Raw genomic sequence first — 72,089 nt, forward strand, 5'->3', positions numbered from 1 at the left:
ACCCACAACCACCCAGACGAAAACACGATCAAAGAAACCCCCGATCGGAAGCTTCTCGCCGCGAACACAATCGACGCTTGAGTACCTGCTCCGCGCCGCCGCCGTACCACGATCGCCGCCTTGCCCGAGGGAAGTACGTCGCCGCCTGTCGAAACCAAAGTTTCGAAAACCCTAGGGCGCTCCGAGAAGCTCGGAGACGTCTAGCTATAAACTTTTTAAAGAAAGTCTTTCCTTCCTATTATTCAATATTATTTACCAATGAAGGAAAAATGAAAATTTTATTGGGCTTAAAAATCCGGAAACAATTATTGATTGAAGCGACGACAACAGTTGAATTGAGCTATGAGTTTAAATTTTTTTTAATGTAAGGTTCTCAGTTGCTCACCCTATTTTTAGAGAACATATGAATTTACTTAGATAATATCTCTTATTGTTATCCTAAAAAAATGTGTAACATCATGTGTAAATCTGACTTTTCATATATTGTTGAATTTTCATAAAAATAAAAATGAAGATAAAATAAAGTTTTTAGAGTAGTTCTTGGACTTGATTGGATTACATTAAAAAAATAAAAACATTAGAGGTTAGCTTCTAAAAAGGGGAAACTTATAAACCCTTGTATTATCCTCCAAGAAAGTTGCAAAATTACTGCAATATGTATTTACTGTATGCATTATGGGTACATGAGAAGGGTGTAATTGTCTTTTTGGTCGAACGGTGGGTTATCCATACGGGTATAGAATCGTACAAACAGCCAGGCAGGGTTAATTTGGTAAAGGCGGAAGGTTTTGGCGCTCAACTAGACTTGCGCGAAATATTATAGGATAAGTGGGGTTTGCAAATCGGAATGGAAGGTCAAAGTAGTTTTTAGGGTTGAGGCTTTCAGTTTGAGCCCCGGTACAAGTGTACAACTTATTAAAATGGTTCATGTCCAAAATTCTTGGAATTTGTCAAAGGCCTCTCTGTCAAATCTTTAGGTTATTTGGGATTTTCTGGGCTGGAAACCTACTCCAAAACAATTCAGGCTCATGCATCATAATCCACCATAAAAATAAAAATAAATCCAATCTCATTTGTTATAGGGTATTTTTCAGAAACTAACACGGAGGCCTTGATAATTTTCCTAAGCATAAACAATAGAATCAATTCATCAAAATTGACATTTAGAGAAGGGGCATTATCCTCATCTTTATACAATAATTGCAATCGATAATTTACCTAAAAATCAGTTTTTGATCAAAATTTATACAACTAAAGAGATTCTTAAAAATGCATGTTTGTTCGAGTCAAAATTGGCACCACTTTGACGCACATTAGTACCACAAACACCAGCTCCACATCACTTTTAAAGAACCGGGGCTTTGCTGCTTTGGTAATGATAGGATTGATGGTAAGAAGAGTGGTAAAAAAAAAAAAAAAAAACTAAAGAGGTCAAAAAGAAATGCATTATTATGTGCCTCAAATGATGATACCTAGTGTCGTTTGACCAAAGAAAAAGATAAAATTATTTCTAGTTTTAGAACAAGTGAGGGAATACACTTCAGACTATAATTTTGCAATGATCATATGGAGTAGCTAGCTCTTTTTTTCAACATTGATCTTATAACTAGTTTTTTTTTTAGATTTTTTTTTTATTTCTTTAAAGATTATCAAAGGATTTCACTCCTACTCCTATGATGACTCGAACCCAGGACCTGGATCCTTTTTTTTTTTTTTTTTTTTGAATAATGATCTTATAACTAGTTAGCTACATGCAATTGTACATATGGACCTATGGTCCCAAAAAAAAAAAAAAAAATAATGGACCTATGGGGGTATGTTGGTTGGGGCCCTATATTGATGCCCAGCCTCAATGCTTACCAAAGCCTAACCCAAGCCCAAAGAAGAACCAAAGTCCAAAAGCTATTGACCGGAGACCAAATCATGCATACCATATATCACTTCAAACCAAAGTTTGAACTAATAGAACTCAACCATATATCACCTCAAACCATGAGTTACTTTCAGGTTTAATTTAATATCGATTTGGATCCACTAAGTGTCGATTTCAGGCACTTCTGTAGCCTTTGACGAGTTGCAGATTCGTTGATGGAGAAAAGTCCATTCTCAAGGCAACTGAAGGACTTCGCCTGAAGTTAATCCCACTACGTACAGGCCAGCAGTCGCTAGGAAAAGAAGTCAGAAAGCGTCAGGAAGCAATCCCAGGCCAGTACTGGTGTTGGAACGCCAGAAAAATGGACAATTTGCTACTTGTCATTTTTGTCAAAAGCACGTCAAACACTTTTAACAGCTGAATGCTTGCAGGGAGGAAGCTTTGATAGGATTTTTTAGTTGTGCAATCATAAAACAAAATCAAATACGTGGACACCTCGCCTTTTTCGCTTCTCTGGTAGACGTTGCAGATGCTGAGTTATATATGTGCGGAGGATACTACCGATCGAAAATGCCTTCAATCAAGAACATTACAGCTCCTGAACAGATGCATACAATATCAGTTAAAGCAAAATCTATTCTTGATATATTCACTGATTGGTTTTGAAGCCATTCAGTGACTGACTTCATGAGAGAGGTCTATGAAGAGTTGGAGCCCCAACAATGATGTAAGAGGAAGATAACTCAACTGAATAATGTGATCTCAAAAACCAAGACTTCAACAATGAAGAAAAACGAAGCAATTTGAAACACAGTTGGTCTGTTGGTGCAATGCCCAATTCTATTGGATATATTACGTTCATGTGTTTCAAGCAAACCCACAGAGCAAGATCAATTGAAATAACACAAAGCAATAGCAAAACAATCCAAATGACTCCATCAGAATCATCAATTACTAAATCTGTTAATTACCTTCCTAATTAGGTGAGGAACGACCTAACCCTCACCAATCAGACTTATATCTTTGTGATGCATGATATGGTCCTTTGAATTATGGATGCACTTCCACAAGATATTTTGAAGAAATATGGTTTCATTTGGATATTGAACATAGAAAAGACATGCATTTGATTGTGACTTTTATGATTTTCACTTTAGGACATCGTTTGGATTAAATAGTAAAAAAGTAATTGCTTAATGACCGTTTGATTTAACCTTGTGTATGTTTTGGGTTTTGCCATTAACATCAATATAAAACATTTCCATTTACATTTTACATGATGTATATGCCTGTTGGTTACTGGATTAAGCTTGATAGCACCGTCTGACCTGTCTCTAATATTTGAAATTATAAATTCAAAGAATGATTATGTAAACTTTTTCACTAACAACTGATTTTTGAGATTTTAATTTTCTTAAACTGGTCGCCTGAAATAACTTACATTCATTAAGCAAAATAATATATATCAAATCTTTCGAGTTTACCCAAAACGGATGACAATAAGACCATAATATTGGATTCGAGATCCGACCAGTGTTGACCACTAGTCTAGATTTGATTCATTAAACAGTAAAAATCAAATTCACCATAAAAACAGCAAAGGGTTAAGAGTAAAAATTGATTCATCCTTTGTGCCCAGAGTGTACAAGTACAACCAACAAAACTATGTGCATAGAGAACCAGCGGTAAAACTGATCGCCGCCCTAATATATATATCTCCGGACCGATCAGAACATAAACGGCGTCGCCCAGTAAGCCGACGGAATCATCACCGGCGCGTTGACTTGGTCAATGCTAGCAATACTGCGGGACTTGGCCACTGTAGTCTTGGATGATGATCTGCCTTTAGAACTATTAGGAGCAGCATCCCCATCCTCCGAGATTGCGTTGAGAGCCGGCCGCCACTGCGTACCTGCAGACGACTCCGATTTCGGAGACCTCAACCTCCGCGAGGGCGGCGCGTGATCAGTACGCGCCTCCTGAGCCGGAGAAGGTGGTCGCCGCTTCGACGTCCCCGCGCGGTAGCAAGAGCGGAAATCAGAGAGGAGAGACTTCATGATGATTTTTGGGTTTGATTTGGTGGTAATGATGAGAGTAAACGTCTTATGGGTTTTGGTGAGATTGGTGTAAGATCTTTATATAGAGACTGTTCTTAGAATTCGATTAGGATGGCGTTATCCTTATCCGAAGCGTTTTCGGATTGAGAAATAAAGACGGTTATAGTTAGTCTTTATGAGCTGTAAATGTTAAAAGCAGGTTAGCACTTAGCAGGGGGAGTTTGTGGTAATTTGGGAACTATTTACCGTTTTTTTTACTCCGTGATTGATTTAGAGGGTAAAACTCCAACAGCTCTTATGATCTTATAATATCCATAATTTTTTTTTTTTTTAAATAAGGGCTATGCGGCTGCCCTCAGGCCTTTACTAATGAAACAGATGAATACATAGGGGGGGGGACATGAAGTCTAAACTCCTGATTACAATACAATCCAAGAGAACCTCCCGAATAGTAACAAGAGTCTCTACAACGACAATGTATTCAAACATGCACCTAATAGCAAAGAGTGTCATACCGACTACTCTATTTGCTTTACAATAACGGTGGCATATCGGAAAGTTAAAGCAGTGCCATAGTACCAATAAAGTAGCAGCTTTCCCAATATACTGTCGATCGGGAATAAAACCGACGACACGTCGTTTCATCCCGCCACCAGGAGGTTGCAACCAACGCATGATCTGCCGCCTCGCTAGGGCAAGCAAGGCATACTGAGTATGCAAACCTGGACATCGCCCACATGTCCCTACCAATAGGTGGTAGGGATTTATTGTACAGAAAATACAATAGACTTTTGGTAGGGATATATCCATAATTATTTGATTCTAAACTTTTGGGTTGAGCACGCAATGAAACATGTCACCATCACTAGACTTGTAAGGAGGGCAAACCAACTTTACATCTTTCTTTGATCAAACACCGAAGAGTTTTGGGTGGACCAAAGTCCACATGCACCATGAGTTAATTTCCGATACTATTCATGGGTGGACCAAAGTCCACATGCACCATGAGTTAATTTCCGATACTGTTCATGAATAGTATCGAAAATTAACTCATGGTGCATGTGGACCTTGGTCCATACTAGAATTTTCTATCAAACACAAAAACAAACTGAAATGACCTCTTAAAGCTAATGATTTCAAGCTTCAGATGATGATAAGGAATGATTAAAATTCGCTTATCTAACACTAGATTTTTGGATTAATTACATATAAGTGCATATTTGAATGTTTTTTTAGTCATAAGGTCACTAACTATTTTTTTTCCCTCATAAGGCCACTAGATTAAAAAAGGTGTTAAATTTTGGATATAAAAATCAACATATTTACATCAATGCCACTAGAGTAAAAAGTCAACAATCATTATCTCTCTCCTCTCCGGTGAGGTCTCCGGCCAACTCCGGGCGACCTCCGGCCAACTTCCGGCAAACTCCGGCGACCACAAAAGCTACTGTCACCAACACAAAAGCTACTGTGGCTAGCAACAAAAGCTATTCTGGTGAGATTTCTGGCAACCTCCAACGAGATAACAAAAGCTACTCCTTACCAAAAAAACCTATGCTCCCCAAAACGAAAAAGCTACTATCTCCACCAACAAAAGATACTGTCACAAATACCAAAAACTACTCTCATCAGCAACAAATGTTACTCTCACCAACACCAGAAGACTATTCTCACTAACACCAAAAACTACTTTCACAAACAACAAAAGTTACTGTCACCAACACCAACGAGCTACTCTCACTAACATTAGAGAGCTACTAACATAGGTACAGAAAGCTACGATCACTATGATGGAAAACCACTATAATAGTTACAGAGAGCTACTGATTTGAAAAAATAAATCTATTGACATTAGCTTGAAAATATACTAACATAGACACATAAAGCTACTATCACGATATTGAAATGCTACTAGAACAATTACACGGAGCTGCTAACTTGAAATAATGAAAATGAAAATAGAAGCTATTGACATCATGTTGAAAAAAATACTAACATAGATATAGAAAGATACTATCACTATGTTGAAAAGCCGCTATAACAGTTATAGAGAGTTACTAACTGCAACAAATAACATACAAGAAATGGTTCATTATTCATCAATCAAAATACATCACAACACCATCAGAAAACAGAATTCAACCACAAAACCATCCCCCCATCACACAAGAGCACAACTCTCTTTCTCTCCCCTGCAAAATTCCACAGCAAATGAATTCAAACAAATCCAAGCCCATTTATTCCAATAAATCACAATCAAATCAAACCAAACTAAACAAATTCTAATCATGCCGTCTAATTTTTTTCCGATAACAAAAATCATTAACAAAACCAAAAAAGCAAATCAGAGGTGTAATTAAGGTCGGTGATGACGAAACAGAGGTGGTGTGGGAAGGGAAGTCAACGACACCGCATCAAAGAAGCAAATCGGAGCTCAGATATGCAATCTCATATCCTGACGGATTCAAATCGGAGCTCAGATGCAATCTCAGATCTCGGCGGTAGGAACGAGGTCGAAGCCGCCAGAAGAGGTTGGAGTTGCCTTCGAAGGCGGAGACGAAGATTCAACTTACAGGTAGATAAAGCTAAAGTGGTTGCGGTCTGGTGATGAGGAAGACGGTGCCGATGAATCTCAGGTCGTTGAGAGCTCTTTGCGCTCTCGATCTCGTCCTTGAAGCTTCGTCTTCAGCTTCCTCACCTCGCGTCGACGCAGCGACGGGTTTGCAGTTTGGATTCGAAGATCTGAGGTCGAACTACTCCAGCTCGTCTCCGTTTGGGCCAACTCCGGCTGAGAAAGGCAATGGAGAACGGAATCGACGACAGAGTTGTCGCATCCGACGGTCTTGTGCTGCCGGAGCCGAACGAGATGGTGAGGAAGGATGCTGCCGGAGCTGAGCAAGATCATGAGGATGGGTTTTCTCGCCGGGAGAGAGAGAGAGAGAGAGAGAGAGAGAGAGAGAGAGAGAGAGAGAGAGAGAGAGAGAGAGAGAGAGAGAGAGAGAGAGAGAGAGAGAGAGAGAGAGAGAGAGAGAGAGAGAGAGAGAGAGAGAGAGAGTGAGTGAGTGAGTGAGTGATTTTCGTTTTTGCAATAGAGAGAATGAATGGATGCAGTTGGTTTTCTTTTATGAAGGGTAAAATCGTCACAAACAAAATAATATGTGGATGCAGATGGCCTTATTTGTACAAAAAAATGCAGGTGGCTTTATGACTAATATAAGTCTCAAAATGACACTTACATGTAATTTTCTATAGATTTTTCCCTAAATCGTGGAAATAACTCCTTCACTATTGGATTTATCAGGCCAGGTCAGTCAATGAGAAGATGACACGTTGGGCTTTATAGGTTGTATTTCTATCGGACGGTCTGACCAATCCAATTGTCAGACAGCCTAACCAAAATCTTTCTCCGAAATTATTGATTACAAAATCCAATGTTCAAATCGTTGGGCCTCATATGTCTTGGCCCTTAATTTCCACAGTTGGACGTCATACCTAAAAGAAATAAGTTGGGCCATGAGAGGTTTCCAATTTTCTTGAATTAAGGACCCCTGTTCATGTCATTATACTACTGTAATATTCTATATTACACACGAAATGAAGGTCGATTTTGTAAACACATCATATGAGATCGATGGGTGAAAGGTACCTGTGTGTTTTCAAATTTGTAGATATCCTTACATGACAAGCATATAAGAACCAATTTGAATTTTGGAACTGAAGCTTGGGTGAATTTTCCTATGCTTAGAGAATTTTTATATATCACATCCAAGTTAGCATCACTGGCTACCTAGCTCATTGTTTTGACGTGGCATAAATGCTGTCTTACCCTACTCATTTATCTTTCAAGGCAACTAATTTCATAATTAAGTACACCAAACATTCAGGAGTTAGCATATATCGATCTCTTTGCCCCTTTAATAATTCAGCAACAAACAAATTAGTATTCAAGGGTGCTCTATTGGTGTCCGCATATATTGTTCAATGAATGGTTTTCATCTGTTTGGATCGGAGCATTAGTAGATATCCCCATTCTGCATGTACCCAATCGGATGCTTCAATTGTTAGTGGGGATATACAATTTGTTCGCGATCGAATCGGAATTTCTGATAATCAATAGGATTTTATATTACGTCGGCTACGCTTACTGGTTATAGTTTTTGATCAACCTAATAAGATGTTATAAGTTGGTGAGCGGTGGCATCTTTAACTAACACCGTGGAGGTTATGGATTCAAATCTTACTAACATCAGAGATAGAGTGGGCAGTTACATTATCGTTAAAAAAAAAAATGTTGTAATTATTGTATGTAAACAAAAACTCGTGATCAAGTAATACCAATTATGTATGCAATTGAAAATGATTAATTAGTTCGAGTGTATATGTATACATTCTGAAATGTTTTGGTACATATATTAAACACAAAACTGATGCCAAACGTACAGACATGGATTGATTTGTTTGAACTTCGAACTGATATTTACTTAGTTTAAAGTTTAGACTATAATTATCACTCGCGGGACGATAAATATATAATGGGTCCTCGATCCAAAGCCCCAAAATGAGCAAAAATTATCCTACTTGTTATAAAGTAGAGAGAAGATGGAGAGAGAATAGTTGGGAGAAAGTAGAAGTGTTCTTATTCAGTCTCATTAGCCTCCTTTATATAGAGGTAGAGTTTACATCAAAGTACACAACTAATGAGTATTTACGTGGACAGCCATATAGATAATAATATTTACAACACTCCCCCTTGGATGTCCACCAATGAATGATGATATTGGACGCGCTTATTGTTGCTTCGTTAAAAACCTTGCCAGGTAACAAAAACCCAGTGGGACAAAAATAACCCTGGTCGAAAGACAAAAAGAGCACAACGCGCTTACGCGCATATGTCCTTGGTAGCATGCTTCTAGATGCTCCCCCTGATGAGAATCTCCCCCTGATTGTTGCAAGCCTTAATTATGTATGCGATAAGCTACATGTACCATGTATAGTGGTTTGATGTGTCTATCACTGAAGTGAGACCATGTGTGCTTTGCATATAGGGGCTCATCACAAATTTTCATACCTGCAAAAGTTAAGCAATACCAACAAAGCTAGACGATTTTCAATAAGCCTTACCTCATATGATAAGGTTAGAAACAATCTCATATGGTCAAATTTATACACAAAGTAATAGCTAAACAATATAAAGAAATTGACACATTTAACTTTGTATAGTTTAAAACATTGAAAAATCATCATGGTATACCTAGCCATACACATCAATATATTTGTGTATTGATATGTCTCATATAAGCTCTTCAAGAGCTCTAAGTAATTCATAACTTTGCGAAAGTTAGAATATGTTGCAACATTATATTCATAATTCGAATTCGATTTCGTAGTCTTGTCATATTACTCATTGAGGCAATTTAGGTCACGTTAACTATAACGGAATGAGTACATATGAGCTAGCTTAAGACTCATTGATTCCATAAGTGAGCTTCAGGCTCTTTCAACCTTTCATGGACCTGCATTTGAATCATTCATGTATTTAAATCCCTTGAGGATTTGATAAGCTATGCGCTTATAATGACACTTTACTTTTGAGATTTTGCTTTTAGCAATGTGTCTTTAAGATCTTCTTAATATACGATGACAAGGTGCCATAAATCTCTCGTCAGTATAACAACTATATGTAACACTGTACGTATAGAAAATTGTCATTCATATAAGAGAAGATATTCATAATCTCATGTCTCTATAAATAGACATTGTGTTATAGTGATTTATCTTCACTTTTGATAAATACCATTTTGTAACTTGTAGGGTTAAAAGGTCTTAGTATTTCATCACGTTTCAAATATTCAATTTCATTGGAATTGCCTCTTTCCAATTTGGCCAATAATATACTCTGTCGACATTCATAATGAAACGTGGTATAGCATCAGTACAGCCCTTAATGACTTTTCTTTGGTAGCTACCATTTGTAAATTATCATTGATGATCATTAATCATAGATCCCACACATTCTTATGTGCATGCATTAGCTGTAATAAGCTTATTGATATTGGGTACCCATGCCACTTCTGGGGCATATATTGTCACTTCTAGGACAATCATCTCTCATAGATGAGTCATGTAGCGAATGTGGATCTTTTTACTTATAATCTCATGTATGAGCATTATAGGGCTTGTATAATCTTCCCTGTTTTGGGAGCTTAAAACTTTAGACCTGGTGGATACATTCCACACAAATTCACGCCGTTATTCAAATGACAGTACTCTTTCCTCCCCCTAACGGCGGGAAGACTGTCTTATTATGACCATGCGCAAAAGATGCGTTCAAATATCTATCACTTTATTTGGAGTGAAGATCTTCATTGGTTGGTGGCGAACCCAAACCAAACTTTAGGTCAAAACATGCTTTGTTCATTAGCATCAACCATATTGATTTATTATTGTATCACTAAGACACCATTTCCTAATGGCGTACCTACACCCTCTGTATGTGTAGTCATATTAGGAGCTGTGATATTGTTTAATGACATTCTCTTCAGGAGAACCATGTCAATTGGATACACTTGCATCCCACAAATCAAATGGGGTCTAGATTGTTTGTGCTAATATGGTTGGTTTTAGGTACTTTAACCCAAGCATGCATATGCCTTTGCATTAAGCATATAATTGTCACTTTGTTTTATCAATTCACTAACTTAGGTATTTCTCAAAATCAAAATGAGACGGTGGATAAATATCTCACACAAATTCATATAGTTCTTCAGGAACAATATTTCTCCCCCTCATTGCAGGAGGATTGTCTCATTAAAGTGATAACTCGCAAATATGCGGTAAACAAACAATTTGCTTGTGAGTAAGGTTAGCAGTCATCAAAACTTGTAAGTGATTCCATGCAACATGGTCGACAAAGATGACGTAACCGGTCAAGCCAAAATAGTGTATTTGGTTCATGACATTATATGCCTAAATTTACTGTATAAATTTGACACAACATGTATGAGGTAGCAAAACAGTCTTCTCCAACCATATTGGAGGTACTTAGTGCGTCAATATTTCAAATTTGGTACCATGATAGTAGCTCATTCTGAGTGATAAATCAAGATCTACAACTCTTAATATAAATGTTACCTTACCTTTAGTAAACATCAATTGTGAAATATTGATAATTGCAATGGACCAAATTCATTTTGAACTGCTGGCCAAAATGATGTACTCGAAATTTCGAGTTAAAGACTACAATTCATAAAACTTTATCACATGGAGAACCTCAAGTTCCTTGTCACGTATTTATGTATAGTCATTAAGAGGACGAACTTCAGGCCCTGATATAATCATACAATAAACTTGAGATTTCGATTTTCTTTCATTTTATAACAATCTCTTGAGGAACATGACGTTCTAAGATAATCATACTCAGAAACATTTAGTTTCAATGGGAACTCAAGAGGTTACAAATAACACAATAGTGCTTTCAACTTTGCTTATTGTAAGAAAAAGACATCAAGGATGTGTGATGATCTCAATGTTCTTATTAGTCAATGAAATTCAATTTGACTAATGCCCTTTCAAAAGTGGCTTGATAATCATCCACCATATAGTGTACCATAGGCGACACACGCCTCATTTACAATTTCCTCACATGTGTGAATGTTAGGGCAGCATTTACATTGACACCTGATTTCTCTCTTGCCATGATCCACTTCTGGTGGCATTTCATGGTGTAGCCATGTCAATCGGTTTTCTTGCTATATAATGAGACCATGATAGTGTGAGATTGTACATCATTGGTAATAATATTATGTGCTCTTCTGGAGCCAATAATCAGATATGTAAGATCTTAGATGATTAGCTTCACAATCATACCTTATAAGTGAGGGAGTTTAGATTGTCATCTAGTGAGTATGATCATTGAGGAACTGAGTTCCTCATGTAATTAAGGATCAAGGAATTACAAGTTCTGATATCTTTTAATTACAAAATAAATGATGTTTAAATCATGAGTAATTGAGGCTTCAGGCTCGAATTTTTGTTCTACGAACTGCAAGTTCTAAGATTTCGTAATTTGAACTTCGGGTTCAAATAAATTTGGTGCTCGAAACTTTAGGCTCGAGGTGACTAAAGTGAAGCTTCAAGTTCACTTTTAACTAATTTATATTTTATACTCAAAGCTTCGGGTTTGAGTTTTATTATTAGAACTTCAGGTTCTATTATGAAATTTTGAACTTCTGGTTCAAAAATATTACATTCAATTGTCATATGTTTGAGATATAGGGCTGCTGGCCCGTATGAATAACAAAAAAATTTAAAAGATAAGTACTGTAATGAAAGTACATAACATAATAGGAAAATTGCAGGGAAGAAAAATGAATAGATAAATTATGCAATAAAATTAACTGTGGAAACTTCTGGTTCCATTAATGAAGAAATTACACAGAACTTCTGGTCTGCTTAACTTCACAAAATGATAATCTTTTTTCTCTCCTCTAATCACACAAGAACATAATTTTTATCTTGTGGAGAACGTAGCTGCTAGCTTTAGCCAAGTGCTCAAAATTGAACTTCAAATTCACATTGTCGTACGGAGGAGGGAACCCCAATTCTAAAATAATTTGAGGAACTTCCGGCCCTCTTGTATTTGGGGATCAAAAATATGGGAGTTCATATACTCAATTTTATAGGTACGAGGATCTTCTGGCCCTCGTTAATTGCATAAACTTTGACGATCATCATATTGCAATTTTATCATTATGCAAGTCTTGAGGGACTTCAGGCCCTCTGTAATCGAATCAAGAGACTGCAGGTCTCGATTGATTATAATTATAGAATAAGATGGTCTGATCAAGCAATAAATCAATATAACAAAGGTTAAAATAAAAATATACCTTGACCAGTTAAGCTCACCCATACCGGGCTTGTAGACCAAAGGAAAACTAGTCCACTATTTCTGAAAAAATCCTTCATAAATGATGAGAAAGAAATCAGCAAAACAGAAGCCGTGCTGTTAATGTCTCGAGTCTAAAAAGAAATGAAAGCGCAATCCGGCATAACTAGATAATTTCTGAAACTGACGACATCAATAAAAAATCTCATGATCAAGTAAAAAAAACTGAAGATTATTAATCCTCAACCACATTAAGTGGTGACCTCCATGATGGCACTGATATTGTCCCCACTGTGCGTCTTGAGAGCCTTGACTGCCTTGCTCCTTGATACCCCAGCCTGTGTCATGACTAAATCAATGTCCCGAGGTTCAAAACCGAATTAAATAATTGATATGCTGTAGTAATGAAATATTTATATGTGATAGAGAAAGAACAAGTCTGTTATGCATGATTATCAAGTTATATATTATATAAAAATAAACATGATAATACTCATAGGAGACGTATCAGACTTGAAAACAAAAACAGAAGAAACGAAATGTCATGGTGCTAGAGATAAATATAATATATTTATATGACTATAACTACAATATATATATATATCCACACACACACACATACAGATCTTATCTAGAGCGGAGCTCCGCTTTGAAAATTAACGTGTGAAGTTCGAGTTTTGGGTCACTTTTCGGTTGCATATCCACATCTCGACCGTTCAGTTTTTAGGTACTAGTGTATAGATCGTCTCTGCAAATTTTCAGCCAAAATGATGATCTCTAAGACATTGATAATTGCCTTAAATCTAGTACGGTTCAGGTTGACAAATTCAGTCTGTCCATTGGTTTAAGCGAGTTAGATACCTTAACGATAATCAATTTGGCTGAAAATTTGTAGAGATGATCTATACACTAGTACCTAAAAACTGAACGGTCGAGATGTGGATATGCGACAAAAAAGTGGCCCAAAACTCAAACTTCACACGTTAATTTCAAAGCGTAGCTCCGCTCTAGATTGGATCTGATATACATATATATATATATGAAGCAGGAATTGATGGCACCCTTATGATTATAAGATTGATTAAGGGCAAAGTGAGGTGCGATTCCTATATCTCAAAAATGGAATCTAGTCAAAGCAAACGCATATAATATATAAGGAACAGTGCTCGTGGCATTGAATAATATTAACAAACATCGGCTAGATTTATATGATGCCGTATTATCTTTATAAAAACTGATATGCATAAATGACATAGATCATAAATAAACTCATAGATCATAAGTTATAGTTAATAGCAACAACGTTTCACCATAAACTCGTAGATCATCATAGAGTTTTCAAAAAAATAATTGCAGAGTGTGCTGATAACGTGTTATAAAGCAGAGAGAAGATGGAGAGAGAATAGTTGGGAGAAAGTAGAAGTGTTCTTATTCAGTCTCATTAGCCTGCTTTATATAGAGGTAGGGTTTACATCAAAGTACACAACTAATGAGTATTTACGTGGACATCCATATAGATAATAATATTTACAACACTACTTACCCCATCAATAGATTTTTATTTCCACATACACAATTTGACATCAAATAACCATTTTACCCTTAACTTAATTAATTAATAAATTACATTTTGTGCCACTTTCATCTATCTCCTCCCTCCGATCTGGTCTCTCTCTCTCTCCCCGTCGCTCCCTCCTCGTCGGAGTCGAGCCAGACCGAATTCCGGCTTCCCAAATCTTTGGCTCTTCATGACGAAAACCTTAGGATGCTTCGTATCGAATATCGGCAACCTCACCAACTCCCTCCCCGTTGGCATCGACGTACTCGTCAAACTCAGTCCCAGTGCCATCTGGTTTCTCCCTCTCTCTCTCTCTCTCTCTCTCTCTCTCTCTCCAATCCCCAGTTCCGGCGGAGGAGCACTCTACGCCTTTTTCCTCTTGCTGCTCCAGCAATGAGCTCAACGACAGCTCGCCGCTTCTGGATCTTGACCAAGACGCTGAACGACATCTCCAGCTGAAGACGACTTCTGGTCCCGAGTCTCACGGTTGAACTCCGATTGGGTGCCCAAAGCTTTTCTCTGGGTGCCCAAATCAATTTCTTTGTTTCTTTTTTTTTTTTTCTTTTTGTAAGTAATGGGATAGAAGGAAATAAAAAAAAAAAATTTGAATGTCTATTGGGGGGGGGGGGGCAATAGACGTCTATTGGAGGGCTATAGACATCTATTGGAAAGCAATAGACGTTTTGAATTGATATAATCTCTTCGTTTTTTTTCTTTAATCAAAGTTTTGTTTGTCTAATTTTAGGAAGATTAATTCCCATTCCGGCAACCGAAAGTTCTATTGAGGGGCAATACATAGCTGATAGGAGTCTATTAGGGGGCAATAGATGTCTATTAGGGGTCTATTGCCCCTCTATTGGGGGGTAAATGGGTAATAGATGTCTATTGGGGGCAATAAACCTTTCCGGTGAGGTTTTCAGAAAAGTCATGTGGGCGGCGGCCAGTGACCGGAATCCGGTGAAAGTTGGCCGGATTCCGACGGCCGGTGGCCGAATTCCGGCGACCGGTGACGGGGCTCTGGCAAAGTCTCCTATAGTTTCTCTCTCTCTCTTTCTCTAAGTGTAATTACATGAGCATTTGCCAAGCACAATTAGCTATAATGAGCCACGCTCATGCTACCGCCAATGGTACCAACTCCCACCAAAGGAGTGACCTATGGAAACACAACCAAGCAGGCTACCGCCTGAGCCCCGGCTCACCCCCAGATCACCGCTGACGCGCCGCCACGCGCCGCGCCAAGATAGCATCAGAAGCTCCAGAAGCTGGGAACTGAAGCATATCAGTCCCACATCGAAAACATGGAAGAGGTCAGCCTCTTCCTCACATATAAAAGGTTCTCTCCTCTCTCATTAATTACGCATTTACTACTTACCTACTGTTATTCTGTCAACATAAATACATTGACTAACTTAGGCATCGGAGAAGAGAAGATCGCCCAACGCTGTCTCCCTTTGACGCCCTTTGTATTTTACTTGACAGGTAGCGGAAGTATTGATTACATCACAAGTAGCGGTCCGCCCATCGGACCAGCGTTAACCAAGGTTTAGCCACCGCTAAATCTTAGACATTAACATTGGCGCCGTCTGTGGGAATCCTTGAACAAAAGGCCATCCCACAAACCACCATGACTAACGGTAGCGGGGGAAACGCTGAAGAGCAGGCGGACCAATCCACCAACCCCCATCCCACCAACCCAGCGGCTAACGTTAACCGTGCACTATTCAACACACCGGTCAACCCTAGCGTGGAACCCCAGATTACTCCCCAGGTCCCGCCAACTCAAACTACAGAGGAGGCTTGGCCAGGTAGCAGTCGCCCACCAGTGCAGAACCTCGTCGCTATGTATGAGCTGGTACTGGCGGACCTCCACAAGGCAAACAGGGAGCTCGAGCAGGAGCGCAGGGAGAAGGCCGAAGCCCAAAAGCAAGTGGCCACGCTGATGTCAAGATTCGACGAACTGAAGAAGGCGCTGGAGGCAAACGCTAACCCAGCGTAGAGTGAGTAATCGCGGAGCACCAAACGCAGTCGACCCAATATCGGCAGACTGGTACCCGCACCAATCATACAGATGCAGGTACAGCTGAACCCACCAGAACTATTGGGATTGGCCCACCTCCCCTGCCCCGCCTAATGTTGGAGCAGGAGGCGGAGTCACAACTACACACCAACCGCTCTGCAGCTAAGGCTAGAACTGAAGGTAATCCACCTGCCCCCAGGCGGGAGATGGCTCAGCGGAACCTTCAGGTGGGGCCCACTGGCGACGCAACCGCCCTAATTCTGGAAAGGATGCAACAATTAGAGCAAAGGCTAATCCGGGAGGAGGCAGGCGCCCCAACGCCAATACCAAATCTGCTCTTTGCATCCAGGCCAGGGCCATTCACCGCTAGGATCCTGCAATTCGTCAGGCCAGCACATGCAAAGACACCAAAGATGTCACATTACAGCGGCATGACTGACCCCTTCGTCCATATGGACACCTTCAAAAAAGTCACTAACAACAAGGGATTTGATGACGCCACCCTCTGCCACTTGTTCAACGAAAAGTGGGATAGTGAGGCAATGAGTTGGTTATTTGAATGCCCACCAGGATCCATCGACTCATTCCATGCACTATCAAACGCTTTTCTTTCTCGGTTCATCCTGTTGGCCGTCGGACATCACAACACAACTCAGCTGTTCAACGTCAAGCAGGGCGCAGAGGAAACATTGAAGGCATTTGTCACCAGGTGGCGAGCGGCGGCATCTCAATGCCGTGATCTGGATAAAACAATGGCACTGGCAGCCTTCAAGCAAGGACTCCTAAAGGGACCATTTCTCTATCATCTCAATTACAATCATCCAAATGCTGCATATGACCATGTCATGAGCGAAGCCGTCATCCATGCACAGGCAGAATTCATCACATATGGAGAAACCCCACCATCACCGCCAACACCAGCAAAGTCCACTCAGCCCTCCTCCAGCCTTCAGGAGACCGCTAACAAAACCTCTGCAACGCCGCCAACTGATAAGAAGAGAGAATGGCAACAGGGCAACTACCAGAGTAAGCGGCAAAAGGACCAGCATTACAACAAGGGCAACCTCTCATCCCACGGGGATAACGATAACAAACAGACGGTGACAAGGCCCGCCCCAGATTTCACCATGAAATCTGAAGTGGCCCTGCGGGACCCACTTTTAAAGGAAACTTTACTGAAAATTTCGACATAACCTCCCCTAAAAGTAGGCAACCCAAACCTGTAAGAAACCAAATACACTTCTAATAACCCAACCGTATCCTCCTGGAGCCACCCTGCTCCCATATTCCAACCAACTCAACTCAAAGATAGAAATAATAATTCAAAAACTTAAAGTCCAACGAAGCTCCATAATTAAAATACAACAATTCACCAAAGTTAGGTCATGGACCTCAAATACAATTCATTACAAGTCCGGGTCACAATTCCCATAGTAATCAGAGCAATCTAAAACAGAAATTTATATAAAGTTCAGTAGGTTAAACAGGTAACCTACTATACGAGACGACAGAAGCAGGTGCGGTCACTATGGCTCACTCCAAATGCGCCGAGCAGCAACGCTGTGAACTGGGCATTTGAAACCGAATGGCCCAGGGGAAAAGTATATGAAAACGTTAGCGTGCGTGGACAAAAATAAATAATTGAAAAGAAAAAGGATTTTATACTTTCCCACATTTATTTCATTAAAAACCCGATGCATGCAACAATTATAAAACATAATTCTTTAAACTCTAAAATCTCGTAGAAACATACCAGCCCCGCTGGTTAAGAGAAATCGGACTAGGCCCCGCTAGTCAAGTAATAATATAAAAGTAGGGGAGGAAGATAGCCATACGAATGAGCCTCCCAGGCTCGGGTGATAGCCTCCCAGGCTAAAGTACTCCCATATACTCCCGTTATATACCCACACGCCACTAAGTGTAGCGATTAGGATACTGGGCTTCAGCATTACAGTCACAAAGACAGTAACCAGCGCCACAAAGGCGGACGGGCTTCAGTGATCCCATCACCTCTCCACAAAGGCGGACATCAATGCTAGCAATGATAATAGTCACCCAAAGTATGGCAAAAGAAAATCCGAAAACAAAAAAATCCATAAATACATAAGGCTTCCCCAACTCTCGCAAATGAATTTCCAACGACGTGTCCCACACGCCAAGAGTATCTCAAATCAATAGCAGAAAGGCGAGAAATAATAATAAATCATAATCTCCATAATTCGAAACAAAACCAATTCCAAAATCATCATCAAGGCATTCCCAATGCCAAAACCGAAAGTCGATAAATAAATAAGAAATATAACTTTATCGAAATCTCATTTCGAAAATCCTTTAAAAATCTCAAATCGACTAATAGAAATATAATATATATAATTCCAGAACCACCTCGGAAAATAATAATTCGTCAAATAATATTATAAAACATAACCAACTTCGGAAACAAATCATTATCGAAAACAATTATATGAGATAAAGCGAAATCAATCTCTGAAAATAAATCATATGCTCGAAATGTAATATGATACATAGCTAGAGCATTACTTTAAGAAATAAATGCATGCATCATTATTTAAAAACAAAAGTCCACTCATAGTATTTGGCTAGTCCTGTCGTCGATCGGTATTCTCCTCGTTTGGAGATTCCTCTCGTCCTGTACGAATAGCACTCGTAAAATATAACTACAGGACGAGAATTTAAAGTTATGATAATTAGAAATTGAAATTATAAACCCCTTCTTTAACCCAACTCCTTCAATCCGCATCGGATTCCATCTAAACTACACCAAACTCACAATTACAACTTCTATAACTCAAATACCATTTAAGTAGCTACAAACCGAAACCAAAACTCCGCCCTACGCTCCACCACGCGCCACCCACAGTGGCGGCGCGTGGGCGCCGCCGGCAACACCACCACAGGCCACCAAATTTTACCAACAAACACAACTCAACAGTCCAAACATCTTTCTCAACTGCACCTAAGCCTAATTATACCTGGAATTGCCGGAATCGGAGCAAAATGAGAAGAACACCGAAATGAACAGTGACAACTTCAATTCTTCGATTCTCCTTCCACACCTCAAATTGGACCGTGAAACTTGGAGAGATTCATCTATGAGGAGTGGGCTTTCTAGAATACCCGGTTTTGTAGCCGGAGGTGGCCGGAATTGAAAGAAATCGGTGATTAAAGCCGACTGCTACAGTAAAGTTTGGAAGCTCGATCTGCGAAATTCCGGCCAAATCATCGTGAATCACCACCGTAGGTGTGTCAAGGAGGAGGAGGAGCTTCGCCCATAGCCCAGAGTTCGTCGTTGGGTGGCCGGAAGGAGAAGATTTGCCTGAAATTGAAGGGAGGCCGAAGGGAAGAGGAAAATTCGGGAAAAGGAGAGAAAGAGAGAGTTACTGAGGTTTCCGAAAATGGAAACCTACCAACAGTAATTTTCCATATATATACTTATTACCATGAACAATAACTTTCACATTTTAAGCTATAACTTTCACATACGAACTCCGATTTAAGTGTACCATATGTCCACGGACTCGGTTTAACGTCCCTTACGACTTCCGTGAAGAAAATATTCTGAAATTGTTAACCCATAAAAAGTCAACTTCTAGCAGCCCCCCTTAAATGATAACAACTAAAACCAAGGACGGTAAAACGTATAGTAATTCACTTAGATACAGAAATAGGGTAATTCGGATACGGGGCGTAACAGACGGAGTCCTCCCAGCGGTACGCAGTGTTTACAGTTCTCACAGCCTCGTATGAAGAGATATACGACCAGTGCAAAGACCAGATACCACCACCACCCCCAAGAAAGTACCCAAGAGTGGGAAAACCAAGAAACACTGGCAAGTGGTGTAAATACCACGAGGACAGCGGTCACAACACCAACAATTGCAACGCTCTCAAAACGGCCATTGAGACTTTGTATCGGAATGGTAAGTTGGATCAGTTCAAGGTGCGTCAGCCGCCACCTGTGGTCGGCAACATCGAGCCCATGCGCCGCATCAACACCATCGATGGTGGTGCTCCAATCACCAACATGTCTCATAGGGCAAGAAAGCGCTATGCACGCACTAACACCCCAAAGAAATTTGCAACATCTGCTATGAGAGGTCCGCTAAACTCCCAAAGTCTGGTTGGGAACCCATCACCTTCTCGGAGGAAGAGGAGCGCGGTGTGCATCTACCACACGACGATCCATTCTTGATCGACGCCATGCTCGATAAATGGTCCGTGGGAAGGGTCCTCGTTGACAGCGGATCTGCTGTCAATGTCATCTTCAATGGCTGCTACAACAAACTCCAGCGGAATAGAAAATTACTCCAAGATCATGAGCCACTGCTCAGCTTCTCCGGTGACGTCACACAACCACTCGGTTCTGACTACATGCAACTAGTTTAGCCGGATACATGCTTCTCATGAAGTTCCCTACACCCAACGGGACAGGCTGCGTAAAAGGAAGTCAACAATTGGCACGAGAATGTTACTCAACAACAGTAGCGCGGTCAACACGCCGCCATAAGATCCTAACGGTAGGAAACCATGCACCGGTGGAAAATATTTTTGAAGACCCTAGGGATGACGAGGAGAAATATGTAAAAAAGGAACCTGTCAACCCAAAAACATCTTTGAGGGTTATCAGCATCTCCGACGAACACCCTGAGCGGACAGTTCGCATAGGCGCTCAACTAGCCCCAAAGGTAGCGGTAGAGCTCACTCAGTTTCTACGTGACAACGCCGCCGTGTTTGCGTGGTCCTACGCTGATATGCCAGACATCTCCCCTGAAATCATCACGCACAAGTTGAGCATAAAACCATCCTTCTATCCGGTCAAGCAGCGAGAAGGGCCTTTGATGAAGAGAGATATCGTGCAATAGGGGAGGAGGTCGCCAAGCTTCAGGGCATTGGGTTCATCCGCCAAGTCAATTACCCTCAGTGAATTTCCAACTTGGTCATGGTCAAAAAACCCAGCGGAAAGTGGCGGATGTGTGTGGACTTCAAGAGTCTTAACAAGGCATGCCCCAAGGATAGTTTCCCGCTACCCCGCATCGACCAACTGGTTGACGCAACAGCGGGACATGAGTTGCTCAGCGCGATGGACGCCTTCTCAGGATACAATCAAATCAAGATGCACCCCGGCGACCAAGAATGCACCACTTTCACAACCGACAAGGGCTTATACTGTTACAATGTCCTGCCTTTCGGTTTGAAGAACGCTGGAGCAACATACCAGCGGCTAATGAACGCCATGTTCGCGGAACACCTTGGCAAAATAATAGAGGTATACGTGGATGACATGTTGGTCAAAAGCATCAAAGCCAGCGGACACGTGGCAAACCTCCACATCATATTCGCCATTATCTTGGCCTATGGTATGCGCCTTAACCCAGAAAATGTTTCTTTGGCGTCACCGCTAGCAAATTTCTGGGATACATCGTCAGTGAACGGGGCATAGAGGCCAACCCTGACAAGGTGCAGGCCATCCTCAACATGAAGTCCACAGAATGGAAGGTGCACGTATAGAGCCTCCAAGGCAAACTAACCGCCCTTTCTCGGTTCATCTCCAGACTCACTGACAGATGCCTCCCATTTTTCAAAGTTCTGAAGAGGACCCACAAGAAAGAAATTGACTAGACCCCGGACTGTGAGGCGGCGTTCCAGAGCTTGAAGGAGTACTTAGCAGCAGTCCCACATCTTTCCATTCTTGTACAGGGTGAGATACTGTACATATACCTAGCGGTATTTGCATCAGCGGTAAGCTGCACCATTGTACGATGGGAGGGCCAGGAAGAGCTCCCAGTATTCTACGCTGACAGAGGCATGAACGGGACAGAAACAAGATATACCCCTTTAGAGCAGCTAGCCCTCGTACTCATTGTCGCTGCTAGACGCCTCCGCCAGTACTTCCAGGCCCACACAATTCATGTCTTAACAAATCAGCCGCTGAGGCAGGTAATGCAGAACCCCGAGTACTCCGGGCGCATCAGCAAGTGGGCCATCGAGCTCAGCGAGTTCGACATTTACTACAAGCCAAGGACCACCATGAAAGGCCAACAGCCAAGTCGAAGCAGCAAACAAGATAATCAAGAAGCTGCTAAAAAAGAAACTTGACGACGCCAAGGGTTTATGGGCGGAGAAGCTCCCGGAAGTTCTGTGGGCACCGGTGAAACACCATTCTGTATGATGTTCGGAACAGAGGCCGTCCTACCCATTGAGGTCACCCAACCTACAGCTAGGGTCGAGGGCTACTGCTTCGAGACCAACGGCGAAGGCATCAACCTCGACAAAGACCTCTTCGAGGAGAAACGCCACAATGCCCATTTGCACAACTTGCAAAACAAGCAACGGGTATCATGTTTCTACAACGCCAGGGTCAAAGCCCGAAACCTCCAACTGGGGGACTAGGTAATGAAGGAAGTTATCCCACCGCCAATGGCACTCTGCCCCACTTGGGAATGACCATACAAAATAGTGGAAGTCGTTTGCCCCGACACCTTCTACTTAATGGACAAGGATGGCATCATAACAACCCACCCTTGGAATACCGAACACCTTCGGTATTATTACAAATAGTCATCCCGCTACCCAAGAGCATCTTGACTTAGCTAAATTTTTGTTCAATATTTAGTTAAGGGAAGCTACCCAATGGGTATAACCTCGCTTTTGTAAACGCTGACCTGTCATCTATCAATGAAACGAGGAATTATTCAAACCATTGTCACCAAGTCCAGCACAAAAGTTAACTGGCAAAGCCAACAACATTCGGCGGACCACGTCCGCTACATCGTGCACTTGGAACAATTTTAATTCCTTTAATGTTTCATTGATTAACAAAAGCAACGTCAAAACTCTAGCGGTATATCAACATTCAAACAACGCAATCATGCTATCAAGCAACAATCACACTTAGCAAAATTTCAGAAAAGCAGTACTTCATATATGGGGTCGGGGCTACCCGCCCAAGAATATTGTCAAATTACAAAAAAGGGGCCTCAGCGGCATTACAAAAAGAAAGACAACAAGGCTGACGGTCTTCAAGGGTTGTCAGGAGCAGCAACATTTTCTTCGCCCACCGGCGACTGTGGATTAACCAGGTGACTTGTCTGATCCGAACCACGAGCGGTAGGACTCGGCGTCACCATGGTGCCATCCTCCCGAGTGTTGGCCCCCATGAACTCGGCACAGGACACTTCGAACTAAGTAGGCATGGGAGTCCGCTGAGCATCATCCACCGGACCATGGTCATTTTCACCACTGCCAGAGCGCGCACCTCTAGTCTGATCAGCGGCAGACCCACCCACTGGCACAGGAGGCTGGCTCGACGTACTGGCAGACTGAGACGCTTTGACCCAGTCAATGGCACCCTTCTTGTTCAGCAGGTCCAGGTTGGCAGCGGCACCAGCCTTCGCCGCCTCCGTCAACGCCTGCTTGTACGCCGAGGACTGCTTAAATGATTCCACGGCAGCGGCCTCTGCGCGACTCCTGTCACTCCTTAGCCGGGCAACTTCATCCTCAAACTTTTTCACCTCCGCGGATTTGGCGGCAGAATCCCGCTGAAGGATCTCAACCTTCTTAGCCTTCGCCTCTAGCTGGTCCTTCAGCAGGGCAATGTCTTGCTCCAGCTGGGATACGCGGTCGTTCAGCTCAATGGCAACGCTAAGCTTGTCGCGGGCATCCAAGGCATCGGACTCTGCCTTGGTCAGACGCCGCTCGGTCTCCACCAGCTTGTCTTGGGCCTCCGTCAACTCCCTCTGGAGGCCTTTGACCTCCTCCCTCAGTTGCCGCTCAATCTGAGGCTGGCTCGACGTCGCCAGGAACAGCTCATGCAGCCTAACGGACAGGTGCCCGAATGCCGAGCTGAACGGCGATTGTTGAACAGCGGTCGAGCGAACGGTCCCATCCAACCCGCCAAACCCCAGCCGCTCACAGAGATGAAACAGGAATTCCCGCTCGGGATCAGTCAGAAACTCTGCATAGGCAGAGAATGAGTCTAGACCGCCCTGCTGCACCTCCCCAGCGACAGCCATAGTCACCGGTTGCGAGGCTTGCTTGGCATTCTTCAGCTGGCGGCCCCGATGGTCTTCGAGTCAGCGGCCTCATCTTCCTCATCGGCGTCATTCTACCGCCGCTTCCTTTGAAGAACCGCCAGTGTAGCACCAGCGGCGACATGCCTCGATTTTTCCTGCGGCTCCAACCCCGCAATAGAAATTGGTTCCTTCGTGGGCACCACCCTCTCCTTCTAGGGCCCACGCCTATTGGCGGGCGCTCTCTCCTTCGGCTGCACAGGAGCGGCAGGGGCCTTGCTCCCTCCAGCATCCCCTTGCTCGTCGCCACCCTCGACCGACGCCACGGTCTGGCCAGCGGGAGCGAGATGTGAGTGGTGAGGCATTGGCATCACCGCTGGAGTCTGCGACTTACTCACCGCCAATGTCTGCGGATCGACGACGGTTTGCTGAGCCGCCAGCCCAGCGGCATACATGCCCTCCAGGAAGTCTTGAATTGCAGCACGGTCCATGGCCTTCTCAAATGCCTCGCACCTGGCTTTGTTACCCGGCGGTGTATCTAAGCAAGCACAACGCTAGTCAGCATAAGACAAGGTAACAAAAACAAGTCGGCGAGAGATACTTACCAACGGCGCGTGTCAGCTTAAGGTCGACCAACAACTCCCACTCGGTGAGTAAGCGCAGATCGAGCAGGTTGCGGTTTTGCTAACAGCCCTTTATCCTCGCTACGCGGCACTGCTCCTCGCGCGTCAAATTAAAATGCAGGCCCGCTACAAAGAAAAAGAAGCAATGATTAGAAAACACACAAGGGCATATCATACAAAAAATCCGCCAGATTTTGTCAGCGGAGACTGGCAACAACCTCGGATTGGTTGGAACTCCGACTTAATCCTAAATGTCGGCACCCCATCATTCGCCCCCGCGTCATACTCCCACCCCGAGGTCGCAACACAGAAGGTCGCTCGCCAGGGAGACATCGAATCTTTCAAATTCTCTATCAGCTTGGGCGCCCCCTGGCGGTGAGTAAGGTTCACCTGTTCGCTACACTCTTGCCGCCTCATGTAGACAAGTTCGTAGAAATGGAGTACCTCCGCCACGGTCGGCCCTTCGCAGCCAGATAGGGGCCACAACGAGTTCAGCGCCATCAATAACTGCCACATGTTGGGGAAAATCTGCCCAAAGGCAATATCAAACTCACAGACCCGGATTTGAAGATTTGGCAGTAGCGGAAATGTGACCCCTTGCCGGAAGATAGCCTCATGAACGGCGGCGTACCCCCTGGCAGAATGGAAGCCTTTTCATCAATGGTCGGCGGGCGCAACTTCACTACGCCAGGAAGACGAAACACCCGCTTGATATGGCTAACGGCGGCCGCTGTCATCGGCCCTCCCGCCTCGTCAACTGCAATACTGTCGCGGAAGACCCAGGCTGACTCTATCTCTTCCCCGCCAGCCTCTCCCCCGTCAGCGGAACCGCTAGCGGCGCTATTGCTCGCTAGCCTCTCCTCACGCCTATTACGGGCGGCAACATCTTTCCTTGCCTTAGAACTCTCTGGACGCCCAACACGACCCATCGCTACGTCCCACGGTATGGTTTGTAAGGGTTGAATGTTCAGCGTAGGCCTGGGCTCGGTGCGGGTCTGCCCGATTTGAGGCCCAAACCGCATCCGCACCGTATTTTGCGGTTTGGCTATTTTCAGAACCGCAACCGGTTTTTCAGTGGGCTGGGCCGCATTTTCGGTTACACCGAAATGCGGTTCGGTGATGTCCGGTAACCGATTTCTTTAGGCCCAGTAACAGACCTTTAATCACCATTTGAGGCCCTAAAGACCAGGCCCAATACATTCATGAAAAACATTCATCAATTCTTCAGTTCAACACTGCAATTGAAACTGCAAATGAAACTGCAGTTCAAAACATTCATCATAAAATCCAAGCTGCAAGTGAACAATCAACAGTTCAACACTTCATGAAAGTATCAAACTGCAAAGTTCAAAGTTCAAACTGATCAAATTAAAACCAACAAGGCAATGTGCAGTTCAACACAATACACAGTTACACACCATCAAACTTCATAGTTCATACTTCATACATAAAACCAGCAAGAAATTACAAGCTATAAGTCTAAAACATGCCGGAAAATTGGTTCGGCCTTCATTCTTCAATCTTCATCATCAGAATTCCCTTCGGCTGGATCTATCCAAGTATTCAAGTATTCAACAATCCCAACAGAAAGCAACAAAACAGAAAATCAAGAGAACAGTAAATCAATCTAAATTCTAAAGATTTAGAGAGCTTACCCTCGCAGGCTCTCGGCCGAGAGAGAAGCAGATCTTTCAGAGGTCAAGAGAGATTGAGAGAGTTGGGAGAGGTCAAGAGAGATCGTGAGAGACTGAGAGTTGGGAGAGGCAGAGAGGTCGAGAGAGTTTGGCAAATAAGGTCGTGCGGCCAGGTTGTGAGAGACTGAGAGTATTAGCCTATTAGGGTTTCTGCAGAGATCGGGTGCATGCAAGCTCACATAGGCTTGGTTTGTGACCAATCATAATTAGACAAGTATTAAAATTAATTCAAAAATAAATAAAATAAAAAATTCGGTTCGGGCGGTTTAACTCGGTCGGTTCAACACCTGGAATCGATTCCGAACCGTTAACAACCGGTTCGGTTCGGTTAGACTCCAAAACGGCGCCGTTTATGTTCGGTCCGGTTACCAAACCGGAAAATCCGGTTCGGACGGTTCGGTAACCGGATTTCCGGTGTGTTATGCCCACTCCTAGTTCAGCGGTTCCGACAGCGAGGTTCCTGCAGGGGCAAGCGGACGCAACGAGTCAATAAATATCCTATCTGCCACGTTGAGCGACACGTCAGACCCGGAATCCTCACTGCTCGAGATCTCTACAACGCTAGCCATCACAAACCCTAAAACCCAAACCAGTCAGTTCCAACAAGATCTAAACTATCCCTATGTCAGATTTTAGCCAAGAACATCAAGAACAACCATACCCAGAATACCCAGAAAGTGCCAAAACAAGGACACAGCGCATATACACTCAAAACTCATATTCGACCATCTAGCAGAACAATAAACCCCAATTCTTTGTCCTACCTAAACCCATCCCCAACAATCGTTCTAGACCCTCAGATGCACCGGGGAATGGAAGGAATCACTCCAAATACCAAAAACAGAAACTGACAGAAGCAAATAACCAATAAAACAGGGACAAGGTTAAAACTTCCAACCTGAAAGATGGGAACTCTGGTGCGCTTGATGTTGCTCGTCTTCGCTTCTGCAGGACTCTGTCCTCCAAAGATCAGTAACCTCACAAAAATTACAGAACCTTCTTCTCGGATCTCAGAGCAAAGCTTGAAGACGACGATATAAGTTCAAAGTGCAAAGTGATTGAACCACTCGGTTTCCCTCTCTTTTATGTCAACATCAACTCAATCTGAGTCGTCCGCTAAAAAAAGACCTTGCACGACAGCCATACACGTGCCCCACAATCGTACTTACTATCCGGATTAACCGAGACAACGCCTCGATTACAAAATCCATTATTACTCACATTAATGGCGAAGATACGGGCGTGCTGAGGAGACGTTATCCCACACGCTAACCCAATGCATGACGGCCACGTGTCGGGCGCCATCAGACGAAGCGTCTATCCAAAGTAACCGTAAAAAGGCAAACATACCAATCAGCGAGAAAGTCTCCGCTAAGCGCAACACCACTAGCGGGACTTCTCCCTCTCATCTTGCAAGTGAGAGTCTCCGCTACGCACTTCTCCCTCATCTTGCAAGCGAGAAAGTCTCCGCTAAGCGCAACACCGCTAGCGGGACTTCTCCCTCTCATCTTGCAAGCGAGAAAGTCTCCGCTAAGCGCAACACCGCTAGCGGGACTTCTCCCTCTCATCTTGCAAGCGAAAGTCTCCGCTAAGCGCAACACCGCTAGCGGGACTTCTCCCTCATCTTGCAAGCGAGAAAGTCTCCGCTAAGCGCAACACCGCTAGCGAGACTTCTCCCTCTCATCTTGCAAGCGAGTCTCCGCTAAGCGCAATACCGCTAGTGAGACTTCTCCCTTTCACCTTGCAAGCGAGACCGTCTCTGCTAAACGCAACACTGCTAGCGGACTTCCTAAAAGCGAGTCTCCGCCGAGCACAACACCGCTCGCTGAGCTGCAACCAGGCAGGTCCCCGCAACACTTTTGGCCGCTTACTATCAGCGGAGGGACTTCCGCCAACGGCGATTCCCGAGGCAACGCCTCATTTTGAGGACGACCGCCACACGGCGGTACAGTAATGCCACGTCCCTCCGGGACAAGGGGACACGTCAACAGTCGACGACGGCTCTGATCAGGCACGTTGACCCCCGCCACTCGGGTATCAAAGATTGGGCTCGCTACCCAACACCCTCTGCTCAGTGCAGCTCCCCTCAACAAACAATACACCGACCGAACGGAGGTCCATCTTAGCCGGGGAGTGGGGGCCTAGCAGGGGCCCACCAGAAAGGGTATAAAGCGTTTGCTTAGTAAGTCCATGGTTGACAACGCACTGACGCTAATTATGCTTTTGCAAGTCTAGCGGAAGTAACGCTTCAAACAGCTAGGCAACTCCCCAACCAAGATTGCCCTCCTTGACTGGGGACTTGGGGGACTTGGGGGACTTGTACTTACATGAGCATTTGCCAAGCACAATTAGCTATAATGAGCCACGCTCATGCTACCGCTAGCGGTTCCAACTCCCACCAAAGGAGTGACCTATGGAAACATAGCCAAGCAGGCTACCGCCTGAGCCCCGGCTTACCCCGAGATCACCGCTGACGCGCCGCCACGCGCCGCGCCAAGATAGCATCAGAAGCTCCAGAAGCTGGGAACTGAAGGATATCAGTCCCACATCAAAAACATGGAAGAGGTCAGCCTCTTCCTCACATATAAAAGGTTGTCTCCTCTCTCCTCATTAATTACGCATTTACTACTTACCTACTGTTATTCTGTCAACATAAATACATTGACTAACTTAGGCATCGGAGAAGAGAATACCGCCCAACACGGTCTCCCTTTGACGCCCTTTGTATTTTACTTGACAGGTAGCGGAAGTATTGATTACATCACAAGTAGCGGTCCGCCCATCGGACCAGCGTTAACCAAGGTTTAGCCACCGCTAAATCTTAGACATTAACACTAAGTAACAATGGGGTGAGGGTAAAATGGTATTAAAAAAAATTTTAAAAAAATCTTAATGGGGTATTAGGGAAGACTTCCTTAGAGTGTTTTGGGTAAGAGAGAATTTAAAAAAACTTAATGGGATAAGTGAGAAAAAAATCTCTAAAAATAGAGTAAATGAACAAAATTTATGATTATGGTTACGGGCATCTACCTGAATGTCATTTCTGCATGATTGAATGAATCACTTATGGTCCGGATTGGAGACAAAGGCTTTAGCACCGTACATTATTAATCATATACAGAACAATTGCTTTACCAAGAGTAAAAGAACGTAAAATCTAAATCACACGATTTTCGATTCGTCGGGTCGTCGATATCTATAAGAGTAAAGTGAGAATGACTTGTCTTACGTGCAGGAGGCTTTTCAGTAACAAGTTATTCAGAAGATATCTAAGTTCCAGAGTCACTGACATACATGAATTATGAATCCATGATGGTTCAAATCAGAATCCGAAAGAACTCCATCTTGCCCTTTTAAGAAGATAGTCTAAATATCGTAGTTAATGCATGAAGATTAAATCCCTTCTGCTGCTCCAGGTTAAAGTCATTACCCGATCATTGCGGCAACTCAAGCATCAAAAGCAGGTGAATGGGTATAGTAAAGTTACGTATGAACATAAAGATCGAGACTATTCACTGTTTTGTTCATTTTGCAAGAATCATGCTGCGGAAAATATCAATTATATTCGCCTTTTGTATCTAGTATGTACGTTTCGATGAGTCACGCAAAACTGCTATAGTGCTAGTACTGATGTGCAGTGTATAAGCTTGGATGAGTAACTGTTTTAATTTTGTCTAATTGATTAAGGATTTAAGGGTTTTCTTATGGAAGGTTCAATGAGGCTGTACTAGCTAGCTAGTACAATATACTCTATTCTTGTAAACTATTCTCATCTTATACTATCCATGGTTATAGATCTTACCGAAATTCTCAAAATTTTGGGGAATTCTCAATTCTATGCATGTATTCGCCCATTCTTGTAATCATTTTCACTCTTCTCTAATATGAAAAGAGAAAAGCAAAGGTAAATTTAACGTTCCTAGTTACTCCATCTTACAGTCACTAACAAAAAGAATACCATGCAAAACGACAAACATCCAATAGTCTATACTCTATAAGCCTCTTCAATATGCTGCAGCTTCGTCTAGCTAGTTCTATTCTCTTGAAGCGACGATTGACCAAGAATGTTGTTCTTTACTTAAGAACTTAAAATAAGCAAACAACACAACTAATTATAGAGGTTTATGCCAAATATTATTCTCCGGTCTTTAACCCATATAAGGGTGACATCTTTGTGACTTGTGAGCAAACCAAACTTTGTCCTATCGTGGGGAAGAGGTCTAATTTGTCTTTTTCTGTGGCTTCACATGCCACAAGAAACCAAGCTGAACTCTCCTATACATCGTGTATGTGGAAGGATGGGAATGAAAGGTAGCCATCACAAAGCTCAGAGGCAAATCCATTTCCTAATTAAATTAGTATTATGATTCTGTCTTAAATCGCATTCCATGAGTACAAATTCGACAAAAATCTGGCCGGCTAAGACAGCTTCTTTAACCTACTCTTCACTTTCTTCATCTAATGAGATTAATTTAAGGTTATGGTACATACGTGCGAAGTAATTAGGAATGGGCCAAATTAGCTTAGAGCCTTAATTATGAAGGACTCCTTCTATATTTGCAATTTGACGAATATGACATGAGCACCACATGTGGTAATTAATGACGAATGTAGTAGATTTTTTTTTTTTGAAAGAGAATGTGGTAGATCTTTTTATTGTTCCAGCTAGTATCCAAAACTATGATGCTATTTCAAATTACTATTGAAATTGTACTAATTCATAATCATCGTTTATACTAAAACTGTGATTGCATAATTGTTTTTATAGAAAAACCACTCATCAGAGTCATATGAAGACTTCTTGATTCATCACGTTATTGCTTTAAATTTCTATACAACTACATTAAGCTTCATAAAAATTACTCAAACTACTTCGTTTTAGATATAAAAATAAACTTATAATAACTCGGAAATTCAAAAGAATTCAAGGATTCTATATTGTATTATAATCACTAGAATAACTGATTTGTGCAGTTTTGCATCTGTATATATCGATTAAATTTCACACACGTACAACACCTATTAAATTAGTTCGGACAGTTCAAGAAAAGAAAAAAAATTACAAACTAGCTACGTACAGTCAGTCATTCGTGCAGCTAATCAATCAATGTACTCTTGTCATTTTACCATTCCGAATTCGTTTTGTGGTAAATAAATATGTATGTGGATAATTAGGGGATTAGGGATTCACTCTCTGGCCAGTGCTATATATATGGTTCAAGTAGCTACCACATAAGCTAAATACATAGCTCTCAACTCAATGCCTAGCTCTGAGCATGTCTCAGAGACACAGAAGCCATAAACAGATCGATTTCTCCATTACCCAAAAGACCTCATATCTCTATCTCTTCGACCTGTGAAATCTCACAGACCAACCAGATAAACCCTAGCTCGATCTTCAACAATCCCTCCCACCAATAATTACAGGCCGCGTGTCCAGCAGCTGGCTAGCATCTATTACTCTCCTCTCCCTCTCCATCTTCATTTTCCTTCTTCCCTGAGCCCCAAATTAACCCTAATTTTTGTTCCCTTTGATTTCTTCCAAAACAAACCAGAGCCATGAAAACTGAAGTGAGAGTAGGAAGCAGTACGTCAATTGCTGCTTTACAGAATCCGAGTCTCTTGATCAACAGCACCACCTCTCAGGGCTCCCTTACCGGTGCCCTCAGAGGGTGCCTCGGAAGCCTCGATGGGGCTTGCATAGAGAAGCTATTGCTTCACTGCGCGAGTGCCCTAGAGAGCAACGACGTCACTTTAGCTCAGCAAGTGATGTGGGTGCTCAACAATGTCGCTTCTTCTGTTGGTGACCCTAACCAAAGGCTCACCTCCTGGATCTTAAGGGCACTGATCTCAAGATCCTCTAGAATTTGCCCGAGTCTCAACAATAACGGAGGCGGCGGACCTAACCCTAGTACTAGTACTACTAGCACCATCGCGGAGGAGAGGAGGCTGATGACGGTGACGGAGCTAGCTGGGTACGTTGATCTAATCCCATGGCACAGGTTTGGATACTGTGCATCAAACAGTGCAATTTTCCAAGCAATTCAAGGGTGCTCAAAAATTCATATCTTGGACTTTAGCATTACGCACTGTATGCAGTGGCCTACTCTCATAGATGCTCTGGGGAAAAGACCAGAAGGCCCTCCTGATTCACTTAGAGTGACTGTTCCCTCTTGTAGGCCTCTAGTCCCTCCTTTGCTCAATGTGTCAATTGAAGAAGTCGGTCTTCGTTTGGGAAATTTCTCTAGGTTTAGGGATGTCCCATTTGAGTTCAATGTCATCGAGAACTCCTCTTCTTTCGAGTTGTTATTGAGCCAATTAAACCCTACTTCGTTAAATCTCAAGGACGACGAGGCCTTGGTAGTAAATTGCCAAAATTGGTTACGCTATTTGTCCGATGATGAGGGTAGTACTAATAGTGCTCGTAACAATTTTCTTAACATGATTAGATGTCTCAACCCTAGAATCATAGTCGTAGTGGACGAAGATTCCGATCTAAGTTCCCCGAGCCTCAGTTCGAGAATCACCACATGTTTTAACTACTTGTGGATACCCTTTGATTCCTTGGAGACTTTCTTGCCCAAAGATAGTAACCAGAGGATGGAGTATGAGTCCGACATTGGTCAGAAGATCGAGAACATTATCGGTTTCGAAGGGGTCCAGAGAATAGAGAGGCTAGAGTCCGGCGTGACAGCATCTCAGCGGCTGAGGAACGCCGGTTTCTTGAGCTCGCCGTTCTGTGAAGAGACCGTCGGGGAAGTGAAGACCTTGCTCGATGAACATGCTAGCGGCTGGGGCATGAAACGTGAAGAAGATATGTTGGTCCTGACGTGGAAGGGGCACAACTCGGTTTTTGCCACAGCTTGGGTCCCAAATCAAAACGGGTTAATGTTGGAGGATTAAAATTATGGCCGGTGTAAGTTGTGTGTGGCCCTCATAGTGTGTCAGGGGCAAAGACAAAGAACAAAGCATAATGGTTTGCTTTTTCTCTTCGTCAAAAGCCGCAAATGATCGAGCACAAGACAAGAAAAGGCAGATGATCATCATCTTGCGTTGAATAAAATGTTTTTTCACGAGCAGTTTGTATTGAAGCCCTTGGAAAGCTAGCTATGAAATATGATCACATGAAAGGCAAAGAGAGGAATGGACGTGTTGTCTTCGGTTATTGTATGAGACAAAATGTGGCACTTTAATTTGTTTGCCCATCTGTACATGTGCAGGCTTTTGTTTCTTGAAATAGTACTACAATGAAATTATTAAGTTTACTTATTTGCTTGATGGCTAGTCCTTTCTTAATCAAAATATATGGGAACGTACTAATTACATTAAAAAAATTCTTGCACTTAATTGTCAGCGATAATGTAATTTTTTTTTTGTTTTAGTGAAGTAATGAATTTTGTTCGAGAATTATCAAAAGTGAAAAAAAAAAAAAAACCTAGCTCTTCGACTCCTTCGAAGAGAGCAGAGGGACGGCGTCGGTGGTGCCCCTTGGGTTTCCTCCGTTTTTTCCAGTTGGACGTAGCAGACGAGATTCCTAGTCGAGTGGGTCGAAGCGGGGTTCAGGGGGGTTGATTCCGGAGGTTTGAGTGCGTGACGGTTCGTCATTTGGTCATCTAGCTTGGGCGCCAAAAGGCTTTCTGATCAGGACTCTTTCCAAGTGAGTTGTGGTCGAAGTTCGGTGAGGTCAAGGCAACAGATCGGCTTCGGGGTATTGAGTGCAGAAGATCGGAGTTTCTTTTCCAAATTCCGGTTGGTTTGCTGCAGGCTTGGTTCGTAGAAGGTAAGTAGCGGAACTTGAAGGTGATGCAGTGCTAGAACGGCCGGCCGCCGGAAACCTTTGCGGTGGCAGCGATGGATTGGCAGAAGCTGATTAGAGCTATTGCTCTTCTTGCTCAAGTTTGGGCCTGGGCTCAAATTTGGGTTGTTGGGTTTTATGTTGTGGGACAGTAGGGAATGTGTCTTGCCACCCTCATTGATCACTTAGTGATGGGAGTGGGCCTGGCCTAAGAGATTGCCACTCTAGGCATTTGGGTCGGTACATGGTCAAGGACAAATCGTTTTGGGAGCTGGCAATTATCTGGAATAAGATTGGCATTTTTTTCAAGCGACTTATGGATAAGAAATTGCTCCTATTTGTTTGCTAGGAAGTGGCTCTCTGTTGGTACCGCAATTGCGCGTCTGGTTAATGGGGATGCTAGTTAACGATTTTGCCCTAGAAGACACGAAGTTGTTCTTTATTTATGAGTTCGCTTTACAAAGTGGACTCAAATTGACTTGTAATGAGTTTACATTACTTAGATAGGAGTTTGGTCGTTAACTGACCATTAATCTGTCTATAATTGTATGTTAGACTCTGACTTGTTGGCTGGTCATCTAATGCAATGAACCTTTACTTCAAAAAAAATCATAACCAAAGTATTATTTAGTTGGTTGTGAGCTGTGATCTTTAGTTAATTATAACTGACATCGTGGAGGTTATAAATTCAAATTTTATTAAAACAATTTGTTGTTTATATGAAAAAGAGAGAGAGGATAATTTGGTTAGTGATATTAGTCCTCCTTTTGTAAGTATGAGGTCATGAATTCGACTCACAGATTAGTAGCTATTAATTTTTTAGTTATGTAATAAAAAATAACCTAATCATAGCTGAAGCATTCAGAGCAAAGAAAAAACATGACCAAGGCCCAATGCAAAGACCAAAAGTCTCCTTCCTAGTCACCTAAGATGAGTCACGATAAAAGATGGCCGGTTGAGGTCAAAGTTCAAGCGACCAAACCCGCTAACAAAATGTGAAACTGTCAGTGATCTTGATATACTTGTGCACCCGCAATGAGGCTACTGGCTACACCTCCCCACGCGCAAAGCCACAGTTGCAAAAACAAAATTGCATCATGACCAGTTGTCCCTAATCCAAAGCGAGAAGCAGATGAACAATATTAAGGGTACCGCAAATCATCCGAATCGGACAAGCCCGGAATAGATCTTGACATATCGATCAAGTCCCTATATATAGGATTATAATGCTCCTTAATGACTGCTATTTAGGTAACTTTTAAGAGATCACGATAATAAAAGTGGAAATAGTGTGAAAGTAATAACACAGAAGCTGGCTTAAAGCTTCAACTCAAAACGAGGAAACGATAAGGTAACAAAGCACCACACAGTGCGTAACCTCGTGAGCTACCAAATCTTGACAATCTAAAAATGCAAAAGGAAAAAAAAAAAATCCGACCTACCGGATTCGAACCAGTGACCTAAGGATACCTGTTTGAAACAACTACAGTCCTCCGCTCTACCAACTGAGCTAAGGTCGGTTTGATGTTAGGGGTGTCTTTCCTAATATATATAAGTAGGCTTTAATCTATAGAACATGATTGGGCTCAAAGCTTGGGCTTGTTTTTTTGGAAGGAAGCTTGGGCTTTTTAGAGAGTATGGAATCGCTACCAGACTACCCAAGTTGGAGCGCACACATACTATTTCTTTCTTTCAACCTTGTATTAATAAATCTCATTCTCGTCTCGTCTAATGTCCTAGTTTTTTTTTTTTTTTTTTTGATAAAAAATGTCCTAGTCTTATAATCGAAAATGTTATATGATAATATAAACACTGAAGATATCTTAAAAAATCAACAAAACACAAATTTAAAATAAGAGCAGGAAGAAATAGGTCTCTACATTTTTTTTTTCAGTAAACAATATGACGTATAAACTTGGAGGGAATTAATCAATAGTTTTCAGTCATGTAGTTAGAGCTATGCTCCCATATTATATAGTTTGTCTGCCTTTTGTGTGAGTAACTTGACTTTATATTTTGATGGAGAATGACGCGTAATTGGTTTACTTCTAATTTTATTAATGATCTAAACTTGATGGAGTGTGATGCTCTTCTCTTTGTCTGGTGTGTGACAGGATTTATTAAGTACATTTCTTGATCGTAAATTCTTTTCAAACAATAGATGAAGTATTATTCTCTTTAATAAATAAATAAAAAAGGCTTGGAGAGAGTTGGAGGGAATTAAAATGTCATGATCTTTGTGTGCGACCCGGTATTCAGAAATGAGGGTCCACACCCAAAAACAAACGTCCAAAATTCTAATCCAAATCACCAAAAAGAAAATCTGATAAAGGACCCGAAGCGGGCATTTAAGTCAATTTAGCAAACCTAGCTTGGGAGGAGGAGATGGAATAAAGTAGTTAGAGAAGGAGGAAGGGAATGGGTGCACTGTGCTACAGGGACTTGCAGCGAAGAACGTGGAAATAAACCCATGGAGGGAAAGCCAGCACAAAGCTTTAATTCCAAGCTCAATGGTCTCCCCCAAGAATATCAAACATTAACATCAATATTTTACTTCCACTTTTACCATTTTTCCTAAACTGAGATTCATTTTCTCTGGGAATGTCAGAATGGGGGCAACTGCTAGTATTTGTCTAATTAATTAGTAACACACACTTCAACTGCTCCATGGATTCATTAGTCAAATATTATATATCACTCTTTTCTGTCTCTATACTCTTTGTTGTTTCACATTTCCTAATGCACCTTTAGATCCCTTGTCTCTCTATATCCCAGTCAATTGAGGCCTGAACCAATAGTACCCATTTTTGCATTAACCAAAGAAGCCCTTCACCTCCTTGTGTTTGTCCTCTTGCCCACTTCAGAATATATGACCTTGTGTCATCTTCTTCCTCCTCCACTTCACTCCCAATCTGGCCCCTCTTCATTTCTTTGTCTTTGTTGGGTTGTTGAAAAGTTGCTTTCTTTCTCTTCTGGTTACAATTTCCCAGAAAAGACTCCTGATTTGAGGGGTGTTTTGATCGTTTGGGTACAATGGAGGTTTGCTGTGATCTTGAAGTGGATGTTAATGGTGAGGAGTCTTTCATGGTGAACAAGGTAAAAACTTCTGAAATGCTTGCAAAACCTACTGTATATTTTGCATCTTTTGCAAGTTCTGTGCTTTGTGTATGTTCTAGTAGTTTTTTTTTTCATGGCTAAATTCCATGTTATCCACCATTTAATTTTTCATCTGTTCTGCATTGATGTGGGTCATGGCCACCTTCAGCTTTCATGCTTCTGTTCAGTCTATTTTTTTTTGGAGGAGAACTAGACGTTGAAATGGAAAGGGCAGCAAAATGCTTCTCTTTATTTTCCTTTTGCCTTTGTTCTCTCATAGTCTCATTTAATGGTGGTGTTTATGGCTATATGGGCCTGAAATCAGTGAAATGTTCCCCCCACCTTTTCTTTCACGAATTTGGATCGCTCGATTTAACAAACATTTATTGCTCAAATTATTTCTACCCTTCATTGAGGGGATGACCCCTGATCAGTAGGCATCACTTCTGGGTTGCCCTCCCCACAATTTATGGCCTAGAAGGACCTCTATTTGGTCTTTTCTTTTTTTCCCAATTCAATGTGTTCATTCTCTTGGTGGGTTTCCGTCTATTCTGAACTGGGATTTTTTTTTTTGTTCTGTTTGTTTCAGAAAGCCTTGATATTGCATAGCTTTGTGACCCTTCTATTAGCTCTCAATGAAGTTGCGAGTGTTATTTGCTTTTTTTTCAGCAAGCTAGTTCTCATCTAACACTGGCTGTTGATGACTATTTCTGCAGAGAGTTATTGCTTCCTATTCGGGCAAGTTGAGCAAGTTACTTGGCAAATCAAAAGGTTCCACAAGAAATCTTAAAGTTGTCTTCCATGACTTTCCAGGAGGTGCAGAGAGTTTTGAGCTCATTTCAAGGTTCTGCTACAACAATGGCAGCATTGACGTAACTCCTTCCAATTTTTCCCTCCTACATTTTGCTGCCATTTTCATGGAAATGAACATTTCTGTTTCCGGAGCACGCAATTTGTTCGAAAAAACCGAGAAATCACTTGAAGAGATGAGGTATTGGACTTGGTCTGAGCTCTTGATTGCTTTGAAGCAGTGCCAAGATTTACTTCCGGCAACTAATTGTTTGCCTCTACTTGAGAAATGCTTGGATTGCATTGTGGGAAGACTGGCTTTGGCCAGTGAAGCAAGTCCATGTCCTTCAACTTCATCCCCAGATAGCTCTGGCATTCGGTTTTCGTGTGACACTAGAAGCACCGAGAGCTTGAAAACCAGCTCCTCTCGCTCAACATGGTGGTTCGAGGATCTTCTAGTTTTAGGTCCCAATTTGGTTGAAATGCTGGTGAAATCCATGGTTACTCGAAAGTTTGATCATGTTACTATCAGTAGGTTCCTCTTTTATTACCAGAAATCGAAGTTCTACACTGTCGAATCCGATGCCAAGCGCACTATTGCAGAAGCAGTCATTGATATGCTTTACATTCTTGATCAGAGCTCTGTTTCTTGCAAAACTTTGTTTTGGATTCTTCGTGTTGTTCAGAATATAAACATAAACAAAAGCAGCAGGAATAAGTTGGAGAGCATGATTGGCTCACAGTTGGATCAAGCATCATTGGATAACTTGCTTGTTCCTTCCCTACATGGGATCAATCACTTGTATGATGTCAATCTTGTTTTGAGGTTTTTGAACTCATTTCTGCGCGGAGGAACATCAAAAGCGTCTCCTATGAGATTGAGGAAAGTTGGAGTCTTGGTGGATTTGTATATAGCAGAAGTAGCCCCAGATCCTTGTTTAAGGCCTTCAAAGTTTCTGGCTTTAGCCATGGTCCTGCCAGATGCTGCTAGAGACTCCTATGATGAGCTTTACCGTGCCATCGATATGTATCTAGAGGTATTGCATTTATCTCAAATTTTTTTTATTCAAGTCATCTAGTTTCAATTACCTATAATTTTAGCCGTGTACATAAGTTATGATTGTTGATCAACATATCAAATTTGACAGCTTAGAACATTGTGACTAATTTTAGATTTATGTGTATGAAACTTCTTATGGATTGAACCGGTTTGTTATAGGTACATGGAGGATTGTCCGAAGAGGAAAAGATGAAACTCTGTTGTTTATTGAACTATGAGAAGCTCTCGGAAGAAGCTTGCATACACCTTTCTCAGAATGCAAAATTCCCATCAAAATCAGCAGTCCAAGCTCTCATTTCTCAGCAAGTCAAGCTTAAGAGATTATTTCATGCCACTAACAATCCCAAGTCCTATGGTGACTCCCCTTTTAGTGTCACTGAGGTAGATAATGAGGGAAGGAATGGTCATGATTCCAATGAACAACGTGTGCTTTATGCTGGAAAACTTGATCTCTCGGCTGACAACGAGAAACTGAGAGAACATTTACATGGTATGCAGTGGAGGGTCATGGAGTTGGAAAAAATGTGCAAGAAAATGCAAATCCAAATGGCAAAGTTCACAAAATCAAGAGTGTTATCAAGCCACAGTCATGCAAGATCCTTGCCCAAACTTTGTTCATGATAGTTTTGCATTTCATTTTATTTTTTTATGAAGTACTATATCTCATATATGTATAGCAAAAAGGAATGGGTGGGGGTTTATGACTTTTTGTGTTTGTAACAGTTTTTCTTTCTTTTCTGTATAACTAAAGGTGAACTCTTGGTCGTATACAGTTACAGAAAGAGAACTGCTGTTGAGTCATTTTGTTATGACTAGTCCCTATTGATTTTTCTTTAGTGCTCTTGGTAGAAGATGGGAATTCAAGGTCAAGTCATTTCCTCAAGTCACTCTCACATTTTGGGGCATTCTCTAATGCAATGCAAGCTGGAAAGCAGCATGGTGTCAAATTTGAGAGGGAATGAAAAGCTGAGCATATTTCATTACATACTTTTCCATTTAAGGCATAAGCTGCATATTTAGCACATGAACTATTCCCCCTTTTCTTAATCATCATCATATATTTGTCTACAATGTCCTCTATGTGAAATCCAAATTGTCAACCGCTTATACTTTCCGACTATTGACCGAATTTAATGGTTGATGTTTGAAGAGTATTAATATTTTAGAGCATTGTAGGATTTTTTACCGCGTAAACTAAAAATTAAGATTTTGTTTGTCTCAATTATTTGTCAACTAATCAAACAAAGAATAAAAAGCTAGTAGTAAGATATTATATACAAGTAGTGTAGTTGTTGTTGACTTGCCCCAAAAACAATCGAAGTGGGAAACTGAATAACAAGGTTCACTTATTGACTCCCAAGTCTTCCTCTGCATTATTGACTGCAAGCCTATACAGAAAAACACAAGTTGACATGAACAACTCTCAACTCCCTGTTCTCTTTAGCTGTCCGAGAATCTAAGAAAACTATTCCTGAAGAGTGAAAACTAGAATGAACCAACTGTTAAAAACTGATAGCGACCTTTCATGGGTAAGTCTTGAAAAGATGAAAAGACCATAGGTTTTAAAAAGAAATTGTAATTGAAGGAATTAAAGCATGAACATGGCTTTCCCTTACAGAACACAGGGACTGAATGAAACCAAGCAATGTTATTCTACATTATTGACTCTAAACCTAAACCCTGATTCAATTCACCGGCTGTTAAATATTCATTGCAATCTTCATGGGTAAGTTTGAATAGGTAAAAAGGCCTAGATAACATAAAATTGTGATCCAAGGAGTTAAAGCATGAACAGAAAGCCCTTTGCCCTTACAGAACGTACAGAAGGATTCAAAGAAAGAAACCTATTAATGTTTCCACCTAAATAATCTCAAGTAAAGCAGCAATTTCAATCATGTGAAATCACAATATATCAACTTGCCTCGAACACTTAATTATCAAGAAAACATTTTCCATAAGATATTCTCCCAACAAATTAATGAATCACATATTCTAATTCCGAGTTTCTGACTTGCATGCTTCTGACGAATATTCATACCAAACCCTGCATTGGGTCTAGTTCTAGTGACTCTCCACTGTTACTATACCTACTCACAACCTACTCTCACTAATAATATGCAAATGATCCCCACCCAGGCATTTGTGTTCAATAATTTGACTAATAAAGAGGAACAAACTTTTGCTAAATCCATTATTGGCACATCAAGTTTTGTATGAATATAAATGTTTGACATCAGTGATCAAAGTTGTAAGCATTAACACGAGGATTAAAAATTGCAATTCGACAAAAACAGAGAGACCGAAGATCATTTAAACCTTCTGTAAAACAGAGTTGATCGAGCTTTTGGTTTCAGCAACTAGACTCGATCCTTCATTGACGTAATAATAACATGGCGTAAGATGGAAGGAGATTCACTATTCACATGGACCTGAATTGTGTGTGGATATTAAAGGTTGGTTTTCCGGGTCAATCTGAATCTTGATGAAACCAAGATATAAACATGAATGGATTAAGAGTCAAGAGAGACAAAATCCCATAAACCCTTTCCTTAGACGCCACTTTCTTCTTCTGCAAGTTCCCATGCCAGGTCCTTCTTTCTTAAATCCATTATTGTTGTTACTTATAGATTGATCGATCCGGATTATAATATAAGCAACTAGTTACCACTGTATATATAGTTGAATATCATGAGTCCATGAGACCATGACCACGTCCACAGGAACCAAGCTTCTCATTGAAGCAACCTTAAGGTTAATGACATATTTTTAAAAAATACTTTTGTATTTCATATTTTCAAAAGGAGTTTGTTATAACAACAAAATATATAAGAAGTACCGACTTGTACTACTGCCTTGGTCTTGGGGTCATTGTGAAATATCTTCCTCGCTAGGTTTCTCTGCTTGCTTGATGGCTTTAAAGAATCAAAATTTGACAAAAGATGAAACTAAAAGAGAACTAAAGAGGGAATGTGAACAAGATGGATCCGATATTTGCCTACAAAATTTGTATACCCAGTAACCCAGGATTAATGTGGTAAAACTAGGTCTTGTACCCTATCCTTCCACCACCTAATGGGCCTGGCTCATCAGTTGGATATTCAAGTGGCCACATAATCGTGCTAGCAATAGAACTGAATGACGAAAATTGTTAAGATGAGGATCAAACACACAATTAGCGCTGTGAAAATCAGCACTAGAGGCAAAACAATGTTTCGAAAATCAGTGCCATCACTAGAAGGTGGTGGGGAGAAAATGGAAAAGGAAGAAGAGAGGCATATTAATGTGTATTTGGTCTAAGAGATCGAGATTTATCCATGTATATAAGTTATCGGGCCCCTTAAGCAGTTGAACATTCATCGCCACTGCTACGTTACTAGGTGATTTGTTAAGGCGTTTTTTTTAAATTAGCATTTGCTAGCCTTTAGTTCAGGATCATTATTAATACAATGATTTCTTCACTTAAAATAAATAAATTGTCTTTGTTTCTTATTACCTACACAAAAATGTTCACCTGGTCCGTTATTGACTAAGAAAATAATGATTAACCACCCTTGGATGTAAATCTAATGGCAGAGAGAATTATTATTAAGTTGAGGTGTTTTGTTTTCCACCATTGGATGTAAATCTAAGGGTTATTGAACATAAATTCTTTGATCAACAACTGACCAGGTGAACACCAGATTACCCCCAAATGCATGCAGTTAGGAGTTCTTTGAGTTTACTCAAGATGTTTGACCACCTGCGAACAATTTTTTTTTTTTGAGTAAGAGATAGAGATATCATTCATCCCAAGGCTAGAACGGCCCTCACAATGATTTCCTCTACTCATTATCTGCCAATACATGTAGATAATTGCCTTTGTTTCTTCTTGCCTACAAATACATGCAGTTAAGACTTCTTTGAGTTTACTCAAGATGTTTTTACCACCTGAAAACATTTTTTTTTGAGTAAAAGATAGAGATATCATTCATTCCAAGGAAAAATGACACTTATAATGATTTCCTCTACTCATTATTAGCCAAGCAGGTTAGGAAATACTAGTACCATCCACTATTACAATAAAGCTCACTTATTCAGCAAGCCTACACTTACCACGATTGGCATTCACAAAATTAAATTTTAACAAGAACTTCTTCGCCAATGCACTAAATTATGGTGCTCCAGAAATCTCTTTAGCTTGTTGCAAAACATAGCATAGCAGGTAAGATTTAAAAAGAAAACTTAATTCATCTTCAGCACCAAACACAAAATCAGTCTTCTTGATTACTAAGCTAGCATGAAGTTTGCTAGCATAATTAAGCCACGCCAAACAAAAGTACGATGTCTTGGACCAATCCTCTAGGAACCAAAATTTGATACAGGCCCGTCAGGCTAAATTGGGCCAAAAACCCAATAGCACCCATTTTGGGAATATTGATTTTATTATTATTATTATTATTATTATTTTTTTAATGAAAAAAGAAATTTCAAGGAGAAATCTCTATCGTAGCTAATGTGGCATATCTATGTCATTTAATGAAATTCTTTGATAGGTTAAACTTTGTGCTACATCCACATAAAGTAAGACACATATGGTACCTTAAAAAGTGGTTCAACTAACATTATTAAAAAAAATTATAAATATTAAAACATTGTGAAAAATAGATAAAGCTCTTGAGAAGAACTTAATTTAGTGCTTCCTCGTTGAGAAATATTATTGCTACACACAGACCAAGTTACATCCTTAAATCTAATAATAGCATGCATATCGATAAAATCTATTAAACAACTTGGGAAAAGAACTTAATCTTATTCTTGTCAACAAATTTATTTAACAAGACCAAATTGATGTTCTTGGAAATTTGGATAATGTGTAAACTTTAAATATGGGACTTTATTTTGAGCTAAACTAGTTGGGTTTGTTCTACTTTTTCCTCGGAAGACATGAGTAGAGCTCCATTCCATTAAACCGGTTGTACAATCACTGCTAGGATCCGGTTCTTTACTCTTTTGTCCGGGGCACCAATCCCGTCTCCATATTGGTAGATGCATTGGGCAATTCGAGCAAGGTTTGTTGCTGCTGCTACAAATTCCTTTGTGAATGGAAAAGAAGCACTACTAGCACTAAATATCAGCCCATCTTTGTTCATCTTCTTCCAACTACTCTCAATCAAATCACTTATATATCCGCGAGCAGATTCCTCATCAGAAACAACACCACTACGTTTGATGCAGGATATTGAAGTTGCAGTTTCACCTCTCTCTAGTTCCGCCTGCAACGTAGCGCATTACCAATATGTTAAAAGCTAGAGAATAGATAACAAAGATGGAGATGAAGAGCATTTAATTGAAGACAGACCTTCGAAGTAACCAAATCATTTGAGAGCCGAAAAATAAGAGACGGCCAACGCAAGAGATCATGGTGATTCTCTAAGCATTTAAGTGCTTCATTTGAGATATTTTGATTCAACAGAAAGTAGGTATGGACTAGAATGACCACCCCAGACACTGATATCCATGCATTGGCAAGATATTCTTCAAATGTTGGTGTGTACTTGTTATGACGCCACTTTGCCTCCGTTAGCCAAGATTTGCACATATCAGCCCACTGAGAATATCAATATGCAAGCAAGGTGTGAGAGCACAGGTCATCATCAACATACGACCACTGTTGAAAAAAACTTGGACAATCACAAGACTCTAAAGCTTAAATATGTTTTAAAGGAATTATATACATGTACTTACAGCTTTTGTTAGGTAAGGAAGGACGTTCACTCCTTGCTCCTTCAAAGTTTCATAAGTCATTTCATTCACAGTGTTATAGAGAGCAAGGAAACAGAGCTTCAATTGGTAGTCTGAAAGAATTTCCACAGCATTCACATCCCATCTGAATTACCACTAATTGGGATTAGTATATAGTTACATACACATAGTTTAGCTCATTATATATAAGTGTATGACTAATGACTTGCTAGTTTACGTCTAATCAAAAGATCGAACCAATTAATTACCTTTCAACAACAGATGTGAATAGCTCTAGTTCATCCAAAGTACCATAAACATCATAGACATCATCAATAGTCGTTATCAGAGCACTGACTTTAGTTATCCCTTTCCTAACATCGTTGAATTGAGGTTCAGACACTATACCAACTGACCAAAAGAACAACTCCATCAGTCTGTCTCTGCTGAAGGACAACTTCTTTGCTAACCCCGTATCCTTCCACCACCTATTTAATGGAATTGTCATTAAGGAGTCTAAGTTAGTCTGGAATATTACATACATATATAGGATCTACAAGGACCGCCTTTAGGGTTGCCAAGTGAGGCAACCACCTTGGTCGGCCCCAAATTTTTTAAGAACGCCTGCTCAATTCACCCCCTTCAAAATGCATGTTAGCTAGAGCCTGTCCTGCAAGTTAATTAATAACTAATAAAAATAGAACTGATAGGTACTAGTATAATCTATAGGTTTTATTTATCACCTTGAAATATCTTTAAAATCTCTTCGGTATGTTTGTTGCACAACATTGTAATCTAGCTTGGCAAATTCAAGTAGCACCTGATTTGCATCTGCCTTTTTACTGTATGCCTCAATATACCATCTAGCTTCTAATCTTTGCATTCTGTGGTGCAATGGCATCTCCAATGCATGACTCACTTGCTCAAATACACCTTTTACTTGAGTAATATGCAATCTGCTGAGGTTTTTAAGGTGCATGCTGGTGAATGCAAGGGCCTCATCCAAGAGGGTTTCTCCTTCAATACCAAGGAATGAAGCTTCGTATAGACTTAGCATGCCTTTGACATCTTTGCAAAGGCAATCCTTGAAGCTGCCGTCACAGTTGGTGAAATTTTTGAAAACATCTGGTGGGTAACATACAAATGCATGTTAGAATGAATTGACATGTGAACTGATCAAAAGCTAAACAGCTGTGAGGTTAACCTAATTGAGGGGGAAAAAAGGATAGAATTAGATTCTACAGTCCGATATGTTTGAATGCGACCAGAACATAGATGATTGATAAGACAATAAGAAGAATTATCTAATTAATATGAAATAAAAATTAATGGGTGAGGTTAATTTCTAGCCAATGTTGGTCTCTTTTTTCAAGATTCTATGTAGGCACTCTGCATAAATAATCAAATATATTAACTTATGAAATCATCAAATTCGCCCCTTATGTTATGGCTTGTCTCGCGAACGGTACATATATGTTAATTTCTGAATGAAAATTTTGTATCTATATTTTACCTCAACGATAACTAGTATATATGACCCAAAAGGTAATTAAAAAAAATAGTCTCTATATATTAATGAAAATAGGTTTAATCTTTCATAGAGTAAAATATATAGATCTCATTTACTTGTTGCTTGAATTCTCACAATGATAATTGCAAGAAGGTCATACATGAAAGTGGAAAATTCTATAATGTGTTAACGTATGACATGCATACAATTGCCTTAAAAGTGGTAAAATGAGTCCTCAAAATAGTAATATTAGTCCTCAAAGTGTTAACATGAGTCCTTAAAGTGGTAAATTTTCTTAGTTACCACATGAGTCCTCAAAATAGTAATATTAGTGCTCAAAGTGGTAACATGAGTCTTAAAGTGGTAAATTTTCTTAATTTACCATATGAGTCCTCAAAATAGTAACATGAGTCCTTAAAGTGGTAACATGAGTCCTTAAAGTGGTAAAAATAGTTGATGTATGAGAAATGTTAACATACCATAGCTTTACCCCATGAAAGTGCAGTAAAAATATCCATAAAATGTGAACAAAATAAATATTAACTAAGATAATACCCCAATTAATGAAGGACACCTCCTAGTCTCGTACTCACCAATTAATGAAGGACACTTCAACGTATATACTTGCAAATATCTTAATCACATGCATACATGTAATCTATTTTCTTATGTTATCACTTCAACAAATCATGGAATTGTTAAGAAAAATTTATCGTCAAAGCATTAGATTTCTCGTTTGAGTAATGAAGTTCTAAAAGTGGTAATTATATATTTGTATGTATATCATGCATTTATTATTATATTATAGAATTTTCCTTTAATATAGTATCTTTAATGTTTCTCGTGAAGATATATAGGAGCATAATATCAGACGAATTGTCTCGGTTAGGTTGAACAAGTGACATGTTGATATCCAAGTTTTTTCATCTCGCCCACCACCCAAAAAAAAAAGAAAGAAGATTTCTGGATTAATTTGTCATTAGTTAATCCCTAGCTACTTACCTTGCGTGACTTGAAACCCATACTGTCTAAGGAGCCTGAAGCTGAGAGCAATGAGGTGGAGACTTGGAGTACCCTCGTTTGTTATTTGGTCAAGATTCTTCAAAACTCTATCAAGCGCTTCTGTTATACTGGCCTCGAATCGGTGTCCCAAACCTAATCGTTGGATGTCATCAATCAATTCAAGAGTAGTCTCTAGTGACTCTGCATCAATCATATTTTTGAGATGCTCCTCCATCAACTTCCACCTATTATCTTCGTATACTTCTTCCTACAAAATCAAACATATACTAGTTAATTAATTGAGTAATATTGAAAATGATCACAATGTGCATTGGATTATAAACTTCGTACATACATGATTACGATCATCAATCTGTAACGACTGAAGAAAATCGTAACTCCAAATACTTGGCTTGTAATTTGCTGTCAGTCTTTTAACATCCAAATGTGAAGTCTGAGCAGCAGTGCTACCACTGCTCGCTAAGCATTGGGTAGACATTTGAAGTGGCTTTAGATTACTCTCTACTATAAAGGAGTGATGTTACTCGCAAGCGCACAAATCAATTACAGCACAGAAGTGCAAGAGCGAGGTCGAACCCACAGGCACTGTATGAAATAGGAAGAACTAATCGAACCGAAATTAATTTAACGCCAACCTAGTTGAAAAAAAGTTGGATGTGATTTAGCTAGACATGTAAAAATTAAAACAAAGCAAACAAATAAAGTATACCTTGATGATGAAGTAACTAAGGTATCGGATTCCACCACATTGCTCAATAAATTTCTAATAATCTAGAAATCAATCTACTCCTTGATCAAAATTTAACAATGAAGCAAACATGAAATGGCTCTAAAGTAGACTTTTCTTTGCTTCTTAATTATGAATACCAAAGCTTCGCATGTGCATAAACTTATTGAAACTACAAAAGATCAAAGTGTGTGCTAAGCATCCGATGTGAAACAAGCTCATTTGAATGACAAGAGATTAGAAGAGTTCATATTTAATATTTTACAAAGCCAAGCATGGATTAATAAAATTGACTTCCAAACTACCAAAATAACATGACAATAGAGGTGAAAGGAACAAAGATTTTATTAATTCATTTTGAAGCAAGAGTCATCGGCATGAAAAAACATAACTATGGGAATCAATAGATAATTAAATAAAACTTATTTCATAATGTGGTTTCCTCAACTTATTTAAGAAAATTAGCAATAAATATATTGAAAACATGCTTAAAACAATATAATACATCATACAAAGTGTACCTAAAGAAAAGGAAGAACAAAGATCAATAATGTGTCTATAATTCTCCTCTCTCTCGTGTTCTCTTCTATTCTCTTCAAGGTGCCTGGGCTCTATTTATAGTACAATCTTGTCTTCATTGCAACATCATCCACGTGAAATTGACTTGCCGTGTGAGATCCTGAATTTTGAAGTTGGTCGAATTTTATTTTTGAGCTTAGAAGTGGAAAGTAGAGGTCGCCACGAGTTTGCAGCATTTTTTCGGTTAATTTTTCGGGTTTCCGAGCTATTTTTAAGGAATTTTTGAAGTTTGGATAGAAATTACAATAATTGGCGATGTGGCGCATTGTTATTGGTGGATATACATTACTTGGTGATCAAGGACAGCAGCCTTACATGTTGCAATTGGGAATATGTATATCAGATGTTTGACATGTGGCAAATAATGATGGAGAGAACAACCAGATCAAGACACATGGCACCCATGTGTTGAAATGTTAGAGATGACCATTCATTCATGGACCAAAATCATAAAACTGACCCATTATGTCGGTTTACCCGACCCTAAAAATAGGCTAACCCATTTTCAGCTTTTTCCCCACAATTTTCGGAGAGAGTTTCTCTTTCTAGAACTTGTTTTTATCATATCTTTTAAATGTAAGTCCGATTTAGGACCCGTTTTCGCCTACGGATTTGTCTTGACGAACTCTTTCTATTAGTGTAAAGAAAAGTCTGATTTGGTGACTTTATTTTTGACGACTTAGGAGGCTTGATTTTGTTTTGTATCGTCCACGATTGTCGGAAATAAGGTAGGGGGATCTTGGGGAAACTTTTTATGATTGGATATTGATTTCATGTGCTTCGTGTATATGTTATTCTCGTTAATATTATGTTTGGATGATTTCTTTGATGATATTTGAATTACATGTATTAAATATACGTTGATCTATGTAAGTGCATGTTTTCATGGAGGTTGTTATTTATCAAGTGTAAAGGAGTTGGAGAGAAATTATAGTTATTTGGTGATTGTGGGAATTATCTTTTGTGTAGTTGAGTCTGAACATTGTAGGGATCAAGCTCAGGCGAGGTCGTGTGCACAATTAGGTTTAGAATATCGGCGGTATAATTGTCGATATATTTGGGTGATTTGGGCTTGGAGATCAATGTTTCAGACAAGATGACTAGCAAAAGGGGTTTTGGGGGATTTGATTGAGTCAGGGGGTTAATTTATGTAACATCCCGACCCGAATTAATAGAAGAGAAAAAAAATAAGACAACACCATCTACCAGATCCATACCTGGATCAATATTGATTGTATCCATTAAAATCTAGAAAAAATCAAAACCTTTGATTCACCAATCATGGTCACAACATGACCAATCTCTTTTCTGATGATCAAACTGTTGCCGCCGATGGTGACTCGGGAGGAAGGAAAGTAAAGAGATAGAAGCAAAGGTGGTTCTAGAGAGAGAGAGAGAGAGCGAGTCTTTCTTTGTCAAAGGGAGTGTTCCCCCGGGTTCCAGAGAGATCCCCTCTTTCTTCTTTCCGTTTTTTTTTATTCTTTCTCTTCCCCCGGTTTCTCCTACCTTCTTGATCCTTCCTAATCCACTTTATTTTTTTATTTGTTTCTGTAATTTACTAATGTCGGCAAACAAATCAAGGGTTCGTAATTTGCCACATATATTTCTTTAACATCATGTTTGGATGGACAATCAAATGATAAAATCCTTATTTGCTAAGGAACAAGGAAAAAGAAAACATTTAGATTATTTCAACCTCAAAATGACTTTCAAAATCCATTGAGATAATGAGAAAATATTCATTACGTTTTCTCATGGTCTCATGATCTTTCTTTTGCAAGAAGGACTTGTCACTAATAATTTACAAGTATTTTAATATATATATATATATATATATATATATATATATATATATATAATTTATATGTTTGGATATTTAAATCACAGTTGCAAAACTGTAAAGTACACGGTATGGGACGTGTAGGCTTGTATATTCTGATATATGGATTAACGGGTATATAAATGGAGTTGGATTGCATCATTGTTTGATATGCATGTTATAATTGAAATATATGATGGTATTATCTTTAGTCAATTATCCATGAGGAAGTTTTATATCCCTACTGAGCCGCTGGTTGAGCTCACCCCTTAACAGATTTGACAGGTATGGAATCGAGATACTAGATCAAGAAGTTCCGATATGTATATAATGTCAAATGGGTAGTGAAACTTGTGTTTCCTTTATGTTTGTTTGGAATAAAGATTAATGAGTACTAATGTACTATGTGATAAAGACTATGTAATATATGCTTCCGCTAGAATTTTGAGATCTTGTTATCTAGTTGTTAGTTCACGATTTATTTTTTTTTAATTTTTTTTTGTCACATTTTGATTATAGAAATTTTGGTTCTATAATTAAGATGTGATTCACACCTTAACTCGAGATTATAAGATTAGCTCGAGTCAGGGCGTGACAAGATGGTATCAGAGTTAACCAGAGATTAGAACCCTAGGATCTGTGGTAGATTTGAATTGTAGTGACATAGCGTAGAGCTATAAGTGTTTTGGGTATTTTGAAGTGGAGTGAATTTCGGGACGAAATTCTTTTAAGGAGGATGGATTGTGAGATCCTGAATTTTGAAGTTGGTCGAATTTTATTTTTGAGCTTAGAAGTGGAAAGTAGAGGTCGCCACGAGTTTGCAGCATTTTTTCGGTTAATTTTTCGGGTTTCCAAGCTATTTTTAAGGAATTTTTGAAGTTTGGATAGAAATTACAATAATTGACGATGTTGGACGTTGCTATTGGTGGATATGCATTACTTGGTGACCAAGGATAGCAGCCCTACATGTTGCAAGTGGGAATATGTATATCAGATGTTTGACATGTGGCAAATAATGATGGAGAGAACAACCAGATCAAGACACATGGCACCCATGTGTTGAAATGTTAGAGATGACCATTCATTCATGGACCAAAATCATAAAACTAACCCATTATGTCGGTTTACCCGACCCTAAAAATAGGCTAACCCATTTTCAGCTTTTTCCCCACAATTTTCGGAGAGTTTCTCTCTCTAGAACTTGTTTTTATAATATCTTTTAAACCGTAAGTCCAATTTAGGACCCGTTTTCGCCTACGGATTCGTCTTGACGAGCTCTTTCTATTAGTGTAAAGAAAAGTCTGATTTGGTGACTTTATTTTTGACGACTTAGGAGGCTTGATTTTGTTTTGTATAGTCCACGATTGTCGGAAATAAGGTAGGGGGATCTCGGGGAAACTTTTTATGATTGGATATTGATTTCATGTGCTTCGTGTATATGTTATTCTCGTTAATATTATGTTTGGATGATTTCTTTGATGATATTTGAATTACATGTATTAAATATACATTGATCTATGTAAGTGCATGTTTTCATGGAGGTTGTTATTTATCAAGTGTAAAGGAGTTGGGGAGAAATTATAGTTATTTGGTGATTGTGGGAATTATCTTTTGTGTGGTTGAGTCTGAACATTGTAGGGATCAAGCTCAGGCGAGCCCGTGTGCACAATTAGGTTTAGAATATCAGCGGTATAATTGTCGATATATTTGGGTGATTTGGGCTTGGAGATCAATGTTTCGGACAAGATGACTAGCAAAAGGGGTTTTGGGGGATTTGATTGAGTCAGGGGGTTAATTTATATGTTTGGATATTTAAGTCACAGTTGCAAAACTGTAAAGTACACGGTATGGGACGTGTAGGCTTGCATATTTTGATATATGGATTAACGGGTATATAAATGGAGTTGGATTGCATCATTGTTTTATATGCATGTTATAATTGAAATATATGATGGTATTATCTTTGGTCAATTATCCATGAGGAAGTTTTATATCCCTACTGAGCCGCTGGTTGAGCTCACCCCTTAATAGATTTTGCAGGTATGGAATCGAGATACTAGAGCAAGAAGTTCCGATATGTATATAATGTCAAATGGGTTGTGAAACTTGTGTTTCCTTTATGTTTGTTTGGAATAAAGAATGAGTACTAATGTACTATGTGATAAAGACTATGTAATATATGCTTCCGCTGGAATTTTGAGATCTTGTTATCTAGTTGTTAGTTCACGATTTATTTGTTTTTAATTTTTTTGTCACATTTTGATTATAGAAATTTTGGTTCTATAATTAAGATGTGATTCACACCTTAACTCGAGATTATAAGATTAGCTCGAGTCAGGGCATGACATGCCGCCTTGATCTTCATTGCAACATCATCCATGTGAAATTGACTTGCCTTCGGTCCAAATTCTCAAGCTTTGATGGCTTATGTCTTTAAACATAGACTAGACATGAACCTTTCTCTTTCTCAATTGCTATATTGATTACGACATTTTTTACACTTATTTTCCATCTGCAAGGGCAACAATGTACGTATAACATTTCAAAGATTGAAGAGTTGGTCCCCAGGTTCATGCATGCAAGCGTGTCTCACACATATTCCATGTGGAAGAGCAACAAACTATGTACAATAATTGATGTCCAAGATGAATACCAACACAACACAATTAATGGCATGGAAAGCATTCCATCAATTTAAAATGTGCATATGGAGGCTACACGTGCTACTGAAACAATAAGAAATTGTGTTGCGCTTATTCATCTAATGAAAGGGAAAATGACTAATGTTAAAACAAGGACTCTCTTCATCCTTCCTTTTCTTCGTCCTTTCTCTTCTCCAGACAGTTTTTGACCCGCCACAACCTACAATTTTATGAAAACACCATATCAAAACCGTTGTAAGTTCTTACGGAAACTTCATTTGGGGACATGGCTTACAGATTACATACCTCGTGGCTTGATCGTCGTTTGATCTTTGTTGGGCAGAGCCAAGAAGAAACTAGATGCAGCAAATAAAATGTTTGTTGAGGCCTAGAACAACCTAATTGGAATTGCCTTAAAGAACTGAACCCACCATATATAGAAGTTAAAATAGGGGCTGAACTACTCTAGTAGTAGAAGGGGTCCAGACCCCCCAAAGATTTTCTCAAACACAATCTAATGCAATTAATACTCATTAACTCCCAGAGAACTAGAAGGAAATTTGATGCAATTAACTAGATTGGACCCCTCCCACCAATCTGAATCCATGCAAGGGCAAATGGAGAAAATTAATAAAGTTATTGGCTGGTAAGCATCGACAAGTAATGAACCAGCCAAAATTTAAAGAAAAGTTATGAAATATATCAAAAAGGAAAAATTTTACTTAACTGATTATACTTCTAAGTATTATTTTCAAGTTTTCTATTTTGATTTCTTATTTGGACCCCACCAAACTTTAACTTCTAGTTATTACTAACATGACTCGAAATGAAAAAAATGAAAATACCTAGCGCTCTGCTAGGGTTGGGAGAGCGCTACTCTTCGCCTCTCTGTACCTTACTCCATCAACGATGGAGCAAAATTCTGGCGTCGATACCTTGGCGCACGGCTCATACCATGTCGCCTGATAGGTCGCGGTTCGTAATCTTGCCGGCGACGACCTCCTTTTCTCAGACGCTATTTGATCATGCCGGTTCTTTTCTGAGGATGGAAGCGACTGCGGTGTATACCTGAACTGGGATGGCACTGAGAGTTCGTCATCTTCATCCAATCCGAGCTCGACTGAAATCGGAGGAAAGTGGTTCAGATTTGGTAGCGCTGTGGCAGAAGTTGGTGGCTCGATTTTGGCCGGTGGCAATTTCTTCCCTTCAGACCCATTCTGATCGTGTCTCTGTTCAATGGGGAGATGCAATGGCTACGTTGCCTTCTCGGATCAGGAAGGTCCCGAGAGTCGGGCGTCTTCGGATATCTCAGGCACGGCTCAAGTCGACTTTTTCGATCCCGTTTCCCAGTGCGTTGTAGCGGCGATCGGAGTGGAGTAGCACATGGGCTTTGGGCTGGACCTGCGCTACATCTGGTGGAGGCGTATTGGTGGGACCGGGTTGTGCCTTCTCCGACGACGGGCGGTGGAGCAGCTGTCGGAGCCGTGATCAAGGGTGGTGCCCAGAGAGGCGTTGGGTGCCCAAAGTAGACCCTGGTGGGCCTGGACCTCTATTCTGTTGGGTTAGTTACATTGGGCTTTGGGCTGGGTCTTCCTTCTTGGGGCTTGGCAGCTGGTGAATGAGCCCGAAGCTGTTAGGGTTCGCATTTGGGATCCGGGAGACTCTTTTTGGGCCCTACATTTATCTGCATGTTGAAATTGCTTCTTTGGTTACTTAGGTAGAAGATTGCCCTCTATTCAGTGCATTATTTTGCGTGGAGTAGGCAAAGTCAGTCACATTACTGGCGGTTACCTTGATAGAAGGTTACCCTCTATTCGACGTATTTCTTTGCGTGGAAGTATGGTTGACCATACTATTGGTACCATTTTACATAGCCCAGACTCTGTCTGGTGCCTCATCAAATGCTTAATTGCATCCCTTCGTACCCTTGCTAGGTTTTATTTCCGATGCTTTATTGCATCTAGTATTTATCTTGCTATTTTATTTTTTGATGTAGTTTCTACATCTATAAGTTGTAATTTTTCTTATGGTTATTATTAATAAAATGGTTGACTATTACTCTAAAAAAAAAAAAACTTTAACTTCTAGTTCCGCTAACTGAGTTAATTACGGATAACCATTAGCTTTTGATTCAGACTTCTTTTTTTCTATCTGGGTTCAATTGAATTTTTTTTTATTGCATTTGTATTTGGGTGATTCTGGTTGGACCTCTAACTTTTTTCAATTATTAATAGACTTTGTCAAATCATATGAAAAGACAAATAAGGACAAAGAGAGAAAAATAGAAAAGAAAAAAAAAACAAATACTCTTCTTACCTCCCCAAATATAACATTCAATTAATTTTTTTTTTCCGGAATTTCCTTATATTGCCTATGTAGTTTTATAATTTACAAAAAATAATTAAGTAAAAATAGTAATTATCATTTAGGGCTAAATACTAGTTAGTACCCTGTGGTTTAGGTCCAAAATCAATTCAGTCCCTGGACTTCTAATTTCATCAAAAACACCCCTGCACTTTCAATTTTGATCTAATAGGTCCAATTCGTTAATATTCTTTCAAATAGTTGGATTATTTGTTGAAAAACTAATTATTTTTAATAGTAGGACTCACTCCTAAATTGACTATGCAGACCACCTCGACACCACATCATAAAACATAGGCCATATATGAGCCACATTAACAAGTTAAATAACTCAATTGTCGGAAAACTAACAAATTGGACCTATTAGATCAAAATTGAAAGTGCAGGGGTGTTTTTGATGAAATTAGAAGTTCAGGGACTGAATTGATTTTGGACCTAAACCACAGGGTAGTAATTTGTATTTAGCCCTATCATTTAACATAAAAGTAAATTCAAAACAATCTGATATAAAATTTCCTTAAACTAAATTCATTCAATATTATGATATAGTTATGAGAAAAGTTCAGTCACCGTCCCCAAACTATGCTGCCAAGGCCAATTTGATACCCGAACTCTCAAAAGTATCAATGTGATACCCAAACACGTATTTTGACATCAACGTGATACTTCCGTCAAAAATTCCTAACGGCTCCGTTATTTGATGATGTGGCAAGCACGTGGAGACAAAAAAAGAAATTAAATGACCAACTTACCCTTTTGTTTTTGTTAATTCATTTTTATTTTTATTTTTCTTTTCATTTCTTCTTCTTCTTCTTCTTCTGTTCTAACTAAACCGCCGCACCTCCGAAGCAAGCTCCGCCACCAGCCACCAACCACTCACCCCAAAATGAATTCTGATTTCGGCCTCGAACGTGAGCTCGGCCCCGACCACAGTTACCGCCCCCAACATCAAGAATATCACATTACATGCAAATGCAGCAATTTGACAACTTCTAATCCAATTCAAATTGAGAAAACAAGAACAAACAAAAGGCCATCCCACCACAATCACCATGACTAACGGTAGCGGGGGAAACGCTGAAGAGCAGGCAGACCATCCCGCCGTCCCCCAACCTCCCGACCCAGCAGTAGGCGTTAACCGCGCACTATTCATAACCCCGGCCAACCCCGGCGGTGAGGCAAATCCGAGCAGCAGCCGCCCGCCGGGTCAAGATCTCGTCACTATGTACGAGCTAGCACTGGCGGATCTTCACAAGGCAAACAAGGAACGTGAGGCGGAGCACAAGGAAAAGGCTAAAGCCCAGCGGCAGGTGGCTACGCTCATGACACGTTTCGAGGAATTAAAAAAGACGCTGGCGGCCGCCCGCCCAGCACAGAGCGAGCAGTCACATAGCACCAGGCATAGCCGACCCGGCACCGGAACGTTGGGACCAGGGCCGGTCATACAGATGCAGGTACCGCTGAACCTTCCCGAGTTATTGGGAATGGGACCACCGCCCATACCCCAACCCATGTTAGAACAAGAGGTGGAATCACTCCCGCACACCAACCACTCGGAGGCTAGGGCAAGGACCGAGAATATTCCGCCTGTGCCAAGGCGCAGGCTGTCCCAGCGGGTTGTTCAGGCTGATTCCACCAACGATGCAACCGCCCAGATATTGGAAAGAATGCACCAGCTGGAGCAGAGGTTGATCCGGGCGGAGTCGGGCGTCCCAGCGCCAACTCAGAATCCGCTCTTCGCTTCCAGACCCGGGCCCTTCACCGCTGCCATTCTGCAGGCTGTCAGACCGGCATATGCAAAAACCCCAAAGATGGCGCATTACGGTGAAATGTCTGATCCATTCGTCCACATGGACTTCTTCAAGAAGGTCACCAACAACAAGGGGTTCGACGACGCCACCTTGTGCCACGTGTTCAGCGAAACATTGGATGGCGAGGCAATGAACTGGTTCTTTGAGTGTCCGCCGGGGTATGTCAGTTCATTCAATGCACTATCCCATGCTTTCCTCTCCCGGTTCATCTTATTATCCGCTGGTCATCACAACACAAGTCAGCTGTTCAGCGTCAAGCAGGGAGAGGACGAGTCACTGAAGGCCTTCGTCACAAGGTGGCGGGCGGCAGAATCTCAGTGCCGTGACCTAGACAAAACGATGGCATCAGCGGCCTTCAGGAAGGGACTGCTCAAGGGACCGTTCCTCTATCACCTCAACTACAATCATCCCAATGCGACGTATGACCACGTCATGAGTGAGGCGGTCATTCACGCCCAGGCAGAATTCATCACATACGGAGAAACCCCACCGCCACCATTAACACCAAAATCAACACAGCCATCTTCCAGTCATCAGGAAACCGCTAGCAAGACCCCCTCAGCACCATCAACTGACAAGAAAAGGGAGTGGCAACAGGGCCACCACCAGAGCAAGCGGCAGAAGGACCAGCATTACCATAAGGGCAACCGCCCAACCCATGGGGATAACCGCAACAAGCAGGCGGAGTCCTCGCAGCGGTATGCAGTTTTCACGGTCCTGACTGCCTCATATGAAGACATCTACAATCAGTGCAAGGATCAGATCCCACCGCCACCCCCTCCAAAATACCCAAAAACAGGCAAACCCAGGAACACCGGCAAGTGGTGCAAATACCACGAGGACAGCGGCCACAATACCAATAGCTGCAATGCTCTCAAAACGGCCATCGAGACCTTGTACCGTGACGGCAAGTTGGAGCAGTTCAAGGTGCGTCAACCACCACCGGTAATTGCCAACGTTGAGACCTTGGGCCGCATCAACACCATCGATGGCGGTGCTCCAATCACCAGCATGTCTCATAGGGCAAGGAAGCGCTATGCACGCGCTAATCACCCGAAGGAAGTCTGCAACATCCGCTACGAAAGATCCGCCAAGCTCCCAAAATCAGGTTGGGAACCTATCACCTTTTCGGAGGAGGAAGAGCGCGGAGTGCATTTACCCCATGACGACCCATTCTTGGTCGATGCCATTCTGGGCAAATTCTCGGTGGGGAGAATTTTGGTAGATAGCGGGTCCGTTGTCAACGTCATCTTCAATGGTTGCTACGACCATCTCAAGCGGAACAAAAAACTACTCCAGGATCACGAGCCACTGCTCAGCTTCTCCGGTGACGTCACACAACCGCTGGGGTCAGATTACATGCGGCTGGTTATTGGCACTAGCCCCTGCATGGCGGAGGTACATACAGAATTCATTATTGTCGACTGCTTCAGTTCGTACAACGCCATCATTGGTCGACCAGCGCTTAACAAGCTCAAGTGCATCATTGCCGGGTACATGCTTCTCATGAAGTTCCCCACACCCAACGGCACGGGCTGTGTCAGGGGAAGCCAACAGCTGGCACGAGAATGTTACTCAACGACTATAGCGCGGTCGACGCGCCGCCATGAAATTCTGACAGTGGGTAGTGAGGCACCGCCACCAAACATCTTTGAGGATCCTAGGGATGAGGAGGAGAAGTATGTACGGAAGGAGCCGGTCGACCCTGACACGTCGCTAAAGGTTGTCTGCCTCTCGGACGAACACCCTGAGCGGACAGTCCGCATAGGCGCCCATCTCAACCCAGAGGTGGAGGCAGAACTCACTCAGTTCCTACGTGATAATGCCGCCGTCTTTGCATGGTCATACGCGGACATGCCAGGTATCTCTCCTGAAATTATCACTCATAAACTGACCATCAAACCCTCCTTTTATCCCATCAAGCAGAAGCGAAGGGCCTTTGATGAGGAAAAATACCGGGCAATCAGAGAGGAGGTTGCCAAACTCCAGGACATTGGGTTCATCCGCCAAGTCATCTATCCCCAGTGGATCTCAAACCTGGTAATGGTCAAAAAGGCCAGCGGCAAGTGGCGGATGTGTGTCGACTTCAAAAATCTCAACAAGGCATGCCCAAAGGATAGTTTCCCGCTACCTCGTATCGATCAGCTAGTCGATGCAACTGCCGGATATGAGCTCCTCAGCATGATGGACGCTTTCTCCGGATACAATCAGATCAAGATGCACCCCAGCGACCAGGAATGCACCACCTTCACCACCGACAAAGGCCTCTACTGCTACAATGTCATGCCTTTCGGTCTGAAGAACGCCGGTGCAACTTACCAGCGGTTGATGAACGCCATGTTCGCTGAGCATCTGGGAAAAATCATCGAGGTCTACGTGGACGACATGCTAGTCAAGAGCGTAAGGGCCAGCGGACATGTGGCAAACCTCAAGGTCATAGTAACCATTCTCTTGGCCTACGGCATGCGCCTCAACCCAGAGAAGTGTTTCTTTGCGGTCACCGCAAGCAAATTCCTGGGCTACATCGTCAGCGAGCGAGGCATCGAGGCTAATCCGGACAAGGTCCAGGCCATCCTTGACCTGGCAGACCCTGAATATAAGGTACACGTCCAGTGCCTCCAGGGCAAGTTAACCGCCCTTTCTCGGTTCATCTCTCGACTCACTGATAAGTGCGCCCCATTCTTCAAACTCCTCAAAACAACGCATAAGAAGGTCATCAACTGGAACCCAGAGTGCCAGGCGGCGTTCCAGGGCTTAAAGGAATACCTGGCGGCAGTCCCTCTCCTTTCTGTTCCTGTGCAAGGAGAAACACTATTCATCTACCTGGCGGTTTCGGCATCGGCGGTAAGTTGCGCCATTGTCCGGCGGGAAGGCCAAGATGAGCTTCCAGTGTTTTACGCCGGCAGAGGCATGAACGGAGCAGAAACAAGATATCCACCCTTGGAGCAACTGGCCCTCGCACTTATCGTTGCTGCCAGACGCCTCCGGCAATACTTCCAGGCTCACACGATCCATGTGTTAACCAATCAGCCGCTGCGGCAAGTGATGCAGAACCCTGAGCACTCGGGGCGCCTCAGCAAGTGGGCCATTGAGCTCAGCGAGTTCGACATAGATTACAGGCCAAGAACCGCCATGAAAGGCCAGGCAGTGGCGGACTTCATCGCTGAGCTAACCGAGCGACAGCCGGAGCCCGGTGTTGAGACAAGGCCCGGAACAGAAATGGTGACCGTTGAGGAGGTAGCCCCCCCACAGTCAGATTGGAACCTGCATGTGGACGGCTCCGCCAGCGCCAAGGCCAGCGGCGCCGGAATCATCTTAACAGGACCCGGGGGACTGAACGCGGAATATGCGTTAAAATTCAACTTCAAAGCTTCAAACAACATGGCGGAGTACGAGGCACTCATCGCCGGTCTACTCCTCGCCATTGACTCGGGGGCTGACAGCGTCAACATATTCAGCGACTCCCAGCTAGTCGTTAACCAGGTCAACGACAGCTTCCAAGCCAAGGACCAGCAGTTAGCGGCATATTTGGGGTACGTCAAAACGTTGCTAAAAAAGTTCAAATTTCACAACATCACACAAATCCCCAGGGAAAAGAACGCCAAGGCTGATTCACTGGCGAGACTGGCAACCGCCCAGCCACATCAGAGTCCAGCGGACACAAGGGTAGAATACCTTGACAAGCCAAGCATCACAAAGACCCTGGCGGAGATCTTCAACATTGAAGTCAACTCCAGCTGGATGGACGAGATCATTGCATATAAGCGCAACGGCACATTGCCAGAGGATAAGATCCAGGCAAGACAGCTCAGGCAGAGAGCAACCCGCTACAACATTCAGAATGGCAAGCTGTACCGTCAGGGGTTCACCTACCCCAACCTCCGCTGCCTAACCCCAGAGGAGGGAAAGATCGTCCTGGCGGAAATCCACGGCGGAGAATGTGGAAACCACTCAGGTGCCAGATCATTGGCCAACCGCACATTGCGACAGGGCTACTTATGGCCCACACTGGGTGATGACGCCCGGAAAATTTCAAGGTCTTGCCACAAATGCCAACAGTTCGCGGATCTCCCACATGCACCGACGGAACCTCTGTCAGTCATCATCGGCCCTTGGGTTCACTCCACGTGGGGCCTCGATTTGATGGGAAAATTCTAAACCGCCAAGGGCCAATTCAAGTACATCATTGTAGCCATCGACTACAACAGCAAATGGATAGAGGCGGAGCCACTAACGGCAATTACTACCGCCAAGGTCATTCGCTTCCTCTGGAAGAACATCTACTGCCGCTATGGTGTCCCACACACAATCATTACAGACAACGGTACACAGTTCAACAACAGGGAACTCATATCGTTCACCGCCAACTTGGGCACCAAGTTAAGTTTTGCATCTGTCGCCCATCCCCAAACCAACGGCCAGGTCGAAGCAGCAAACAAGATAATCAAGAAGCTGCTAAAAAAGAAGCTCGACAGCGCCAATGGTTTATGGGCGGAGAAGCTTCCAGAAGTCCTATGGGCCATCCGGACGACTCCAACTACCGCCACCGGCGAAACTCCTTTCTGCATGATGTTCGGCACAGAGGCGGTCCTACCTATTGAAGTAACTCAGCCTACCGCTAGGGTCGAGGGCTACTGCCCAGACACCAACGGCGACGGCATCAACCTGGACAGGGACCTCCTAGAAGAAAAAAGACTCAAGGCCCATTTGCGCAACTTGCAAAACAAAAGGCTGGTATCGCGTTTCTATAACGCCAGAGTCAAAGCCCGGAACCTCCAACTGGGGGACTGGGTAATGAAAGAAGTCATTCCACCACCAACAAAGCTCCGCCCAACTTGGGAAGGCCCATACAACATTGTGGAAGTCGTGAGCCCAGGCACCTTCTACTTAATGGACACGGATGGCGTCAAATCGGCCCACCCTTGGAATACTGAACACCTTCGGTATTATTACAAATAGTCAGACCGCTACCCAGGAGCATCTTGACTTAGCTAAATTTTTGTTTAATGTTTAGCTAAGGAAAGCTACCCGACGGGTACTACCCCACTTTTGTACGCTGATCAATCAGCTATCAATGAAACGAGGAATTATTCAAACCATTGTTACCAAGTCTAGCACTGAGGGCAACTGGCAACGCCAGCGATCGTCAGCGGACCTCGTCCGCTACGAGGTGCACTTGGACCAATTTTAATTCCTTTAATGTGTCATTGATTGACAAAAGCAAAATGTAACTCAAAGTACTAACGGTACAAACACATGGGGCAAACACGAACTCAAAATTTCATATTATTCAGCAAAACATTACACCTTTGACATCTTCTGCTTCGGCAGGCGGCGGCACGACCGCTCGACTCGTCTGATCGGATCCTCGCGCTGTCGGACTTGGAGTCTCGATGGTGCCATCCGCACGGGTGTGCGCCGCCAGGAAACCAGCGCGCGACACCTCCGATGGGGTGGGGTTGGGAGTCTGCTGGGACCCTTCCGCCGGATGCGCACCACTTTCCCCGCTACCTGACTGGGCACCTCCCGCTGGAGCGGCCACGCCGTCTCTCTCCGTGGGGGTACTCTTGGCTGGCGGCGCATCGGGCTGCGACGCTTTGGCGAAGTCGATGGCACCCTTCCGCTTCAGCATATCTATGTTTGCCAGGGCCCCGGCCTTCGCCGACTCGGTCATCGCCTTCTTAAACTCCGCAGACCGCTTGAATGCTTCGACAGCAGCTGCCGCAGCGGTATTCCCTTCAGCTCTCAGACGAGCAACCTCACCTTCTAACCGCTTCAACTCCGTCACCCTGGCGGCGGACTCCCGCTGTACGATAATAAGTTTTTTGTCCTTGGCGGCAATCCGCTCCTCCAGCAACGCAACGTCCCGCTCCAACTTGGAGACGCGGTCATTCCTCTCCAAGTCACGCTCGATGGCCACGCGAAGCTTACCGCGGGCATCGGCAAGGTCACACTCTGCCTTAGCCAGGCGCCGCTCTGCCTCTGCCAGCTTCTCCTTCTCCTCCGCCAACTCCCTCTGGAGACCTTGAATTTCCTCCCGCAGCTCCCCCTCGACCATGGGCTGCTTCGACGCCGCCACAAACATGTCGTGCAGTCCCGCAGATATTTGCCCAAACGCCAGGTTGAAGGGCGATTGGTCAATTGCTGTCGGGCGTGAGATACCCGCTAGGCCGCCGAACCCTAGCCGTTCGCATAGGTGGAAGAGAAATTCCCGCTCCCCATCTGTCATGAACGGTGCGTACTCGGCAAACGAGTCTAGCTCGCTGGCGACAGGCTCTTCTCCCTCCCCCACAACAGTCTTCGACGGAGCTCCTCGGGCCCTCTTCTGTCGGCGCGAGCCGATCACCTCCACGTCCTCCCCCTCTTCCTCGTCAGGGGAGTCGGCCTGCCGACGTTTTCTCTCCGGCGCCCTCTGGTTCCCGGCGGCAGTCTTCGTCACCCTCACCGGCGGTTCCTCCCTTGCTGCAATGACAGTATCCGCCGGCGGCACCACCTTTTCCTTTTGGGGGCCACGCCTGTTGGCTGGCATCCGATCTTTCTGCTGCCCAGCCGCAGCGCCTCCCTTCTTCCCGCCAGCCACTGGGACCCCCGCCTGCACTACCGGCAGGCCATCCTCACCAAGATGGGAGTGGTGCGGCATTGGCAGCACTACCGGAACCTCCGACTGGCTCAGCGCCAGTGTCTCGGGGTTCACCAGCGTCTGTTGGGCCGCCAGCCCCTCGGCGTACATGGTCTCCAGAAAATTGTCCACCTCGGCGCGGTCCATTGCTTTTTCGAAAGCGTCGCGGCTCGACTTATTTCCTGGCGGAGTTTCTGGGAAAATATACATAAGCTAGTCAGTCTCGGCTACTTATTACAAAGGAAACATCGGTCTGACGGAAATTTCTTACCAACGGAGCGAGTAAGTTTCTGGTCGACTAGCAACTCCCAGCCAGTCAGAAGTCTAAAGTCCAGCAGGTTACGGTTCCGCCAACAGCCTCTGATACGAGCAATGCGACACTCCTCCTCCCGCGTTAGGTTGTACCGCAGTCCCGCTGCACAAACACAAGTGGATTAGTAAGAATACAAAGCCTTCAAGATAAAAACCCCACCGGCTACCGCCAGCGGAAAATGGTCACCAACCTCGGATAGGTTGGAATTCCGACTTAATCCTAAACGTCGGCCCTTCTTCGTTCGCTCCAGCCTGGTACTCCCATCCCTCCGTGGCGACACAGAAGGTCCCCCGCCAATAGGACATTGAATCCCTTAGGTTTTCTATCAGCTTCGGTGCTCCCTGACGGCGGCTCAGGTTCACTTGCCCTCTGCAACCCTGGCGCTTCACGTACACCAGCTCGTAGAAGTGAAGCACTTCCGCCACGGTAGGCCCCTCGCACCCGGACAACCGCCACAAGGAGTTCATCGCCAGCAGCAGACGCCACATGTTGGGACAAACCTGACCGAACACAAGGCCGAATTCACACACCAGGATTTGCAGATTCGGCACCAGCGGTAATGTCACTCCTTGGCGGAGTATCGCTTCGTGAACGGCCGCAAATCCCACCGGGAGAATTGACGCCTTATCATCCGCAGTCGGCGGGCGCAGCTTCACAGAGCCCGGCAGCCGGAACGTCCGCTTCATCTTGCTAACAGCGGTGAGAGTCATCCGCCCTCCCGCCTCGTCGACGGGGGTGCCATCCCGGAGGAACCACGCGGACTCAGCGTCCTCCCCCGCTGTTTCCTCATCCCCAGCGGATCCGCTGGCGGCACTGTTGCTCGCCAAGCGCTCGTCGCGCCTAGCTTTGGCCGCCGCCACCTCACCCGCCTTAGAGCTCTCCGGACGTGACGTACGACCCATGGCTATTGCCCAAGGTATGGTCTGTAGCGGCTCAACCTCTAGCGGTTCCGGCAGTGAGGTTCCTGCATGGGCAGACGGACGCAACGAGTCAATAAATATCTTATCCGCCGCGCTGAACGACACGTCAGACCCGGAATCCTCACTGCTCGATATCTCTATGACGTTAGCCATCCCAAACCCTAAAACCCACACCAGTTAGCACAAGCACAGATCTAGCCTATTCTTACATCAGTTATCGACAAGAACATCAGTCACAGTTTACCCAGAAATCACAAAAACAGGAACAAATAACCAACAAACACTGAACCCAGATTCGACCATCTAGCAAACCCAGAAATCCCAACTGTCAAAAACACCAAAACCCATCCCCCAAAGCCCACTTTACACACTCAGAACACCCCAAATTCACAAAACCCAGAAAACTGACAACAACAAGTACATAGAAATTCAATGGAACAGGGATAAGATTCAGAGAACCAACCTTACTGATGAAACCTTTGCTGTGATTGCAAGCGCTTGTCCTCACCAATAGAAACCTTGTTCCCAAGACCGGGTGACTCCACAGCTTTCGCCCCGCAGGACTCTATTCGCAAATCGCAGAGAGCTTGAAGACGACGACTCGGGTTTGAAGTTTTCACAAAGTGTCAAATCTCGCTAAGGTTCCCCCCCCTTTTATGTCAACATCAACGCGTTCTAGGCCGTCCGCTAAAATAAGACATCACACACCAGCCGTACACGTGTCACCACTTTTCACTTACTCTCCGGATTAACCGAGGCGTCGCCTCGGTTACGAAATCCATCATTACTATCATTAATGGCGAGAAGACGGCTACGCTTAGGGGACAGGCCTGCGCACGCTAACCCTCTACGGGTTCAACACGTGTCAACCACCACCGGACGAAGCGTCTGGTGGGAGCAACCATTTGGGAAGAGTTCCCCAATCGTCCGAAGTCTCCGCTGAGCGAAACCCCGCCAGCGGAACTTTTCCCTTGTCATCTGCCAAGTGACGAAGTCTCCGCTGAGCGAAACCCCGCCAGCGGAACTTTTCCCTTGTCATCTGCCAAGTGACGAAGTTTCCGCTGAGCGAAACCCCGCCAGCGGAACTTCTCACTTGTCGTCTGCCAAGTGACGAAGTCTCCGCTGAGCGAAACCCCGCCAGCGGAACTTCTCACTTGTCCTCTGCCAAGTGACGAAGTCTCCGCTGAGCGAAACCTCGCCAGCGGAACTTCTCACTTGTCTTCTGCCAAGTGACGAAGTTTCCGCTGAGCGAAACCCCGCCAGCGGAACTTCTCACTTGTCGTCTGCCAAGTGACGAAGTCTCCGCTGAGCGAAACCCCGCCAGCGGAACTTCTCACTTGTCCTCTGCCAAGTGACGAAGTCTCCGCTGAGCGAAACCCCGCCAGCGGAACTTCTCACTTGTCTTCTGCCAAGTGACGAAGTCTCCGCTGAGCGAAACCCCGCCAGCGGAACTTCTCACTTGTCGTCTGCCAAGTGACGAAGTCTCCGCTGAGCGAAACCCCGCCAGCGGAACTTCTCACTTGTCCTCTGCCAAGTGACGAAGTCTCCGCTGAGCGAAACCCCGCCAGCGGAACTTCTCACTTGTCATCCGCCAAGTGACGGAGTCTCCGCTGAGCGAAACCCTGCCAGCGGAACTTCTCCCTTGCTATCCTGCAAGCTGGGCATCTTCCGCTATGAACCTCTAGAGGAACCTCCTTTTAAGCTTGCTAGCTGCGTATGTTGTTCAGCACTATCGCTCTACAAAATACCGCTAGGCACGCCTACCGGACGCTGCTTTCTACTGCATTTAGCGGGGGGATATCCGCCAAACGGCGAATCCCGAGGCCACGCCTCACTCTGACAACGACCGCCACGCGGCGTTACCGTCAGACCGTCCCTACGGGACACGGGGACTTGTCAACAGTCTACGACGGCCCTCATCAGGCACGTTGACCCCCGTCATTTGGGTCCTAAAGCTTGGGCTCGCTACCCAACACCCTCTGCTCCGTGCAGCTCCCCCTCAACAAACAATTTTCCGACCATCCGGAGGTCTATCTTAGCCGGGGAGTGGGGGACTCCCTGGGGGGGCCTAGCAGGGGCCCACCCGAAAGGGTATAAAGCGTTTACACAGTAAAACCAACGGTTGACAACGCACTGACGCTAATTATGCTCTTGCAAGTCTAGCGGAAGAAAACGCTTCAAACCGCCGAACAACTCCCCAACCAAGATTGCCCTCCTTGACTGGGGACTTGGGGGACTTGTACAGACATGTACATTTGCAAGCATAATTAGCTCTAATGGGCTACGTTCATTCTACCGCCAAAGGTACTAATTCCAACCAAAGGAATGACATGCAGACACACCGCCAGGCGGGCTACAGCCCCAACGTCGGACCACCTCCAGATCGCCGCCGACGCGCCGCCACGCGCCGCGCCAAGATGGCATCAGAAGCTTCTGAAACTGGGAACTGAAGCATATCAGTCCCACATCGAAAAGAAAGAGAAGATCAACCTCTTCATCACCTATAAAAGGTCCTCTCCTCTTTCCTCATTAATTACGCATTCAATACTTACCTACTGTTACTTTGTCAACATAAATACATTGACTAACTTAGGCATCGGAGAGTTGAAGACCGCCCAACGCGGTCTCCGTCTGACGCCCTTTGTATTTTACTTGACAGGTAGCGGAGGCTTTGAGAACGTCACAAGTATCGATCCGCCCACCGGATCAGCGTTAACAAAGGTTCAGCTACCGCCGAACTTTTAGACATTAACACCCTATTACCACTAGGTCAAGTAACCTAGAGTTTGGGCTAGACACAATTCGAATTTACTTAAACACTCCCCCTTGTGTCGCCCAAACGCGGTGCTTCTTTCGTTGCCTCGTTAAAAAAACCTAGCCGAGTAACAAAAACCCTGTGGGACAAAAATAACCTCGGTCGAAGGGGAAAAAAAGCACAACACACCCTTCACGTTTCGAGACCATACATGTAGACATCTCCCCCTAATGACTACGGTCATGGGAGTTTGGATAATTTCCGCAAAATATGCTACCAACATGTTTCTCGAAAGTGGAATTTAGGCAATGACTTAGTGAGCAAGTTTGCCACACTGTCCTCAGATCGAATCTAGTTCACTTTGATCTTGAGGAGAGTCTGTTGTTGCTGATTATCCTTGGTGTTGTCGCTTTTGACGTAGCCTTGCTTCATTTGTTCAAAACAAGCAGCATTATCCTAAATTCTTGTAGGCTTATCTGTGGTAGACTTCAAACCACAATTGTTCGAACATGCGTAATTATGGATCCAATCCATATACATTCACGAACCACTTCGTGAAGAGCAATAAACTCTGCATTGTTGGAAGATATAGCTACTAGGGTCTATTATGTAGACCTCCAAGATATCGCAGTCTTACCCATGGTGAACACTTAACCAGTTTGGAAATGACCTTGGTATGGGTCAGAGAGATACCCAATATCAGCAAAACCTTCCAAAACACATGTCATTTTGGGATGGGGATAGTGGATGTTGGCCAGTGTTGGCGGCGTTCCTGGTGTGTGACGGGTCCGAATCCATCATCTCTCTATAGGAATAGAACAAACCCATATCAATCGTATATCTCAAGTACCGAAAGATATCTTTTACACCAATCCAATTAATGGCGTCGCGTTGGCGCAGAGCTATACCTTAGCTAACAAGTTCACTGCAAATGAGATGTCCGGTCTTGTGCATTGATCTAAGTACAATAATGTGCCTATTGTACTTAAGTAAGGCACTTCTTCGTCATCATACTTTGGACGAAGAAGATCATTTTCAGGATCAAGACTATGTACGGACGATCATGGGGGTGCTTGAAGGTTTGACCTTGTCAAAATGCCTAAGCATTTATCGACACGATACTCAAGTTCCAAACCGAGACATAATCGTGTTCTCCCAAAATCTTTCATCTCAAACTCGGATTTCAAGTGTTCAGTGGTTTCCCTTAACTGTTCAAGGGCTTCCAATGAAGATTATGTCCAACATGAACCGCGATAGAATCCGAAACTTGTTATGGAAATGCGCGGGCATATCCCTTCCCAATCAAGTAGTCACTTTAGTGAGCGTTTTGGCCTCTTTGTAAAATGCGCTCCGTGGTCTAGAGCCACTTGACTTGGGTAAATGAAGTTCACCATGAACCTTCATGTACATTCCGTATCTAGATCCCCATAGAGATACGTAGTGACCACATTTATAAGCTGCATGTTCAGTTATTCGGAAACCACCAAATTGACAGGGTAGTGGAGTGCAATGACATCCATTTCGAGAGAATATGTCTCATCGTAGTCGATTCCAAGGCGTTTTGTGAGAAGCCTTGCGCCATAAGGCGAGATTGCCATCTCTTTTTCTCATCACGCTTTCTAACGAAGACCCATTAGTCAATAGGTTTTATGTTAGGAGGTGTTGGCATCACTGGCTCAAAAACCTTCCTCTTCGTTAGAGAATCCAACTTTAACCTGGATCGTATCTTTCCGTTTAGGCCAAATTTCTCTACGTTGGTATTCATTCATCAACGGAGTGTGGTTCGATATCATCAGACTCAACAAACTCATGCGCAATGAAATGTGTGACTACATCATCAATTATGATGGAGTTTCTATCCCACGTCTCATGTACACTAGTGTAATTTTCATAGAGCTCAATATTCTCAGAAATAAGTTCTGACGTTGAGGCGTCCCCCAACAATAACCATAATCCAGAAGATTTTTATGAGACCGATTTTGAGTTTTGATGATCAAAGGATTAGAATGTGCCAAAGTATCATTCGAACCCACGGGCCTCCCACGCATCCTAGCTGAGGCCATGGCCTATAACGCCAGAGTGCTACTCTCTTTGAAGTTGGCGCCATGCCTACCTCCGTGTAGGGTGGCGCTACGTCCTCTCGTAGGGACGTCATTCCTTGTAGGCATATTTGCAGCAGATGTGTGTGATCTCGTCACTTTAACAGGGATCGAGATGAGACATAGTGGGGATAGACCACGACAATTCATGTCGTTCCTGCTGAACATCTATGTTCTTATCTCCCCCTAACGACGGGAAAACTGTCTCATCAAAGTGACATCCGCAAATCTAGCGGTAAAGAGATCGCCTAGCAAGGGCATTAAGTGTGGCAGACGATTGTTAGAATCTCAAATCCAACATAGTTACCCATTCGTCTGTAAGGACCCATTATAGTGCGCTGTGGCGGTCCAATTGGCACATAAATGGCACACTCAAAGATGCGTAAATACGATACTTGTACACAGTCACTAGCTGTAATGCAGATGTAGATCGAGTGGCGGTGGGTCGTAGACGAATTAGCATAGCTGCATGCGATATTGCATCACCCCAAGCAGATATAAGGAGATGGGTGCGCATTACCAATATCCGGACTACCATCGTAGTCGTTTCCGCGAGACCGTTTGGGTGTGTTCATGGGAATATGATGTCCAACATCAGTCCTAATGCAATAACCATAGAAAGTCTTCGATGTAAACTCTCTAGCATAGTCAAATCCAATTGACTGAATAAGATGATTCGGGGAGTGAGCCCGTTGTCATATGATATGTGCTAGGAGTGTAGCATAAGCAGCATTACAAGTGGACAATGGTACAACACATGACCAGCATGTTTGCGTGTCAACCAACATCATGAAATATTTAAACGTCCGCAAGTTGGTTGAATCAGTCCATAGAATCCCCATAGATTCTATGTAAGAACATAACGAGTATTTTCATATCCTTTGTATAGGACTGTCTCAGTCCTAATTCCCTAAGGAACGGGCTTTGTAAAACGAGCGAGAGGCTTTAGAATCAACCAATGAGGATTTTGGTTGGGCCTAAGCGTCTGAAACGCTATTTGAAGAAAAGTTGGTGATTGCAACATCACCTGGGGCGTCATCACCATGATGTACGCTATCCATGGTGTCATGGATAGGGACTGTGCCAGCCCTAGGCTGGTGGTGGATGGCATCGGCTCCGGAGGCAGCGGCGACGATCACACTTAGTCTAAGAATCAACTTTTGATTCATGCTTCGTTTCGCTCGAAAGAAATGATGTCCATGTGAAGTCTTTAGTAGACGGATCATCATATTATGACCATGATGACCTATCATGTCGTGACAAAGCCAATATGTGTCTAAATCCAAGAGATATACTTTCATGACTTTATTGGCTTTAGTGACATAGAGTCTACTAGAGAGACACATAAACTTCTCTAAGATGCACCTTTGTTCGCAATCGTTAGAGGAATTGCAAAGGAACTCATTTCTGTTTTCTACATACATTTTTGCATGGGATCCATTGGCTATTCATAGGTGCGATTTGACCTAGGAGCGTAGAGAGTTTTTGTGATGGTAATCAAGGTGCCATTTGGCAGGGGGAACTTGGGCTATTCCATATCCTTGAATTAATACTGATGACCCAGCCATCGTAGTCACAAAGTAATATGCTCAGAATCAAAATTGAGTCATAATGAAAAGAACTCGAAATTTTATTCATAAGCCAATGGAGTTACATCATTGTCTCTTTGACCAAAGAAAATCTAATCCAAAATGCTAGCTAATGCAAAACA

General features: G+C 42.7%; 3 protein-coding genes and 1 non-coding gene across 5 annotated transcripts; 2 read left to right on the forward strand and 2 right to left on the reverse strand.

The window, feature by feature from the left end:
- The first annotated feature begins 31,964 nt into the window (after positions 1 to 31,964).
- Positions 31,965 to 34,005, forward strand: LOC133726073 (scarecrow-like protein 32). The gene has a single exon (XM_062153540.1). It carries the CDS (start codon positions 32,296 to 32,298, stop codon positions 33,637 to 33,639), a length of 1,344 nt encoding a protein of 447 aa, XP_062009524.1. The 5' UTR covers positions 31,965 to 32,295; the 3' UTR covers positions 33,640 to 34,005.
- Positions 34,006 to 35,963: 1,958 nt separating this feature from the next.
- On the reverse strand, positions 35,964 to 36,051 carry TRNAY-GUA (transfer RNA tyrosine (anticodon GUA)). Its single transcript is given in 2 exon segments — positions 35,964 to 35,999; positions 36,015 to 36,051. It is a non-coding gene; the product is annotated as a tRNA-Tyr (tRNA).
- Positions 36,052 to 36,952: 901 nt separating this feature from the next.
- LOC133726074 (BTB/POZ domain-containing protein At3g22104) lies at positions 36,953 to 40,459 on the forward strand. 2 transcript variants are annotated; one of them, XM_062153541.1, is made up of 3 exons: positions 36,953 to 37,627; positions 38,344 to 39,453; positions 39,636 to 40,459. In XM_062153541.1, the coding sequence occupies exons 1-3, from the start codon at positions 37,565 to 37,567 to the stop codon at positions 40,095 to 40,097; spliced, it is 1,635 nt and encodes a 544-aa protein (XP_062009525.1). In that variant the 5' UTR covers positions 36,953 to 37,564; the 3' UTR covers positions 40,098 to 40,459. The 2 variants fall into 2 exon arrangements, with proteins under 2 accessions (XP_062009525.1, XP_062009526.1); XM_062153542.1 differs by lacking the exon at positions 36,953 to 37,627 and adding an exon at positions 37,677 to 38,161.
- Positions 40,460 to 44,226: 3,767 nt separating this feature from the next.
- On the reverse strand, positions 44,227 to 49,025 carry LOC133744508 (tricyclene synthase EBOS, chloroplastic-like). The gene is made up of 8 exons (XM_062172607.1): positions 48,979 to 49,025; positions 48,065 to 48,365; positions 47,710 to 47,977; positions 45,941 to 46,322; positions 45,467 to 45,685; positions 45,201 to 45,342; positions 44,815 to 45,063; positions 44,227 to 44,728 (listed from the first exon to the last, which is right to left on the reverse strand). The coding sequence occupies exons 2-8, from the start codon at positions 48,206 to 48,208 to the stop codon at positions 44,420 to 44,422; spliced, it is 1,713 nt and encodes a 570-aa protein (XP_062028591.1). The 5' UTR covers positions 48,209 to 48,365; positions 48,979 to 49,025; the 3' UTR covers positions 44,227 to 44,419.
- Positions 49,026 to 72,089: the final 23,064 nt, after the last annotated feature.

This window comes from Rosa rugosa, chromosome 1 (assembly GCF_958449725.1).
Source record: "Rosa rugosa chromosome 1, drRosRugo1.1, whole genome shotgun sequence".
In the NCBI taxonomy this organism is placed as follows: Eukaryota; Viridiplantae; Streptophyta; class Magnoliopsida; order Rosales; family Rosaceae; genus Rosa; species Rosa rugosa.

Excerpts from the sequence above, each read along its gene's own strand:
- LOC133744508 (XM_062172607.1), bottom strand. The coding sequence starts at position 48,208 with ATGTCTACCCAATGCTTAGCGAGCAGTGGTAGCACTGCTGCTCAGACT. Across the intron at positions 46,323-47,709 it reads TGGGTTTCAAGTCACGCAAG|ATGTTTTCAAAAATTTCACC; the intron begins GTAAGTAGCTAG and ends GTTACCCACCAG. Across the intron at positions 45,064-45,200 it reads TTCCTTACCTAACAAAAGCT|TGGGCTGATATGTGCAAATC; the intron begins GTAAGTACATGT and ends TGATATTCTCAG.
- LOC133726074 (XM_062153541.1), top strand. The coding sequence starts at position 37,565 with ATGGAGGTTTGCTGTGATCTTGAAGTGGATGTTAATGGTGAGGAGTCT. Across the intron at positions 37,628-38,343 it reads AGTCTTTCATGGTGAACAAG|AGAGTTATTGCTTCCTATTC; the intron begins GTAAAAACTTCT and ends CTATTTCTGCAG. Across the intron at positions 39,454-39,635 it reads CCATCGATATGTATCTAGAG|GTACATGGAGGATTGTCCGA; the intron begins GTATTGCATTTA and ends GGTTTGTTATAG.
- LOC133726073 (XM_062153540.1), top strand. The coding sequence starts at position 32,296 with ATGAAAACTGAAGTGAGAGTAGGAAGCAGTACGTCAATTGCTGCTTTA.